General features: G+C 34.7%; 6 protein-coding genes and 1 non-coding gene across 10 annotated transcripts; 4 read left to right on the top strand and 3 right to left on the bottom strand.

The window, feature by feature from the left end:
* The first annotated feature begins 5,070 nt into the window (after nt 1–5,070).
* Nucleotides 5,071–8,027, top strand: LOC109809867 (mitochondrial arginine transporter BAC2). Its single transcript, XM_020373281.3, has 2 exons — nt 5,071–5,692; nt 7,177–8,027. The coding sequence occupies exons 1-2, from the start codon at nt 5,459–5,461 to the stop codon at nt 7,852–7,854; spliced, it is 912 nt and encodes a 303-aa protein (XP_020228870.1). The 5' UTR covers nt 5,071–5,458; the 3' UTR covers nt 7,855–8,027.
* A 6,066-nt stretch (nt 8,028–14,093) lies between these two features.
* LOC145958489 (small nucleolar RNA R71) lies at nt 14,094–14,200 on the top strand. Its single transcript, XR_014434330.1, has one exon. It is a non-coding gene; the product is annotated as a small nucleolar RNA R71 (small nucleolar RNA).
* Nucleotides 14,201–19,060: 4,860 nt separating this feature from the next.
* On the top strand, nt 19,061–23,546 carry LOC109808327 (kinesin-like protein KIN-13B). Its single transcript, XM_020371277.3, has 12 exons — nt 19,061–19,417; nt 19,596–19,796; nt 19,887–20,030; nt 20,229–20,330; nt 20,700–20,777; nt 20,890–20,971; nt 21,444–21,603; nt 21,678–21,980; nt 22,109–22,327; nt 22,471–22,816; nt 22,896–22,961; nt 23,158–23,546. The coding sequence occupies exons 1-12, from the start codon at nt 19,292–19,294 to the stop codon at nt 23,335–23,337; spliced, it is 2,007 nt and encodes a 668-aa protein (XP_020226866.1). The 5' UTR covers nt 19,061–19,291; the 3' UTR covers nt 23,338–23,546.
* Nucleotides 23,547–25,019: 1,473 nt separating this feature from the next.
* On the bottom strand, nt 25,020–26,440 carry LOC109807473 (LOW protein: ATP-dependent RNA helicase-like protein). Its single transcript, XM_020370002.3, has one exon. The coding sequence runs from the start codon at nt 25,809–25,811 to the stop codon at nt 25,170–25,172; it is 642 nt and encodes a 213-aa protein (XP_020225591.1). The 5' UTR covers nt 25,812–26,440; the 3' UTR covers nt 25,020–25,169.
* A 1,112-nt stretch (nt 26,441–27,552) lies between these two features.
* Nucleotides 27,553–32,761, bottom strand: LOC109807472 (RAD3-like DNA-binding helicase protein). Its single transcript, XM_020370001.3, has 9 exons — nt 32,511–32,761; nt 31,744–32,364; nt 31,549–31,637; nt 31,070–31,423; nt 30,433–30,738; nt 30,081–30,326; nt 29,752–29,973; nt 29,079–29,652; nt 27,553–28,264 (listed from the first exon to the last, which is right to left on the bottom strand). Exons 1-9 carry the CDS (start codon nt 32,641–32,643, stop codon nt 28,053–28,055), a joined length of 2,757 nt encoding a protein of 918 aa, XP_020225590.2. The 5' UTR covers nt 32,644–32,761; the 3' UTR covers nt 27,553–28,052.
* A 37-nt stretch (nt 32,762–32,798) lies between these two features.
* LOC109809245 (large ribosomal subunit protein eL37x) lies at nt 32,799–33,632 on the top strand. The gene is made up of 4 exons (XM_020372495.3): nt 32,799–32,929; nt 33,022–33,157; nt 33,233–33,334; nt 33,416–33,632. Exons 1-4 carry the CDS (start codon nt 32,927–32,929, stop codon nt 33,460–33,462), a joined length of 288 nt encoding a protein of 95 aa, XP_020228084.1. The 5' UTR covers nt 32,799–32,926; the 3' UTR covers nt 33,463–33,632.
* A 3,009-nt stretch (nt 33,633–36,641) lies between these two features.
* Nucleotides 36,642–44,819, bottom strand: LOC109807899 (phox (PX) domain-containing protein). 4 transcript variants are annotated; one of them, XM_083074726.1, is made up of 16 exons: nt 44,353–44,816; nt 42,791–42,972; nt 42,318–42,711; nt 42,053–42,230; nt 41,782–41,921; nt 40,481–41,705; nt 40,278–40,378; nt 40,007–40,151; nt 39,461–39,529; nt 39,326–39,371; nt 38,860–39,227; nt 38,594–38,673; nt 38,344–38,479; nt 37,976–38,162; nt 37,780–37,862; nt 36,642–37,052 (listed from the first exon to the last, which is right to left on the bottom strand). In XM_083074726.1, exons 3-16 carry the CDS (start codon nt 42,626–42,628, stop codon nt 36,921–36,923), a joined length of 3,201 nt encoding a protein of 1,066 aa, XP_082930852.1. In that variant the 5' UTR covers nt 42,629–42,711; nt 42,791–42,972; nt 44,353–44,816; the 3' UTR covers nt 36,642–36,920. The 4 variants fall into 4 exon arrangements, with proteins under 4 accessions (XP_082930852.1, XP_020226194.1, XP_082930851.1 ...); XM_020370605.3 differs by lacking the exon at nt 42,791–42,972 and having other exon boundaries at nt 44,353–44,817; XM_083074725.1 differs by lacking the exons at nt 42,791–42,972; nt 44,353–44,816 and adding an exon at nt 43,883–44,014.
* Between the last annotated feature and the right edge of the window lie 26,746 nt (nt 44,820–71,565).

A 71,565-nucleotide genomic window follows, 5' to 3' on the forward strand; every position in this document is an offset into this window, starting at 1 on the left:
TGTCGTGGTAGGCCTAAGCCCAATTGTCCTATCCTGACATAGTACTATACTTCATTGTTTAAGTGGCAAAGTCTGAGGAATCCTTATCGTGTTGTAGATTTTTGTCCAAATTTGTTGTTTACCTAGCAAATCCAAAAAAAAATTGTGTTGTTGGTTCGATAGGACCTAGCCACTTAAGTTGCTCACCCTATGTTGTAGGAGATCTCTGAGTTGAAATGTGTGACGACACATATGTGTTAATGAGTTGATATTGTGATGATATGAGTTGTATGTGTTGATGTGTTGTGAAGGTGTTGTTGAGATATGTGTTATTTATGTGTTGTGTATTGTATGTTGAACTAGTTGATGATGATATGATAGTGATGTTAAGTTGTTTTTCTATATATGTGTTGCTTATTTTCACTAGCTTACCCTTGTATGTTTCTATGTAGTTTGGACTGGGATGATCATACGATGTATGAGAGTAGGACAGGGATAGACTGGTGTTAGTTGATGTAAGCCACTTGGTGGCAGGAGTTGGAGAGTTATATTTTGTTGACTATAGCTAATGGTATAGTTTATCTTGTAGACCGTTGTATACATTGTGGCACGTTAGACTGCCTTTGGTGCACAGTGGTGTATATATATTATATATTCATGTTATACTATTTTAGTATACATTTCTAGTTGTGTTATTCCACAGTGTGACAGTCATGATGGGTCGTTACATATTATATATAAATAGTTAAGTTTCAATGCCAAAATTAACAAAATCATTTATCAGTTCATATAGTAGTATGTAGTATGAGGTTTATTGTTGTTGTAGTAGTAGGTAATTCTACATTTAAATAAATATTTTTTTTATCTTATATATTCAAATGAATTATAACTTACTCATAAAAGAAAATGAATTATAATTTTTACATTTAGTTTATAATCAATCTTTTTTATAATAAAACATGTACTTACAATAATATTAATTATTAATTATATATAAAAATGATATAATTTTCTTATTTAATGCTTCAAAATATTTAATTCACCAATTTCATCAAAAAAGATATTTTCATTATTATATTATGGGTTCAAAGAATGTATAAATATTATATTACATATTGTAGTGTAAAAACTAGCACATATTCATAAAAGGTGTATGTGAATTAATCAATTTTATGTGATCTCATAATAAAACCTTTATTATCAAAGTTTCATGTAAAGGACAATATTATTTAGTAATTCTCTCAAATACCATATATTAAATATATGCATTTATTATTGTATATATTAATTTATAAATGTTATATAGTCAACTTTTTCTATTATTATAAAAGAAACTTAAATTTTTTTAAAATAAATAAAATATACTTTAAGCATAAAACTAATAAAAAATAGTTTATTTTTATTATATTTATTATAATATAAAATGTTAGAGGTGGCAAAATAGGTTGACTCAGTCCATTTTAGCTTGTTTCAAAGTGGATCACTAATCATGACATAAATATGTCCTTCAATTTCAAGACTATAACATAAAGATAATAAATTACAAATTATTAAAAGTCTTTTTCTTTTTTCAATCAACATTACTAATTACTTTTTTCAATCAACATTACTAATTATAATCTTTCAAAAACTCAAAATCATAATTTTTAAGAACTACAACACAAATATTAATACACAAAGTGATATACCACGAGTTACAAAATAAATAAAATAAAATATTTAATTAAACTAGTTGACAAGTCAATCCACCTGACACATCATTTGACTGCACAAGTTAGTGAGTTAGGTTGGACAGAGTTAGGGATGACAAAAATATCTGCAACCGCGTGTATCTGCAGGTAAAATCCGCTACGGATAATAAATAGATAGGCTAATTGGGTACCCGCAGATAATAGGGACGAATAATTTTTTACCTGTTTATAAATGGGGCGGGGACGGGTATGATGATATCCATACCCGCGGGTACGCGTTTAATAATATTTCTTAAATATCCTAATTATTCTTGTACCACATAACCCTAAAAGTACACTCTCTCGTCTTATTTTCTTACAAAAGTGAGGTTGATGAAGTTATTAACATATGTTAAGCATGTTATAGAATTATGTTGGATATAATTTGATTAATTTTCTAACTTTGATTGGACCAATAAAATTTATGTATTTTAAGTTGTTTACTTTCGTTTGGAATTATGAGATTGAATTATTGTAACTTTGTGATGAGACTTTAACTTGTGAGATTAATGTATTTTAAGTCATTAATTATCTTACATTTTTATTATTATTTCAACAAAATTAACGTTAAATACAAGTTCAAAATTAACATTAAATTTTTATTTTTAATATTTCAATGACATTAAATATAGACTTAAAATTATTTGTAATATAATTTTTTTAATTTCTTAAAAAAATTATAAATATTCATGGATATCCGTAGGTATTCAAGAAATTCATGGATACTCGCGTGGATATGAAGTGGATATGGGGACAATTTTCATCTAGCGAGGCGGGGACGAATTTACTATTACCCACCCCCATGGGACCCATTGTCATCCTTAGACAGAGTACACAGTCTAGGAGACTAAAATACCTGTGAGTCATAACCCACTTTATCCTCCTATATTGTAAATCAATAACCTATGCAACATATGATCATACTAGAAAACATATAACAAATATACATAATGTCATATTCATTTTTTTTCTATAAAACTAATATACATAATTATCTATAATTATTATAAAGTGGGTACTAACTTTTCGTGTACATGTTATTTTTAAATTATGTAATTACTTTTTAAATTATTCTATAAATTAGTCATACTAGTCAATTAACCACCTATTTCTCGGACTCCCTCTTATTTGTAGTTGTTTACCTTTTATTTTATTTTATTTTATTTTTAATATATAGAGACATGATGTCTCTTTGACACTAAATAATAATTAAGATAATTATAATTAGTATACATCTTGTTTTGAAATAATTAATATAAAAAGTTGTTGTATAAAAATTAATTAGTCAAACAAACAATTAACTCAAATAATTTAATTATTTAATTTTGAAAATTCATTCATTTATTACAATAAAAACATGTCAAATATAATATAATCATATCTATTTTGCAATTTATTATGATTTTTTTAAATTAGTCTTTTAATAATTTTTGTAATTAGTTAAAATAAAAATACACTATAATATCTCTCTCTATAGATAGATAGATGGTTCAATTAAAATACTGATTAATCTAAGTAAAATTAGATTTTATTTCTTTAATCAAGGTCCCGTTTCCGAGTCATATGAATAAAATAAATTTAATTGGGACAATTTTCTTGCTATCGTGCCCATCTTTCAGTAGTATTTGCCTATTTGTTTTTTTTTTTTTCAAAAAAATCTTTTAATTTCAATTATTTAGTTTTCAATCGTGATATCTTACTTTGGCATCTGTAATTAACGGTCGTGTTTATCTTCTGCTTCCTATCTATTTGCTATACAATTTTGAGTTTGGTCATTAAACTTCCATCAAATATGAGTGTTGTTCCATATATACAGTGTGGCTTAAAATTTCTAGGTTCTTCACTAGCTACGTGGGTTAAGGAAATTGCAGGCAAAAGAGTGATGTGTAATTCTAGGTTGTGAATTCAATGTAGATTGATGAGTTGTAGTGTCTGAGGGAGTTCGGGTAATGCAGGTGGTTCATAAAGTGTGGATTTTGACATTAGTCCGTAGTGGTGGATTGATTTGGCAGTTTTAGTTGGTTATTGTGGAATTTTCAGTCCAGGTATCTAAAAACAAAAAAAAAGAGTATAATTTAGGGTTGGAAATTTTGGTTCCACATCACTAATTTAATGTGCTGCTTGTCATTCCATTAAGTTTAATAAAAGGAACTGAAGGATTAATACGACTCACCTCACCCTAGTAGATATGGAAATCAAAATCCATATATTTGCACACCCTTCCCCTTTGCTTTAGTTTTGTGTTTTCTTTTCGTAGAAAGTGAATTCAACAGGTCCGTCCACATGTCCAATGGAGGCTCCGTTTACGGAACATCCTTTAAATTGGATAAGATGCATGTAAGAGATTAATGGATGATATTATGACTTCTTTTTTTATTTTTTGAAAGGGATGATATTATGACTTGGTATCAACTTAACATGCAATTTTATAAAGTTGAATTATCCCAAAAGAAGAGGTTATTACAAAGTTGTCTACGTAACGTAAGAAAATCATACTTTTTTTTTCTTCAAAATGACACCAAGAAAAGCATTATTATGTTATGGCCGATTTTGTTTCCAAATGACCTTTCCTACTTGGTAGGAACGAGAATGAGTAATAGCACCAAGAAACGAAGGAAATGGATGGATCTAGACTGAACCATGAAACTCAATGATTATAGGACTCCACCACGATAAAATAAGGTAAACTGGTCACTTATAATGAATTCTGTAACATAGGAGTATAATAATTGGAGTCCATTAATGCACATTTCTTTTGTGGCTACATCTTGCAAGTCACCATCCAATGTATACAGACTTCTAGAATCATGATCCACACCCTTCACTTTTTTTTTTGGATTGACAAAAATATTAAAATAAATAACTAACCCTTGGATTGTTATTGCAATTGCATGATGAGGTCCCTTGCACCTGCTCCAATTACCCAAATCTTCTGGCCGTGTAGATGATGTCATATTGAGCTTAAACAAAGAAACAAACCTATACTACTCTATCTTGCAGCCTTTCCAATAAATCTAGCCCAACATGACACATAAAGACAAAGATTTCTGCAACCACTTGTGATGTTCCAACTTCCAAGGCTCAAAGTTTTATGTCGCGAGATTTTCTAGTAGTGGTATATTAGTGTACTGTAGTTAAAATTATCTGAGTCATTGTTATTCTACTATTTTATTTTTGTGCTGGGGCACCGAAACTAATTTCAATTGGGGCAGTACATAATTTCAAAAAGTTGGTGAACAATAGGCTGGAAGCAACAACATGGGGCATGATTAAGATATGCCACGTGTAAAACATGTATTGGTAACGTGCGTGAGATTGATTAATTGTTGGCCTTTACTTTGCACTGCAAAATAGCAAAGCAAAATTGGCCTTTACTTTGGCCTATTATACTCGAAAGGTGAGGTGGGAGTTGCCTCATTTTTTTCCATCTCACATGAATGGGAAGGTGAAAAAAGTTCCATTTATTTTGGCCTATGCCCTTCGGGTTTACCAAACTAAACAAAAAGTTGAGTTTTAGATAAATAAATGCCATAGCAAGGCGTTTTCGCTCAATAGCTGATTCCAATATTTTCAAGATTATTTGTAGAGCAAAGCAGAAAGCGGAATAGCTTGTTCTTATTATTCCATTTGAAAGTGATAGCAGTGGTGTTTGATTCGTCATGTAAGCAACAGTGACTAAGTTTTGGGAGGTTATCAAGTATCTATCATCAAGAGGGTGGTTTGAGGAATGAGAGTAGGAGAAGGAGATAATGGATTTCTGGCCAGAGTTTCTCGCAAGCAGTTCGGGAAGAGAGTTTGTAGCAGGTGGCCTTGGAGGCACTGCTGGTATAATTTCTGGTTATCCACTAGACACTCTCCGCATCAGATTACAGAACACAAAAAATGGCTCTGCTTTCACCATCCTCAGACACATGGTGGCTAGGGAAGGACCAACTTCTTTGTACCGCGGCATGGGCGCACCATTAGCTTCCGTTACTTTTCAGGTCATTTTCCTCTCATTCATCAACTTTCTTTTCCTTATTTCTCTCTCTCTAATTTGTTTTTATATCCAAATTTAGATGCAGATACACCCTTAAAAACTAGCTAGACATTAACTAACATATTATCAATAGTTTATAGACAATTGTGTTAAATATCAAGATTTCAAGTTTTTCTGAGTTAGAGTTTAGATATTGCGTTAAATATCAAGAGATCAAAATTTTCTGAATTAGAATTTAGATATGCAGTTATGATATATATGAAAATATAAAACTTAAATATTTATAATAATTTTATCCAACTCGATCAAGATTATTCATGTCCTCCTCCCTCATAAATTTCAGTGTGATTCAAGGGAATCGGATTATATGGGAGTTTATCGTAAATCCTAATTTTGAATAGTATCTTATCAACTGATGTTGCATCTGGATTATTTCTTTAAACATCCTCAACCTGCCTAGCTTTTTACGATTTTGGTATGCTGTAGGATTCCAACTTTTGTTCTGATAAAAGCAATTGGATAAAAACTTATGGCCGACAAGTCTGGGTCACGAGGATTATAGTATAGTCTCACTCCATAACTTTTTATTTGGAATATACTGATTGATGAGAGTGCTTAATTTCCTTTTGGAAGTTACTTTCCCACGGCTTTTTAATTTTATAATCTTGCTTTAGGATAGAGATGGAATCATATGAATCCTTATTGACTTTTGCTTTTGAATTGTTGAAGAATCATAATTAGGATAAGGGCTCTGACTCTTAACGTTTTTCCAATTCAAGCAATGTTGAACTAAATTTTCTAATGAGCCAATAGCGGGGTGAGGTCTATCAAAGTTGGAATGAAGATCGCCTATACTCCAATGCTTTGCAAGATACACAAAATTATAATTGCGTTCTGTTCAGATCACTGATTTACAAGACAGTTAATCATTCGATGAATTCCAAAAGTTTTATTTTTCCTGACACCAAAATTGTAACACTAAATCCTGAGAAAAATTCAAATCTGTAACACTACCAGCAATGAATTTTAATGATGTCAAATCTTGAGATGTTTATAGAGAAAAAATCAAGTCTCACCACGTGACTACCAATAATAAGATCAAAGTATAAGTAATATTTAAGTGATCACAACTCTCACCAAGCAAACTAGAATCATAATTTACGTTCTAAAATGGCATCTGAACCTATTTTATTAATAGTTTATCTATCATATTATCCATGCGCACCAAGCCGATTAGCCGAATAATGTGCCGTAAATAACACTAATAGTTTGTGGTTGCCATGGGGCCAAAGCCATTCAAGGCTATTGAAACTTGAAATGAATGACATTTGAATTGTTTTATGTGAATGGTGTGTTAGAATGTAACCCTGTAGATTGGCCTAGTATATCTCATTGTTTGCTTTATTTGTCTTCACTATACAATATCAAAAACATAAAGGGCATCTAAGTTTCATAGTCTCACATTGGCTCTTCACTTTATGGTGGCAGAATGCAATGGTTTTCCAAACTTACGCACTTCTGTCAAGGGCATTTGACTCATCCGTTTCTCTTAAAGACCCTCCTTCCTACAAGGGTGTTGCTCTAGGAGGAGTTGGAACCGGAGCTCTCCAAAGCCTATTACTGTCACCAGTAGAGTTAATCAAAGTTAGACTTCAGCTTCAGAACAGAGGCCACATGACAGAATCAGAAAAAGGCCCCATAAGACTCGCTAAAAACATATGGAGAAAAGAAGGCCTCAGAGGCATATATCGAGGATTTGGCGTCACTGTGATGAGGGACGCACCTTCTCATGGCTTATACTTCTGGTCATATGAATACATGAGGGAACAGCTCCACCCTGGTTGCAGAAAAAGTGGTGAAGAAAGTTTGAATACCATGTTAATAGCGGGAGGATTAGCAGGGGTGGCGAGTTGGATTAGTTGCTACCCTTTTGATGTTGTGAAGACAAGACTTCAGGCTCAAACACCCTCTTCTATCAAATACAATGGCATTTTAGATTGCTTCAAAAAGAGCGTTAACAAAGAAGGATACGGTGTTCTATGGCGAGGTTTAGGAACTACAGTTGCCAGAGCTTTCTTAGTTAATGGCGCCATATTCTCTGCTTATGAGATTTCACTGAGATTACTGTTTAACAATGCAAGCATTCAAATGAAAGAAACAATTTAGGATAATCACCATGAGAAAAGCAGTAGGTGTAAGTGCCGAAAACAATCAAATTTCAGCATTGATATTCAATAACCATTCCAAGATGTAATCGTCAGATATTATTCTATACGAAATATTCCATGCATGATGTAAATATCAATATTTATACGATAAAAATTAGTTATAGTTCCTAACTCTAACTTCAAGGACATAATATCAAGATAAAATTATAATTTTAATCGATCAACAATAGCAACCGTACCTAATAAAATTATAACTAAATTTTGTCCTATTTACTTTCGCTGTGAATCCCATGTTTGGAAACGTACGTGGCAGATAGAAGTACAATTGGTCATGGCATGTTAGGCTTAGTAATCGGTATCATTTCATCAACTTAAAATCGACAAATCTCACTCAAAAAGTAATTAACTCATTCCAAACAATCAATTTATCTCAACAATTCAGACTAGCTATCAAGATGTATGCAAGATAAGGTCAAGATCCAGCAGCAAAACCAACAAACGAAAAAAGTTGTTGATGAAGGCTTTTCGCAAACCCACCACTTGGCAAGTGAACCAAGTTTCGAAGTAGTATTCAAATATCGTCCTCAGGGATTTGAGTGTTTAGTAATTCTTGCTCTAATGATTTGAATGAGAATGTTGTTATAATTGCAAATGAGTAAAGATAGAGTAGAACAACACAATAAAATAAACGTAGTAAAGACAATGATTAAGAAACAAGGATTGGTTCAGAAGTACTTGCTAACTCGTAGATTTTCTTAAAATAAATGTGATTCTAATTTCATTATTTTCACGTTCATTAAGTAATCCAACAAGATTCCTCAAGGTTGAATCCTAAAGTCATTAAGCTCAAAACATGATTCCTCTATGTTTTAAGTTTAACACTTCGCATTAAGAACAAAGACTTGAACAATGTGACTAACCAAATCAAGTCTATTCCTAGAACAAGAAATGATTAGGTGCAAGATTCAGTTCGGGTTTTCGAAAACGTTTTCCAACTAGATTCAAAAGCCAAAAATCATACAACGGGTGATCAAGCCGATATAAGCATTAAGGGAAGAATTCAAGCACAAATAATGAGATCAAAATGCATATATTTAAGAAGAAGAAGAGTTAGTAGTTACATCCAACCAATCCTTAAGGAATTTAGCCACACATGGCCATTACAGGATCAAAGAGTGAAAAGAAGAAATTACAAAGTAAAGGATAAAGAAATGGAGTTGATCTTCGTTCCCAAAGGATTCAGCTTCCAAATCTTTGTTCTCCCTTCGTTCTTTCCTCTTCACGTGCTCTTCTCTCTGTTTTTCTCCCTCTGGTACGTGATATCACTCTTTTTCTCCGTTTTCCCCTTTTATATTGGCTTCAAAACAGGGGAGAAGTTGCACACTTTAAGCCCACAGTTGTAGCTGTGGAACCAGCGCTATAGCTGTGGAGACTCCTTCATGGTTAAGTAATTTCTGACGCTCTAGCTATGGAACCACAGCTATGGCTGTGAGTTTCTATAACTTTTCTTGATCTCCAATGCCTCACCGCTCTAGCTGTGGATCTACAGCTATGGCTGTAACTCTCTGGAGTCCCAATTTTGCACTGCAGGTTTCCACAGCTATGGCTGCAGAACCACAGCCATGGCTGCAACTTTCTGACTTCTAGAATTTCCTTCTAGATTTCCACAGCTATAGCTGCAGAACCAGAGCTATGGCTGTAGAATTCTTTTCCTCAATTTTTGCTGCAATTAAGAGAGAAAATCAACATTAACTCTTCTACTACTCTTTTAGCTTCTAATATAACTTTTAAAGAGTAAATTAGCATAAATATATTTACAATTCATACAAAAAGAGTGCCAAAAGTTGAGTGAATATATGAATAAAAGACACTCAACAACTACCCCAACTTAATCTTTTGTTGGTCCCCAACAAGATACCAATCAAAAACCAAAAAGGTTACTTCCTACCATGAGATTTCTTCTGTATCAACAATAGGTAAACACTCAATCAATTCATCATCAAAAACCATTTTCTACTCACTGAGGTGCCCGCAAAACCAATCATGCTTAACCAAAAAGATTACAAGATAAATCATAACACAAACATTACAAACCAATAATTGAACATACTCTCATAAGAATGACTCTCCAGGGTGAGTGTTTCTCTCAATTCCACTCATCATTTCTATGAACATAAGCATTGATATCATCTCTTCATTACTGCTCTTTGAGAGAAAATGAGGGATCACAAGGACTTTTTTGGAAAGTTGAAGGTTGACTGAGACTTGGTTAACAAAGGAATGTGGTTTTTCAAATTAACAGGGTTTAAACTCAAGAGAGTAAAATGAACATGAACCAAACACTCCATCTTGCTCACTCTAAATATTCAACTCCAACCAGATCTCTCAGCCCAAATTCTCCCTCTAATTACACACCCTCTTTCCTTAAGATTCTTTGCCTAGATTTCAAGAGGTCCCTCTCTCTTTTAAGATTCTTTGCACAGGTGCTTGCTTATTTTGCTCTTGATTTGATTTGATTTTTTTTTGTTTTTTTGTTTTTTTTTTTAGATAAAAATAATGACAGAATGAAAATAACAAGCACACTTGAATGTGAACAGAGAAAAATGATGGAGGGGTGACTCTTCCCTTCAACTTGCATTGGCTTACTTTCTCCATTTTCTTTCCACTTGGCAATTCTTACCAACTACCCCAACTTAATCCCCAATTCATTTTCATTTACTCTCAAGAGTTTGGTCAGGGTGATGAGTTGGTATTTGGGAAAGGTTTAAGGTGATTTGAAGGTTAAGGCTCAAACAGGTTTTAAAGGATGGATTCAATTATGGCTGGCTGTTTGGCTCTAGGCTTAAAAAGATTTCAGTTATTTACAAGGGAATGCCTTGATCTTGTCCAAAACTTTCTCACAAGAACAATCATTCAAGACTCAAACAATGCAAACACATATGCTATGATGATGGCTCTCAAAGTATAAGTGTATATGATAGATGCACTGTTTAGTCTCACTCACTCACCAGCTTGGGTAGATGTTCAACTATTGATCCTTCATGCCATGCTAATCAGATATCTCACAACTTCATGATCAAGCAAATTGGATGAGTACAACCTCAAAGCAAGTCTCAAAACAAACCATTTTAAGGTGAATCAAAAGATGTGTTTTCTACTTTTTGTTGATCTAAAAGTCATCTCATTTCCTACCTTTCAACAAACCATTTTTTTTATTGTTAATTCACAAAAAGTATATAACCCACCAGATAGTTCAAACAATTAACAAAACAGAAACTAAAACAACTGTAATTTAAAATGACATAAAATTAAAGTGGAACTTCTCTCAAAACAAGGGTGACAGCGACCCTCCATCCTCTCCTTTTCATCATTGCTTGCTCATGCTCCTGCTCCCCACCATGAAGTTGTTCATCTTGATCTCCTTGATCTCCACCCCCTCCAGAAAATATAGGACTGTCCCCAGGCCACTTCAGATGGTCGTGGTGGGATTGGTGCAGCTGGGATTTTATGAGTGGCTTTAGAGCTTCTGCCTGAACCGCCACCTCTTGAACGAACTATCTGAACCGCCACAAGTTGATTATACAAACAAAACACAATTCTTCATGGGGCATAAGGAATGATCAATAAACATTCTAACATGTGAAGCACTAAAGTTATTTCAAAGCCACCAATGAAATGCTATTAGCACCAAATTCTACTTGCCTCCATGATTAGCCATAAGGTTCTTTTGATTGAAAAAAAAATGAAATCAACTTTTACTTAGGCATTTTATCAAGCACATAACAGGCAAAGATGGGAATTAGTCATGCATGTGCAAGGTGGATTATCAAAATGTCCCCCAATTCAAACTTTTCAATCCAAGAAGAAAATCAATTCCATACTGTGTTTTCATGATGATCAAAGAACCTAGAAATGATGAATATGTATGAGGGATGTGCATGTTGTTCATGTGAGAAGAACAGTTCATTGACAATTCCAGATTGCTCATGGCTCCTTCAAATGTGTGCTGGCAGTGAATCTCTCAACCTCACCACCCAAATAATGTTTGAGCCTCTGACCATTAACTAACCAAGTCCTTCCAGAAGCAGGACCTTCAAGTTCAATAGCTCCATATGATTTGACAGATTTAATCGAGAAAGGACCTGACCACTTAGATTTGAGCTTCCTAGGGAAAAGTTTCAACCTGGAATTGAACAGTAATACTTGTTGGCCAGGTTGGAAGTTCCTGTTCAGAATCTTCTTGTCATGGTATATCTTGGCTTTGTGCTTGTAAGACTTAGAAGAATCATAAGCTTGCAATCTCCTTTCTTCCCATTCATGCAATTGAAGCTTTCTTTTCTCCCCTGCTGCCTTCAAATCATAATTTAAGGCCTTCAAAACCCAAAATGCTTTATGTTCCAATTCCACTGGCAGATGACAAGCTTTACCAATGACCTTTTCTAATTCTTCGTTAGAGATAGGCAAAGACTTCTCTAGTGGCGATGAGCTCTTGAAATCATTTTGAGTTTTCAAGTACGCATCATCTAATACATCAATTCTAAAGCAATCTTTGTTGCCTTTTGGAAACTTCATTGTTTCAAATACATTGAAACTCACTTCCTCATCTTGGACCCTCACCTTTAGCTTTCCTTCATCCATGTCAATGATAACTCGAGCTGTCTTCATAAAGGGTCTGCCCAATATCAAAGGAACTTCTACATCCTCTTCCATATCCATGACTACGAAATTAACCGGAAACATGAACTTATCAACCTTCACGATCATATCTTCCACTATACCATGTGGAAGCTTGATGGATCTATCTGCCAACTGCAAGGTTATCCTTGTGGGTCGTACCTCTACTTCTCCTATCTTCTTCAGCATGGATAAAGGCATCAAGTTAATACTGGCTCCAAGGTCTAAGAGTGCCTTACCCACTGATAAATTACCAATTGATACCGGGAGAGTGAAACTGCATGGATCTCTGGATTTCTGAGGTAGAGACTTCTGTATAATAGCACTGCATCCTGCCTCAAGCTCCACAGTCTCTTCTTCAAGAATTTTTCTCTTCTTAGTCAATAATTCTTTCATGAACCAAGCATAAGTGGGCATTTGTTCCATGGCTTCAGTGAAGGGAATATTTATCTGGAGCTTCTTGATGATGTCCAGAAACCTTGCAAGTTGTCTTTCCTTCTCTTTCTTAGATGGAGCATGAGGGTAAGGTAAGTCTTTAATAGGAACAGTAGAAATGACTTTCTTGCCCTTCTTTTTTATTTTTCTCCTTCTTTACTCCATTCTTCTCTTTTATTTTCTCACTATCTACACCCTCATTTTTATTGTTTTCTCCCTCATTCTTCTCAATCTCCTCCTCAACCGCCTTCAGTTTACTATTTTCTTCCTTATTATCAGCACCCTCATTGTCACCACTCACCCCAATATCACTACCAACTACCTTCCCACTTCTTGTTGTTATGGCTTGGCAATACTCCTTGGGGTTGGTCTTGGTGTTGGCTGAAAATGGGCCTTTAGACATGTCAGCTAATTGTTTAGCTAGCTGACCCACCTGCACCTCCAAATTCTTGATGGAAGCTTCAGTGTTTTTCTGGTTGTTCATAGATACCTGCATGAACTGGTTCAGAGTCTCCTCCAATTTACTAGTTCTTTCATGCAGAGGGATACACAGGTTGTTGTTGCTGTGATTGTTGTGGTGGCCTATTGGATGGTCCAGCTTCATTCCTCCATCCATATCCTTGGTTGTTGTTGTTTCTCCAACCTTGATTTCCCTGCATATAATTGTTAGTATTATAATTACGGGAATTAAAATTACCTCCTTTTTGTTGGTTGCCCACATAATTGACCTCTTCTTCATTTGGAGTTTCAGAACAGTGACCATTGGGATGATCTCCCCCACAAAAATCACATTTTAAAGAAGAATTTGCTTGAGTTGAAGAAGAAGCAATAGCATGGAGCTATTGTGGAATCCTGACCATCTACTTAGTCAGTGCTTCAATCTGTTGAGACAACAGCTTGTTCTGAGCAAGGATTGCATCATTTGTACTTAGATCAAGAACTCCTCTTTTATGAGATTGATGTCTCCCATGCTCTGCTTGGTGATCAGAAGATGCCAAAGATTCTATGATTTGAGTGGCTTCCTCTGGACTCACAGTCATCATGGTGCCACCAGCTGCTGCATCCAATAACATCTTCACCTCAGGCTTGATTCCATTCACAAAGAAGTTAAGTTGAGCTATATCCTCAAACCCGTGGTTAGGACATTTTCTGAGCAATGACTTAAATCTCTCCCAGGCTTCACAAAATGGTTCATCTGCACCTTGCTTGAAAGTAGTGATTTCTGATTTGACCTTAATATACTTGGATGACGGATAAAATCTATTCACAAACTTGTTTTCCACATCACCCCAGCTTGTCAAACTTTGATTTGGGTGAGATTGTAACCAAACTTTAGCTTTTCCTATTAAAGAGAATGGAAACAATCTCAAGTATACAGCTTCCTCATCACCTTCAGGAATTCCCATTGTTCCACATAGCTCATAGAAATTTGACAGGTGTGAGTATGGGTCCTCATGATCAAGGCCAGCAAATTGTTGTGAGCTAACCAAAGTAAGGAAGGCAGGCTTCATCTCCATGGCTCTAGAAGTATTTGGAGCTGCAATGCTAGAGAAATGCCTAGGACCATGCTGTTGTGCATAATCACCTAGGGTCCTTCTAGGAGGCCTAGCTGGTCCACCTGTTCCCTCTTCAGCCATTTCTGATTCAAGGAATGGTTGATTTGATGAAGTTGAAGAACTCAGAAGATCCTGCTGTTGTTTTTGGATTCTCTCTAACTGTCTAAGCCTTCTTGTTCTACTGTTGTTCCTCCTTGCCGTTCTTTCAATTTCAGGGTCAAAATGTAACTCCTCGGCTGGAGTTTTCCCTCGCATATAATTCCAAGAAGTCTGCACAGCAAGGTGAGTCCACAAAACACAACAAGACAAATATCTCTATATTATAAATATTCACAAAATGAATTATTTACACAATTACAAAATCGCAAGATTAAGAATTACTAAATAGCACCAAATCCCCGGCAACGGCGCCAGAAACTTGATGAAGGCTTTTCGCAAACCCACCACTTGGCAAGTGAACCAAGTTTCGAAGTAGTATTCAAATATCATCCTCAGGGATTTGAGTGTTTAGTAATTCTTGCTCTAATGATTTGAATGAGAATGTTGTTATAATTGCAAATGAGTAAAGACAGAGTAGAACAACACAATAAAATAAACGTAGTAAAGACAATGATTAAGAAACAAGGATTGGTTCAGAAGTACTTGCTAACTCGTAGATTTTCTTAAAATAAATGTGATTCTAATTTCATTATTTTCACGTTCATTAAGTAATCCAACAAGATTCCTCAAGGTTGAATCCTAAAGTCATTAAGCTCAAAACATGATTCCTCTATGTTTTAAGTTTAACACTTCGCATTAAGAACAAAGACTTGAACAATGTGACTAACCAAATCAAGTCTATTCCTAGAACAAGAAATGATTAGGTGCAAGATTCAGTTCGGGTTTTTGAAAACGTTTTCCAACTAGATTCAAAAGCCAAAAATCATACAACGGGTGATCAAGCCGATATAAGCATTAAGGGAAGAATTCAAGCACAAATAATGAGATCAAAATGCATATATTTAAGAAGAAGAAGAGTTAGTAGTTACATCCAACCAATCCTTAAGGAGTTTAGCCACACATGGCCATTACAGGATCAAAGAGTGAAAGAAGAAATTACAAAGTAAAGGATGAAGAAATGGAGTTGATCTTCGTTCCCAAAGGATTCAGCTTCCAAATCTTTGTTCTCCCTTCGTTCTTTCCTCTTCACGTGCTCTTCTCTCTGTTTTTCTCCCTCTAGTACGTGATATCACTCTTTTTCTCCGTTTTCCCCTTTTATATTGGCTTCAAAACAGGGGAGAAGTTGCACACTTTAAGCCCACAGCTGTAGCTGTGGAACCAGCGCTATAATTGTGGAGACTCCTTCATGGTTAAGTAATTTCTGACGCTCTAGCTATGGAACCACAGCTATGGCTGTGAGTTTCTGTAACTTTTCTTGATCTCCAATGCCTCACCGCTCTAGCTGTGGATCTACAGCTATGGCTGTAACTCTCTGGAGTCCCAATTTTGCACTGCAGGTTTCCACAACTATGGTTGCAGAACCACAGCCATGGCTGCAGAACCACAGTCATGGCTGCAACTTTCTGACTTCTAGAATTTCCTTCCAGATTTCCACAGCTATAGCTGCAGAACCAGAGCTATGGCTGCAGAATTCTTTTCCTCAATTTTTGCTGCAATTAAGAGAGAAAATCAACATTAACTCTTCTACTACTCTTCTATCTTCTAATATAACTTTTAAAGAGTAAATTAGCATAAATATATTTACAATTCATACAAAAAGAGTGCCAAAAGTTGAGTGAATATATGAATAAAAGACATTCAACAATTGTATATACTATAAAAAAATAATACTCCTCATCATATGTTCAACAATATATATAGTCCTTTGTATCACAAATCTATGTATGAATGACAAAAATGAGCCACAACTCGGTTTCAATCATTAAATAGTTCATTCTTAATCCTGTTGTCATCTTGCACAGTTTCATCACAACTCTGAACCACAACTAGTTTCAACCAACACGAGGAGCATTGTAGCTCTTGATTAATAATATATAACACTCGGGACCATTGATTGTACAATTCTACTGGAGTCGTCAACTGAATATTTTCTTCATTTAAAATTTTAAACCAGATATCTTCAATTGTCATTTGTCATAATTTCACTTATGCAGATAATATTCCTTAGAGAATTTAATTAATTATGGATAGTTGACTTGAATTAAAAATATTATTGTTCAAACTATAAAAACATAGGAAAACACGGGAAGGGATAAAATTGTATTTTAAACGATTTTTGCAAATACTTTGATTAAGAAACTACTTCATCTTATTATGACGATATATGATCCTTTTACGAGAATGACATTGTTGAATTCTAATTTAATCAGAAACATAAAACAAATTAACCATATATTACCCTCATTCTTATATATGTGGTTATTTTTACTTTATTAATTTTCTCTTGTTGTAAGATCTTTTTCTAATTGTATCTTGTATTAATTATTTTTTTCCTACAATATCCTAAATTAATTAACAACTTTTTTGGGAAAAAATAATAAAATTAGAAATTAATGAGATAAATCATTTATACATTAGGAGAAGACAAGTCAACATAATTTTCAAACATTAATTGATTAGGTGAAAAAAATTAAATAATGAGAGAGATGATTAATTTAAAAAAAAATGTTATAAGGGTATTCTTGCAACAACAAAAAAAATATTAAAAAACTTAACATTATTAACTAAATTAATTAATTTTATTGAAGAATGTAAGTTATTTGAAAGTATTTTTTTATATAGGGATGGAGATATTAACTTCTAATAACATGTTTTTTTTGCAAACAATATCCTCTACGGTTAAAAAATAATTGCACCATGTGCAAATTTTTTTTAGTAATCACATTATTAGTACCAAACATCTACCAATTTTATTGAAAATTAATCTTTGTCGGATAACCTAGTCCTATAATTAGCTAGTTTAATTTTCCACCATAACTATATATATATGTATATATATGATGAGGGTTCAAATGACACCGGTGTAACTTTTATTAAGTATTACACCGCTCAATAACTTTATATTAAATGTGAATTTTGAAAATCCAACCGTTAGATTGAAAGTTCATATATCTTAGATCATATATATCAAATTTTATATTAATCTAAGATAATTTGATACTTCATTCTCATAAAATAAAATTGACGTAATATATACATTTCAAAATATATTAAAATATAAACACTTTGATTACCTTCAAGTTGTTGTTCAATTTTAACAAAATTTGACATATATGATCTAAGAGATATGAACTTTCAATCTAACGGTTGGATTTTCAAAATTCACATTTAATATAAAGTTATTAAGCGGTGTAACACTTAGTAAAAGTTACACCGGTATTGTTTGAACTCTCCTCTCTCTCTCTCTCTCTCTATATATATATATATATATATATATATATATTATTTAAATAAGTGTAAATCAATAATTAAGATTCATGCGGTTCAATTTTAAACTGCAGAAGATCTTAATTCATGAGATGGAAAGGAAGGAAGATTGATGCAATGCAACCCACAAGTGTACGGTCATCAAGTAATAAAAATATCATATCCATAAAAGCCACATGTTTGTTTTAAAGATTGTCGCAATTCAATTAAATTAAACAAGATTAAGAATTAAGAAAAATATATAATTTTCAAGTTCAAGAAGTGAGTGATTAAAAATAAAGAAAAGTTTTGACATCAAACAATTATTTAAATTAAAAGCTGTGATTTAAGTTTGAGAAAACTTCTAGAATTGGTTGTTGAACCCAATACTTCCTATTGATTTAATTTTCTTATTTTAATGTCTTTTTTTATTTACTTTGAAGGTGAATTAATATTAAAATAAAACAGTAAAGAATAAATAAAAAGAGAAAACAAAGAGGATATGGAAAAACCTTGATTAAGCGAGATATCAGTTAAGTATTATCTCAAATAACCATATTGCTGTGATTATTAAAAATTTTGCTGTACCAAATATCGAAACACTAGACGATCTCGAAAGAAAAAGCAACCCTGGTCCTTTGATGCTAATATAATAGTTTGGTATTAATAAATACAGCCCACTACTTAATGGGCTTTTATATTAATTGGGCCCAGTATAATTGCAGAGATAATCATTATATAATTGGGGAGTAAATGACACTATAATCGTAAGCCGATTCTTCGGTTGATTTGGACAAATCGAAGTACATTCTTGGTGCACCTAACCCAACCCACAACAACATCAACATTACCCTCCAGTTTAGGGAACTCTTTTGGACTGCGTAATGAAAAAGCAGACAGCCACCAAAACAGCCGGAGGGAAAGCCCAGAAACGTGGGCCTCCGCATCAACCAACAAACACAGTCCATTATGTCCAAAAAAAAAAGGAAAACAGCACACGTGGCACGATCCGAGAAGGTGGCAGCATTTTTGAATGCAAAGGAGCCAAGCGCGCAACGATAAGTAGACAAAAGCCGAGGCGGGACCCACCACGTGAGAGACGGTGGGCGATGATAGTACAACTTAAAGAAAAAGAAAAGAAACACACTCCACGGAGGAGTGAGGAGTGAGGACCCAGCTCTACGTCGTCGTTTCAACATTTCACACGTGCCTCACCATCGTCTTTCAGATTCAAAAATATTCCAAGACTCAAACTCGCTGCATTGGGTCCTATTTCCTATATATCTTGGGTTTCACTCTACACTGCTTACCACGCTCTTGTTGAACTTGTTTCGTTTCATTTCTCACTTTCTCTTCTCATCAAACATGAACCGGCAGGGGCAGAGATCCGGTGCCACGGGGGTGCACCATAACCACCAGCACTCCGATCACTACCTCGACGCCTCCTCCAAGTGGTTTCACTCTTCCACCACTCACATTCCTCCTCTTCAGGTTCCTAATCGTCTTTCGTTTATTCAATTTTCGCCCTAACGTTCAACTACTTCGCTCGAAATTAAATATGACTAGTTATGAATGATTGAATGCATTTATTGTCCGCAACAACCACTAGTCCTCCTTGTAGTGGAAGCTGATTTGTGAAATGTGAATTGCGATGCATTTTGACTCGCAGGACTACAATTTGTACGGTGGCGGAGGAAGAATGTTCCGGAACATCGCGCCGCAGAGGAGCTTCAACGAGTATTGCATGGATCCGTCCACGCCTCCTCGTAGTTTCGCCGTTAAGAAAAACGGCGACGAAGACGATTCGCCTCGCGATTTCAGCCCTGGCCTGTTGGATCTCCATTCGTTCGATACGGAGCTTCTTCCTCAGGTAATTATTGTACGTTTGCGTTTCGTTTGAATAGTCTTTTGAAACTTTCTTGTTCGGTTTTGCTTCAATTATTTGCTTGCAATTTGGTAGATGCCGAGCTCGAATATATACGATCCTGAACCTTACGTTTTCGGCAAACAAAATGTGAGAGCTCGCGCTTCGGAGAACAGTGTCTCCAATAGTCTTGCTGCGGAAAATGTGAAATCTAGCAATGTGGCTAAGATTAAAGTTGTGGTGCGTTCTTCTTTCTCATATCTCGATGTATAATTGCGTTGATGTTTCGTTTTCGGTTGAAGTATTTTGTTGGCTCGTGACTGTTGAGCTTCATATTTGAAAACAGCATTGTTTTAGTATGAGGGAATGAAAATTGAAATTTGTCTCGGCTTGAATTTTAATTTCGTTTTAGCTATGTCATCTTGCTATTTTATGCAGGTTCGCAAGAGACCACTGAATAAGAAGGAGATAGCTAAGCACGAGGAGGATATTATAGACACAGTTTCGAATTCTTTGACAGTGCACGAGACTAAACTTAAGGTGAGTGTAGAAGGCAATTGAAATCCGTGGCTTTAATGTGGTATAATTGTCTTTGATGTTGCAAAATATTTGATTTATATTTCTAAATTTTCTCTCGGTGAATTTGAAATGCTTGCCTTGAAAATAGTGTACTCAGAAGGACAAGAAATGCTGTTCAGTGCAAACACCATAGACTGTGATTATGTATGTTTATTTATGTAATTGTTGAAGCTTTCTAGAAATCAAGCAATGTCCGACATATCCTTCTCAGTTATTAATATTTACCCATTTATTTTTCACAAGCCTGTGCATATATATGATGAGCTTTTGGCTATTATAGTAATAGTAAATGTTTTCATATGAAGATTTTAAAATTTAAATGCTTTACAGGTTGACCTTACTCAGTATGTAGAGAAGCACGAATTTGTTTTTGATGCCGTCTTGAATGAAGAGGTTACAAATGATGAGGTAACTATAATGTAGTTAAATGTTTAGTTGAAACTTGAAAGTATAAATCGACAAATAGTCAAATACATAGCCCAAGTATGTAGATTTATTTTTAACCTTTTGATTTCCTTAGGTGTATCGTGAAACGGTGGAGCCCATAGTTCCAATAATATTTCAACGCACTAAGGCAACGTGCTTTGCATATGGACAAACAGGTGATTAATTCCTCAACCCCCACAATCTATACCAAACATGCCGCAATTACACCCCGAGCCTGCTTTAGGGCAGAGTCAGATTGTGCCTATTTTGTTAATGAACATATCACGCGTCACCTTGGAATGTTTCAGTTTTTCTTTTCATTTTCAAACGAAAAACATGTGCCTATATGAAACTTCCATTTATTGACTTCGTTTTTACTTACGACTGTAGAAGGTCATTTTTTTGGGTCATTGATAATTTTAGTCTAAAGTAAATAGTAATCTGATAGATATTACCAAATGGTTTCATTATGTCGTCTACACTTGTAATATATCAAAGAGAAATGTTTGAATTCTGAATGGCAACCCTTGATTCAGCTATAGCTTTTATTACATGCCAAAGTGACTCTGTTGGCTTGCACTATCACTGTCATGTTTCTATTAGTTATATAATTTGTGAACTTCTACCCATCATTTTCTTCTAATGTAGGGAGTGGAAAAACTTACACAATGAAGCCACTGCCTCTTAAAGCATCAAGGGACATATTGAGATTGATGCATCATACCTACAGGAATCAGGGATTTCAGCTGTTTGTGAGTTTCTTTGAAATATATGGTGGGAAGCTTTTTGATCTCCTTAATGATCGAAAGTGAGTCATCTGATCCTTTTTTGTTTGCACCTGTGGTCTCTATATTCTTTAGGTGTAATATTGTACTTCTGCAGAAAACTGTGCATGAGGGAGGATGGAAAGCAACAAGTTTGCATAGTTGGTTTGCAAGAGTACCGTGTATCAGATGTAGAGACCATCAAAGAACTGATTGAGCAAGGAAATGCCACAAGAAGTACTGGCACCACAGGGGCAAATGAGGAGTCTTCACGGTCACATGCAATACTTCAGCTTGCTATCAAGAAATCCGTTGATGGAAATGTATCCAAGCCTCCTCGTGTTGTTGGGAAACTCTCCTTCATAGATCTTGCTGGAAGTGAACGTGGAGCGGATACCACAGATAATGACAAACAGACAAGGTATGTCTCAACGAGCTGCAAAAGTGATATTGTGAAAGACGTAATTTTATTAACGATATCTCATTTTCTTAGCCTTCGTAATGGAATTTGTTTTTTTGGTTGGGTGTTCCAAATTATATGGAATGCAGAATAGAAGGCGCTGAGATCAATAAGAGCTTGCTTGCCTTAAAGGAATGCATAAGAGCTCTAGATAATGACCAAGGACACATCCCATTCAGAGGCAGTAAATTGACTGAAGTTCTGAGGGATTCATTTGTCGGCAATTCCCGCACTGTTATGATATCATGCATATCACCAAGTTCTGGTTCATGCGAACATACTCTGAATACATTAAGATATGCTGACAGGTAACAATGAAATTTCTATCAAACAAACTGAATTTTCTGTTTTTTATTTTCCACCTCCCTTCAAACCATCAATTTTGTGCAACCACTGATATCTACCGAATGGAAAACTTGATTTTGCTGTTAAAAAATGAATGAAAATGCAGGGTAAAAAGCTTATCAAAAGGGAACAATTCCAAGAAGGATGTTTTATCTTCAAACTTCAACCTTAAAGAATCAACTACCATTCCTTTGTCTTCCGTTAACACATATGCCTACGAGGATCGTGCATCTGATACATGGCCTGAAGAAAATGATGGGGAAGAATTTAGTCCTTCTGAAGATTACTGTGAACAGGTGAAACCATCATGGAAGAAAAATGGAAAGATAGAGCCATATGGAGCAACAGATGACAAATTTAAGAAACCCAATGGCCAGATCAAATGGAAGGACATCCCAAAAATTGAACCTAAAACAGTTCATTCAGATGATGATTTGAATGCCCTCTTACAGGTAAGAGTAGACTACTGACTATGAAAATGAATTCACATACATACAAAACCTAGACTAAAACTATATATCATAATTTCAGGAAGAAGAAGACCTTGTAAATGCTCACCGGAAACAAGTAGAGGAGACGATGAATATTGTTAAAGAGGTATTTAAATTGACTCTGTCCTTTAAATATTTTTATTTCTTCTTATAAACTTTATGGCATGTACGTAAATGTGCCATTTGTAAAAACATTAGAAACTTGTGAGTTGTGGCTATTAGTATAGGCTATAGCCATATATAAAATGGTAGGATATCTGAAGTTGTTATTAATGTATGTATGGTGCACATTACATATGCAGGAAATGAACCTGTTGGTTGAAGCAGATCAACCAGGCAATCAGCTGGATGATTATGTAGCAAAACTAAGTGCCGTTCTGTCTCAGAAGGCTGCTGGCATCATGCAGTTACAAACCCGTTTAGCTCATTTCCAGAAACGTTTAAAGGAGCATAACGTTTTGGCTTCATCTGCGGGTTACTAATCTAAATCAGACTCCTGGAGTTTTTAAGACGATGGAGTAGTTTCGTAGAGAATGGAGTGAAATAGGATTTTTCATTTTTTTTTTAAATCCTAATTTGTTTGCAAGTTTTCGTGAGGGACTGATGGGTTCATCTTCCTTTAGTTTGAGGTTATGATGATAAAATAATATAAATTACAAATTTAATTCCAATGCTATCCTTTTAATTTTCATTGCCTACTTTGTCGTTACAGAACTTTTTTTTTTTAGAAAATAGTTTATACAATAATATTGTGTCTAATTACAGATTGACATATGTAGTAAATTTATTAATTTATTAATGTTCATACATAACATGATTTTTGATTGATTTTTTAATAGTATAAAAAAAATTACACTAACAATGTGTGATAATTAAACACTAATTTTTAAAACTTATTTTACCAAAATTTCTAATTTTTGAATCACGCGAGAAATTTTCTTAGTATGATAGCAAAAAAAAATCATATTAAAATATTTAATTAATAATATCAGAAGGCGTTAATAGTCAATTCCCCTCCGAATTTCATGCGCAAAGTCAGTGGAAAAAGTTATTGATGCATGGCATATAAGTTTCCATTTTTAATTCTTTAAAATGAATATCTTTGTTTTTTTACATTTTAATTTTTATGTACTATACAATTTTTTTCTCTTTTTTATTATATCATCATCATAATAATAAGAATGGAAATGAACCGAAACTATTCTTTCTTTCATTTGATTCTTTAAATTACGGGGAGAAATGATTAAAAAGTGGATGGAATTTACAAATTTATCAATCTGTTCAAACAAAAGAGAAAAAGAGAGAGAATGATGTTTTATATATTAAAAATAAAATTATTTGTTCAAAAAAATTAAGTATCGATAAATTTGTAGTAAAATAATTAAGTTAAAGAAGTTGGAGATGGGAGAATCATTTTTGTAAGATGTCTGCTTCAAAACAATTATCTACAATTATAAATATACTAATATATAATTATGAATAAAATAAGATTAAAATTTAAGTTAAATAGTCAAGTAAACTTTTAATTGCCCGTTATAATGAAAGGAATGGCAGAGGATTCTTTGAGTTGGTTCCCCCGAAACCACCTGATAAAGGAGGAGCAAACACTTGTAAAGTGTCGTTCCGAGACAAGGTTTTGGGCTCTCATAAGCCAATACCATGATGAGAAAAGATGGACTTGATGAAGAAGTTTTACATTGAGGAGAAGCTTTTGCAGGAGTTGCGGAAGGATGCAGCCATCATAAAATTGGTAGGAACAAATATTGGCTATGCGGTGATGTGCAGAAAATATGGAAACCGTTGGGAGGCTTGGATGTTACTTGGCGAGGGGAATGCAGCAGCTGACTTCTTGGCCAAGACGAGTGCAACATCGAGCCACACGATATGGAAAGTTTATCAACTCCCTTTAGATGACAGTGTTTACCACGAAGGATGCTGTCTGACAACACCCCTCCTACGATTGTTTTTTTTGTATTTTAATTGCCAACTAAACAAAAGCACGTTCTTTTTTTTCTTGCACAAATAACTAAACAAAAGCTGAAAGTTATTACGATTCAATTATGTTTGAGAAATGGGAAATTTGGCAAATGGGTGAGAAATCATTATTATGCACGAACAATATGGATTAAATTCAAGCAATAACAAGAAAGTACCCCAAAGAAAAGAAAGCTCTGAAAAGTGGTAGTTATACTAAATAGAATCATTAGTACAGCACACTGTAAAAGGAAAATAAGAGGGACAAAGTAGTGAATAAAGATGATTTCCTATATATAAGAACATTTGCACTGTTGCTAGCTGGTTCTGGTTATCCTATCTACAACCGGATTGGGCCAAGTCTTGCTTTTGAGCCTTGGGGGGTTTGAGGCTGGCTGGCACAGGGTTGTGGAACAGGTATTTCTTCTGATTGAATATCCATGAAAAACTTGTCTACAATGTCTAAATAAACAGGGCTCTTAAGGCGAGAATAATAGTGCAGAGCCTCTTCTATGTCTAGTACATGCTCTAGATCACTCGCATCCATCATATCCAATGCCTTCATTTTTTGGGCTAAAACATGAGCTCCCTTGTTCATGTTTTGTGAATTTGAGTCCTTTTTTCTGAGGGGAGAGTTCGCCTTGTTCTTCTCTTGTGTTCTCTCCTTATGGATGCTCTTTTGTGGACTTTGCTTGGCAAAACACATGAAGCTTCCAGTACATGCAGCATCTTCCATTGCTGACCTTGACATGTTGTTACCATACATGTTTATTCTGCTGAGGTCAGACTGCAGCATATCATAAAACTCATTGTAGAATCGGTCACTTGTGTGAGTTCTTGCATTGCCTATTTTACAAAGGAATGGGTTGAAGGAGAGAGATCTGGGAAGTTTTTGGTACTCACCATAGAAGAAAGACCAGAAATTTCGGAAGCTTTTGTGAAAGAAAAACTTGGTCTTGCGAATGGTTTCTGTTAGCAGCATTTGTGGTTCTACTGTGAAAGGGAGCGGCTTTGATCAAGTGGCTCCACCTTCAAGGGCAATCATAGTTTTAATATGCTGTGTAGTTCTCCAATTTTGTCCTCATTCAGATTGACAAATGAAGAGACGTGCAGTTGGTAACTTGTTTATTAAGGTCAGCAAAAAGACAAAACAATGGGTTTTCTTGGCTAGCTTTCGATTCTACCTTTTTGTTTACGGCATCTCATGATCTCTGTCCCTTTCAGCTCGTGACCATATGCATATGATCAATTGGCAATAAGAAAAATATCAGATCAGATGGCCAAAGTATTTTGAGGTTCTAGATTTTGTTTTTGACACGGAGGTTACTCCTCTTGGGTTCAAGACATTGACAGGAGAGATTAAAGGTCTTTAGAGTTTGGACATAGTCTTGTTTTGACAAAGTGTTGTTGAAAAATCCAGCGGATTAAAATGGAAAGCTAATAAGAGTGGGTGACTAAAAGATTAAGATTTGGCTCCCTAAACCAAGTAGCCCTCTATTGAGTTTTTCAGGAGGTCTATGTTCTTTGTCATGGAAATTGATTTTAATTTTTTGTTACCAGTTATTAGTTAAAGCACCTCAAAAACAGACTCAGACAGTTTTAACAGAAAATTCAGTATGTGTCAGAGAATAATTAATGGCACACGTGCTCATAATTCCGGACACAGAACCTCTGCAGCTGCAAATGAAACTGTATGATGTCAAGTTTATATAGATCCAAAGGGTGCAATGTTTGAAAATGAAGTTTATAATTTTTTTTCAATAAAAATCATAGTGATCCAAGTGTGGAAGAAAGAGCATGGTCCCCAATCTATAGACTATAGTCAGGGGCCAGTGAGAAGCGTGCATTCCATTTCCTTCACCGGGGCCTCTAAGGACAGTTGCTAGTGTTTTAATTCCTTCACCCACTTGTGTTATGAAGTTAAAACAACAGTTGCTAGATGATGGCACATCCCTGTTGCTTTCTTAAAGTGTTATTTGCCCTGTGAAGAAAGCAACTGACATTACTTTGGAAGCATAAAGCCATAAACACAGGCTATAAGGGCAAAAACTGCATATTTCATTCACGAGATCCGCCAGACTAATTAAAAATGACCCACATGTGTCATTACTGATCAATTATTTCAAGGACAGCGAACCCTTGTACTGTTCAAATTAGACCCGATGCTGATGACGGGAAAGTAAGGAACCTTTTACAATACAAAGTGTTAAATAGTGTTTTTGCTCAAGTCCCGATTGGCTGAAGGAATGGATGGAAAGTGCTATAAATTATCTTTTGATAACGAAACAAATAGAAGTGGGCTAAAGCTAAGACACGTAAACGAGTATAAGTTAGTCGTAGATTGAAATCTTGGCGTCAAGATCGGTTAATTATATGCTTGTAAAATATCTGACACCATACTTTCCCTTGAGTCCAGATCAGCAAACTCAAGTTTCTAAACCCAAAATTAAGTAGCCAACCTCAATTCTCCCATCATTGAATAGGGTATCTAACGTGTTTATATCGCATTCTTGGTCACAACATATGCAAACAAATAGCTGAAGCTATGTGCCATACATGACGATGAAAGTCAAATTAATCTGTTATGTAGTATGTACATGCTGATTTTACCAATAATAGGATCGGTTAGGATGTATTAGTCACCATCGGTTCATTTTTAACAACTGGGGATTATCCACTGGTATTTTTAAAGAAGGCTAGTGAGCAGTTCTACCATCCAATGGTTCAAATAAATGTAAATCATGTTTGTTATTCATTTTTTTTATATGTCAAAATACATTTTTATTAAGGCTTGAATTCCTTGCAGTTCTAAAAAGAACTGTGCAGAGAAGCCATACCGGAGATAAAATATTACATACAGAATAGCCAATCTTCCACGAAAAATTTGTACAACATCATTCAGAGTAGGATAACGGCAATTTTTTTAGGTTGCATGCAAATTCGTGTATCTATCACGCACTCTGATAATGAAAACGAGTAACAACCAGACGTCGATACACAAACTAGGGTTTTGCATGTTTTGATTTGCTAACTCATTTTGGTATCTGAACTGGCTTACTGCTGAACGTGAAACAGCTTGAGCTATTTACTACTCAGCCCAATTTCAAGTTTTTTTTTTTTAAATCTTATAAAGAACCTTTGTGAAGTAAAAAGTATAAATAGTTCAAGTTGTTTTAGGTTCAGCAGTAATATAATGCGGCTTTTATGAGATCTGCTTAAGGGACTAATGGCAGCATGTCTTTTTGAGTTTGAAAAACTGATGCAACAACCTATGTACCTCTCCATAGTTAGTGGTAGAAGAAACAAGACGACCTTTTATCCACTGGGGGAGCTTAGTGACTGGGTGAGCAAAGCTCCATTTCGAGGAATCCGATGCATACCTTGTGTCAACCAACAAAATTGCTGCATAGTCATTAATGTGACGGATTGCTCTACCTGAAATCAATAAACATACATTTATCAGTGAAAGGATAGGGGGCAAACCCATTAAGATGGGCACACGTTGAAGGTAGAGACTGCACAACTGACAGAAAATCCAGTAAAATATGGACCCTGGATTTCTTCCTCTAAGAAGAAATTAGGCTTAATTGCATTCTGTCCCAGATATGCAATTTTGTAATTTTGGTTTCAGTATCAATTGTGACCCAAGCTTTATTCCATTTTCCATCAAGTACTTCCATCCTAATTGCATCCGATATTTAATAGAATTTAACTGAAAAGACAAACTTAGCATGACTAAAAAACAATGTATCAACTAAAAAACACATAATATTTAAACTTTAATGACCTAAATAGGTATTTTGATTGTTTTGCCTTAATTGTCGTGTTGATAATTCTTATGGATAATTTATTATTTTCTATGACAAATATTTTTCCATTCTGAGCAAATTAATATCTTAAATATTGGATCAAATCAAAATGGAGTGACCAGATTGTAAATGATAGAAAACTTAAAGAGAACAAATCGATGCAATTAGAACATAAGAAATCAAAATCACATAATTGAGGAGTGACAGCGACACTTCCCTAACACTCTTTACTATCACCCTAAATTTATTGGAAATTATAAATTTAGTGAGTCCTACATATCATTTAATGAATCTTGTTCTTGCTTTGGTATAAGATGTACAAAAAATTTTAATTTTCAACCAATAGTAGAGAGTATTGGCAAAAACATGTTAGATAGGGTGTCACTAGCATTTTTCTAAGCAATTTAAACCTATGAGATCCTATGAAAAGTGGAACGCACCTATTGATTGATTTACAGCTTTCATGCAGAGATTCTCATAGTACTCTTTTCCTCTGTGACTGCAACTTCTTAAGATGTCAAAACCACCTTTGACATCTCCACTGTATAGATCATAACTGGCAGAAAAGCTAGGATTCTCATGGAGCTTTAAATTTTGAAAACCTTCAATGTGCTTTATCCTCTCCAACAACTCGATGTCTGACGGGCTAGCATATGGCAGTCCAACCATGACTATACATCGGCCCATCCCATCACTTAAGTTGATCCCCTCAGATAACTTCGCACCAACAACAGCAAGGAGTATTGCACCACTATGAGATGATTGGTTCACTTCTGAATTCATACCCGATAATGTATCAATGGTATCTTTATATTCCTTGAGTACAGATTCAACATCCATGTTATTTCTAGGCTCCCTAAAGACACGCTTCCTCTTTGAAATCCTTTCAAGGATGCCAGATGACTCCCAATTTTCGTAGACTCTATTTTCGTAATCGAAAGAAGGAAAGAAGACTACAATTCCTTCGGGAACAACAGTCACCAAATTACATAGCAAAAGACCCAGTTCTCGCATCTATGAAGAACAAGATGCAGCATAATCAATCATTTTCCACAATTATTATTTAATAGAAATTAGACTGAAGAATGATAGATGGAACAATGACCTACTTACCATATCTGGTGAGCTCCTGGAGGTGAAGCTGAAATCAAAGCAGCGGCCAGTAGGTCCACGCAGAACTGAAATTGGCATGATGCTATCAGGAGGGACAATATGACCACATGAAAAGAAATGCAACTGATTTGATGGTAACCACGGAAAGAGTCGCTCCCTTGTCTCTTCTATAGGTTGAAGCGTTCCCCCTACTAATACAACTGCATGTGCTTCACCTACAATCTAGATAAAGTTTCAAAGTTATTTTCTTGTACATCATCTAAGCGGAAGAAAAAATTAACATACAGATATAAATTCATTTCTAATTAAGGAATCAGTATCAGGCAAACCTCGGAGAAAATCTTCTCTCCACTGAGCATAACATATTTCATATATCCTCCTTGCTTCCTGAGGCTCGTTGATCTAGACCTGGAAATTATTATCCTTCCATCACCATCCTTGTTTGTCAGTGATAGTAATATGCCAGCTAAGGCTTGGAAAGCAGACACACAGCTTCCCTCCTCATCATGTTCCCCGATTTTATGGAGTGCTGGTATCTTCTCCAAGGTAGCCAACATTTTTCCATAACCACTAACCTGGAAAATCAAGTAAATTTTCATATCAAAATAATAACAGAAAATTCAGAAGCATCAGGTGCCATTCTGTCGGAAGAAAATGTATATAGTAAGTGGCAATATTCACCTTGTGCATGATATTACTATCCTTTATATACTTTAACAGTTTGACCAGGTTGATATTGTCTATATTTAGTTCAAATAAAAAATCATTGATGGCCATAGTAAAATCAGAAGCTCTACTCTCTACATCAGAAGCTCGACCTATATCACGGCAAAACTCTATAAGATTTCCATCTTTTTCATCGAGTAGTACTCGGAGAAAAGCTTGTGTCAGGAACATCAGAGTTTGAATATATCTCCTATTAGCAGGTCCCAAAAGATTCCGGAATCTCAAAAAGTACCGCTCCACATGGCAATGCACAGTCTCCAGCTGTAAAAATAAAGGAGAACAATCATCTAAAAACTAGTGAAAAAATCAAAAAACTAGACATCCTAAAGATGGGTGTAAACAATAAATAACAAATAACTTGCGTGACGTCTGCAACTAAAGCTACACTAATTTTCAGATAGAGTTCTGAATTTCAAGCTGTATTAAGTTGTAACAACTAACAACTATGTCCCCTACCCCCACATACACAAAAAAAATAGAAGTATAAAAATGAAAAATCGCCTATACAAAAGCAAATTGCAAGTGTATATGATGGAAACCAGCTTCAGAAGTAAAACTTTAATCAAGGTAGATATAGAAATAACAAGCATACCTGTGATACAGTAATTGTGGAGTCATACATGTTGATGAGTGAATCAGCTAAATTATGAGCCTCGTCTATTATAATAATATTGGATTTCAAATTCAAACCAAGTGCTTCACGAGATGATTTAGACAGGAGAGATTGATACGGTAAGACCACAAGATCAGCTCTCCGAACCATGCTTCTAGAGCCATAGTATGGACAAGTTCCCATGGTTCTTCCAAGATTTGCAAGATCTTCAATATCCAAGGGCCCTTGCTGAGTTACCTCATTCCTAAATTCTTGTTGTACTTTATGTTTTCTAAGCATTGGGCAGCCAGTAGAGGCCTTTGTCCTGCGTACCCCTGAACCTATTTTTAAGTTCTGCAAGTTCGATTCACCATTGTTCAAGAAATATTAGCCTCTACACTCTACTGCGTTCTTTAGTCAATTTCAAAAGTTTTTACTAACAGCTGTAGATCATAGCCTAAAATTCAAACTTGACGCACCTTAACTTTTGTAGCTTCATTTTTCTTTTTCTTCTGGAGTTCCAAGCATCGCTCATTTATGCGTGTGGAGTTTCCAAGTGTAACTACTTCTGGAAAGCACGCAACAAATCATGGGTAAAATATAAGTATTACCAGCAACTTCAGCTTCAACAAGTGAATTGAAAAAGGAGTATCCAAGAGAAGTAAACCCCAAACCTTCATTAATGCAAAGATTTTTCCTGGAGCCTAAACTCACAACATTCATCTCATCAGCAAAGACCGTCTTCCGCAACTCCTTTACAAACTGAGAAAGCTGCGAATGAGTCCGACTACTGAAATAAACCTTCAACTTCTTATCCTCCTCCTCTTCCTCCTCACCAGACTCATCTTCACTTGACGAACTAAAGGAACTTTTAACAGCCTTCCTCTTGGACACCCCACTACCTAGTACTTTCTCATCTTCACTCTCATACTCCTCTAGTAAAAACTCCTTGTCACTAATATCCACTGCACCAATTTTCTTTTGCAAACTCTCTCGCCCTTTTTCAACAGTAGACTCTCCAACGCCCATAACCCGAAAATCCTTAATTTCCTCCTCCTCCTTCTTCTTCTTCTTCTTATTATTATGAGCTTTTCCAAACACATACCCGGACTTCTCTTCCTTCTTATTCTCCTCTTTGTTGACAACAAAGTCCCTCATCCAATCAGGTTCGTCATCCGAACCAACCCCACCGTCACCATTCCCTCTACCATCACCACACGCTACTTCCTCTAGTAACCTCCGATCAATCACCCATTGCAAAGCACTGCAAATCACACTCATGGTTTTCCCAGTCCCTGATCCAACACACGTAACCAATCAAATACTCATTTACTAAAAACAGCGTGTGTATCTAAGCCTTAACTTAATCGAATCTAGTAAACATTAATTTCGAGGATAACACGAAAATAGAAGAATGAGTAGTCAGTCAGTCACCACTCACCAGTTGGGCTTTCCAACATAGAGACGCCACCTTGATTGAGAGATTGGTACAAGCTGTTCATGAAATCAATCTGAATCGAATAGGGTTTGAAAGGAAACCCTGGGAATTTTCGCGTTCCATCTTTCGCTTCCATTTTCGACGAGAACAATGCAATTGCAATTTTCAGTTTTTATATCCTATCATTGCTTCCACTCCATGGCGGGAAAATAACTTGCCTCGCTTTTTTATTTATGTTTTTGGGCCTCAAGGCCCAACATAAAGAAGAAAAAAAACAAAAGTCAAGAGAAGCCCAAAAGAAATAAAATAACCTAAAGTTGAGAGGCCCGACATTTAATTGTCGTAGCACATATAAATAAATCCTTTCTCCTACAGCAGCCATAGAGAGCTACAATTAGGGTTTACGATTTGCTGCTACAATGGTACAATTTCTCTTCCTTACGCTCTATCTGGATCTGAGGTAATTTTGATTCTGCGACGATGCTTACGATGTTTGAATTTTGGATGAGTGCAGGGGAAGGGAACGGGGAGTTTTGGTAAGAGAAGGAATAAGACACACACCCTGTGTGTGAGGTGTGGCCGCCGCAGCTTCCACCTCCAGAAGAGTCGCTGCTCCGCGTGCGCTTTCCCCGCCGCGCGCAAGAGGAAATGTAAGTTTTTTTTTTGCGCGTTAGGGTTAAAGGTTGTGTCAAAATTCGGTTTTGAACGGTTTTGAATGGATCCAGATAACTGGAGCGTGAAGGCCATTAGGAGAAAGACCACTGGGACTGGAAGGATGAGGTACTTGCGTCACGTGCCTCGCAGATTCAAGAGCGGCTTCAGAGAGGGTATGTACGGTTTAGCTGCTTCGAAGTTTTAATTTGGAGGGTTTGGTTTGGGGTTTTGTTAATCTGAATTCTTTGAATCAGGTACCGAAGCTGCACCAAGGAAGAGAGGAGCAGCTGCCAGTGCCTAAGCTGGGTCAGTGAGTTAATTATAGGAGTTGAGGTTTCTATGTTGGGGCCAAGCTCTATGGGGTATTTTTCTTTCTGTCGTTTTTGTTTTTATTTAATATGTAGTTGCTTTGTGTTTCGACATGAGGATTGTAAGGAATTTTGATTTTTCAATGAGAGTTTTTGACATCCATATTTTGGCGTATCAATTTTAGCTTGAGTTTTGGTATCGTGGTGCATAATGAACTGTAATTAGCTGGGTTTGTCTTGCATGATCGTTTACATTTTGGTCTAGTTTCTGTGTTTTGGATTAGTTTTTTATCACTTAATATGTGTTAATTACTTGTAACATATATAGCTTGGAAGAAAGATAACACTGATACTAATCACTTCACCGATGTCAAGGCTCGTTAGGTTGTCTTTGCGTATTGTGTGATCATATTGCAGACTAGGGCCTCACTTTGTGGTTGTCTTGGTTGGGGATTCATGTGATGTGGGTTCGGTTCTTGTGAAAAATTCCTTGTGCTCAGAATTAGGCAGTCTTTACGAGCTTCTGGTGTAACATTTTTTTATTTAGATTTCGCCAGCATCACCCTAAGTTTTGTTGTTGTGAATTATTTTTTGTTTTAGTTTGGTTTTGCCTTCTTGGATGATTTGTCTTTAGAGAATTTAGTGTAAATATGCAACGATGTATGAACTAGTTATTTCTTTTGATTGAGAACTTGTTTTGGAAATTCCAGTGGGCTAAATTATTTTACTTTGATGTTTATGAACACCAATTTTTGTAGGTTGCATTGTTCTTGTTTTGAATGCGTTGGTTTCTTGATGTATTGAATATTCTGCGTGCTCCACTTTGTTGTAGTTACATAAATGTGGCTAGAAATTCTTTTAAGAGCGTGTCGAATCATGACAGTTTTGCGGACATATGTTTGACGCTTGTCGTAGTTTATTGTCAACGAAAAAAAGTGTTGCCTTTAAAATTAATTGCAGAGGAACAATTCCATTGTCGTATTAAGTTGTCAAAACATTTGGATATCCTTAGCATGTCACATGTATAGCTCAAAAAAGTCCTGGGCGATTAGTACCTTGGCTGAGTTGAGGCGTTGAGAGTTGTATTATGATTGCGCCTAAGAATTTAAAGAATTAAATGCGAAGAAAATAGTAAGCAATAGTATAATATTAGAAGTATTTGTATAACTTCGATTAGAATGTTAAGTAAAGTTTTTTAAAAAAAAAAAAAATATTGTTATAGTACCAAGTGAAGCTAAATTATGCGTCGTTTGACATTTTATTGATTTGATTTTCTGCTATGCATAAGATGAATACTTATTAAGAAAATTCGGCTGATTTTTTTTTTCTCGATATCGATTGTTTACTAGCTCCGTGGAAATTCGATTGAAGTAAATTCATTTGTTAAGAGTAGTAACTGGTTGCATCTGTCAAAGATAATTTGACACAAATGTTCTCCTAACCAAAATAGAAAATTCTGATAAATGTTCTGTTTGGTAAAGGTAAAATGGATGAGAAAAAAATGGAGAAAGATAGTAATGAAAAGTGGTGAGTCGTTGAATTGAGCAGAAAGAGTGATAAAAAAAATAGTCGATTACAATTTTTTATGTGAAACAGTGACTTCCATCTGTAGTTGTATTGTATATTCGAATAAAAAATATCAATTTTTAGTTTATTTTAAATTTTATTTTCCTTTTTCTTTGTAGTCAAATATTTACTCTTACTATTTATTTATTGGTTAAAATATCATTTTTAGAATTTATAATTTCACTTATTTTGTCTTTTGAATGTTATAGTTTAAAATAGATAATTTTAAGATAATTTTTTTAGTCTTTAAATATATAATTTTTTAATCTTTAATTCCTTTCGGTGATTGTCTTTTTTGTAACATTGTTGTATATTGCTGTAGTAAAGGTCTTCATCTTTTTTAGGGTAAAAAGGTGTCTTAAACAATAAACATCGAAGAGAAGGGTAAAAAAAAAATATAAAGTGTCAAAAGATTTAATTTAAAATAGTTATAATAAAATAAATTCAGTATAAAATATATGAAGTTAAATACTTTTATTATGTCAACTTAGAAGAGATGTTACAAGAAATTAACAATAAGGATTAAAAAGTTGTAAATATAGATTAAAAATATCTATTTTAAATTATAAGAATTAAAAAAATGAAAAATATAAATATATGAACTAAAATAATGTTTTATAGTTAAGAGACTAAATATATTAAAAATAAATAAATATATGAACTAAAAAAAATTTTAAACTAAAGAAAATAAAAGATAAAAACAAAGTAAAATTATACAAATTAAAAATATTATAACGTTTATTTCTATTCATTCTATCTTTTTTTCTCTATTGTCTTCGCTTTATTTTTAACGTATTTATTTTCATATCAAACAAATTCTAAAACAACGGATTCTTTTATGCTAAGAGAATAAATATAATACTAAGTCTTAAAAAAAATGTATGATATATAGAAGGCTAATCATTTACTGATTTGACTAATAACTCCTTTCCAATACTGAGTGTATTGCCCGCTTGAATTATGCGCAGTTTTATTCAACAACGAAAGAAAATCTAATTGGAATTTTTGTCCGAGGTGTACTTTTCAATCAAAAAGAGGAACAAAAGATTAAAACAGAAAAGAGCTTCTGAGTACGCCACTGAGTAATGCTTCTCAAGGATAATATCATACTAAATTATCTTGGTGGTGTTCATAAATCGAATTTTTAATAAATCCCAATTAATCGATCCATTAAAGTGAATTGGTTAGCCAAACTGATATTTATAATCTGAATCAATTTGTTTTTCTAAAAACAATGAATTGGACTTTTTAAAATTAAATCGATTTGATACAGTGCATTTATCCACCATCAAATTTTCCAAAAAAAATCAATCTGATTAACTGTGTAAAAATAAATCATAAGGAACCAATTTTACAAAATAAATCAACTCAGTTTTTTCATCTAATCGGGTTGGATTTCGTGACCTGAATCGGTTTGTATTTTTGCTCACCTTGACAGTATCCGATTTATATAGTATCAAAACTTGGTTTTGTTGCGAAACCAGACTAGGAGCTTTCGGTACTATTATGTACGAATGGTTAAAGACCTCACCAATATTCCATTTAATAAGAGCTTTCTCGCAATCGACGGATCATTTGTGGCAGTCAAGGCTTGACAGCAGAAGGCTTGACAAAATTTTAGCCAATAATGAATCTTAAAAAAATTGCACTAATCTCAAAATTTACAGAATTGCTGCCTCAAAACCCCAACCTTTAATTACAAAACCTGACTCGGTAGATGGAAAAATTGAATGCCTTAAGCTCATTAGTAGGCAAGAAAGAGAAGAATACTGGTTGCAGAGACAAAGGGGCAACCAGGAACAATCACAAGACAAATGCATCTCGGAAGACATAACATCCACAACATTGTTTTTCCGAGCATCATTTGAAAATATTGTAATATTTACTATGTTTTGAACTCACCAAATTTATGCTTTTCTTCATGCAGCTGCTTGAACACATTATCAAGCTCTGAAAATGCTGACGTCAGCAACAACTCCAGGAGGTCAAAAGCCAACTGCTTCAAGCAAACGGATGACTGCGAGAGAGAGAGAGAGAGAAAAAAAAAGAAAAAAAAAAGCATTTACAACTAAATTATGGATAGAGAGAGAGAGACAGAATGATGGGAGTAATTCCTTGCATGAATTAAAAATAACTTCGACACTGACTTCACTGCAGTGTCTGACTTTGTTATTACTGTAATAAACAATGTGTTAGTGCAAGAATTGCTTGAGAAATGATCTCTCAGAGTGATAGAGGCATTATAAACCCCAAAGATTCAAAGAATATCTCACCCTTGTAACGACAAGATTGCTACATCCCAATAACACCTTAGCATTCTAAAGGTTACAAATTCTAATCAATCATAGCTTAATAGACTATTTTCTTAACAAACAAACATTTCAATATATTGATTATACTAGAAAGGCTTTCAATTAGAAAAGCATTTTCATGAAAGTACCAACATAATTTCGGTGAGAATTTGACAGAAAAACTCAGTTACCCAGAATCGCTAGGATAGCAGTTATATAACTACAAGTAGCACAAGCAGCGTAGAAAGATCTAATCGAAGCACCAGTGCCATTAAATATATGATCAAGCTCCAAGTAAGCCAAGTAAATTATATAATTTGGAATGCAATGTTCAGCAGCATAAACATCATGGGATAATATTACAACTTACAACCAACAACAACACCAAGAAATTAATAGATGGAAAAAAGAAGCTTCAGTAGACAACTTCAATTCATTTTAGACAGAAATTACCTGAAGGAAAAAATATAGATCTCTAGCACATTGCTCATACTCCTTCCTACCAACAAGGCCTACAATTGCTGCCGGTGCATGATCTACATGAACAGGGACAGGCAAGCTAAGTTCAATATTTTTTATTTTATAGAATTAGATATAAAACATTGAAGACAACTCTGGAGATGAATGAGAGCAGTATAACAAGTATTACCGATCATGAGCTCATATACAAACTTTGCACGCCGATCTGCCTCTCGTTGCTGTTCATCATCTAACCTTGGAGAAGATACTGGTGTAGGTTGATGGCCGTGAGGTGAATTCTGAGATGGACTAGTGGGTGGTGGTGGTGGTCTTCGATTTGGATGCTTGGTTATGAATATTCCATCAGGCCAGAGTATCTATTAAAGTTGCAGTCACAATAGCTCGTCAGTACAACACCATTTCCATCTTATGCTTATCAGGTTTCTATAATATAAGGAAAAGAAATATGGCATTTCAACAAAGTGAAACAAATTGAAATGATGATGACAGCACCAGAGCATCACAATTTAAAAGAGGGAAAGGGGATCAAAAGATTACTTGCTCAACTCGCTTGACCCCAGAAGCAATCACTGATCCTTTACGGAGAAGTTGAATTTTCTCTATCAACCAGTCATCAAAGGCATCACCCATCCCAAGTTGTAAGACTTGTTTAGCAACCCAAAAAGCCTTTCGCCTGTATTGTACACAAGACATACATTGTAAGAAGATAAATATGATGATTACTAGTGGAACTTAAAATTAAACAACTTATGTTTAAGGCGTAATGAATATTGAATTTTCAAATTACCTGATCCATCCACCATCTTGAACCTGGAAGATAACATCCACCAGATCCAATATGGGTACACTCAAATTTGGTGGCACCCACTGCATTGAACGATTATATTAATCAGAACCAAGATGCCATCATGCATATAATAATCTAAGAACTCCATCAAAAACCAAATACAGTCATTTCTCTGTTACATAACAGCAATGAATGATAAAATTACATCATTCATCTATATCTGTAAAGAATAAAAATCCAGAACTAAGATTGATTGTCTTTATAACCTCTGTTGGAAAGGCATCAGATGTATCTTGGTGCACTTCAGAAACCTCATCTAAAATATCCCTTCCTTTCACTGTCTTCTGCAAGTTATTGGGAGAAGGTGCACTCTTCCTTGCTAGAATATCTGTATTGCTGCCAGAATTTTCATATGCCTTTCTAGGTTCATTTGTATTCTTTTTTGGTAGAGAAAGAGGCAAGCTGTTTACTTTTGACCTCAATCCATCAGCCTCAACATTATTTCTTGCTCGCAAAACAGCCTCTTTACTTTCTGAACTACAATTTTCCTTTCGAAAGGGAACAGGGTCACTTGCAGGTGCGGAGAAGTTGGACGCACTTTTGGTCTTCTCAAATGGCTTGGCACCAAGGCCAACTAGCATAGTTTTCAACAAAGAATAAATGCAAGACATGTCAGGAAAGGGAGATAATAAAATAATTTATGCTCAACATCCTTCATCAACCATGACTCACCTGATAATGTTTCCATGATAGAAAAAGAATTTGAGAATATGTATGTCTGCAATAGATAACATATATAACAATAAGATATAAGACAAAAAAATTGACAACACAGAAGGGAGGACACTGTTGGACAGGAAATCAGACCTGAGAATCCACGCTGAGAAAGTCCCATACTTCAATTGATTCCGAAACAGTTGGTAGTTGCATAAGTTTCTGAGGGACAATAAGCCATGCGTCAACAAAATATTGGATGAATCTTCGAAAAGCATATACACAATACTTAAAACAATGCTACATGATAGATGCAAAAGGAAGTATTATATCAAAATAGAGGTACACTCATAACCAACATCTATCCTGCCGGTAATAGAATATTGATGATCCCAGTTCAATTACAGTACCAAAAGCAGATAATTTATTCCTCTACAGAAAAAACAAAAGTTAATTAAGAATGGATGTTGAAAAATCATTAATAATGCAAGCTACCAATTAGCCAAAGAAACAATTAGGTATCAGGAAATGATGTCCTGAGCAATAATCTAGACACAACAGAAATGGACAAGCCATACAAAATTTATCAAAAAAATGTGTTCTAATGCTCACTTATTTGGTGGTGGGAGGAAACCAGAGAAATGTGAGAGATTGATACAATAGTAATAATGATAACAAAAAAAAGTCTGTGAAGTTGACCTTCAAATATTTATCCAGTAATTCGCACCGCTCTTGAATGACTGGTACATCTAAACCAGTTGAAAGAAAATGTTTTGGTGGCAAATGAAGATTATACTCGGGAAACTCTTTCAGGCGTCGATGTAGCTCTTCAAAATGACGAAACCTTAAAACAAACAATATTAGCAAAACGAGAAAAGAAAGAAGGAAAGAAAAAAGAATACATGAAAACAGTCAGATTGATAAATTTGATTAGAAACATCAATATAAGACATAGCAAAAGCCTTAGCACCTTCTTTTAATTGACCAACTGTTATTATTTACATCTGTAACGGATATGGAGTAAACAGCAAAGGTTTTTGAGCCACTCTTCACAATATTTGCACCTAAGACCTGCATCAGTAAATTAGCTTACATTTTTTCATATACAAACATATCAGTATATGAACTTGTTCATCATTAATTAAAGGAGCTACATATCACCGTCATAAGTACCTCACATCTCAACTTGTAAAAAGAATCTACGACAGAGGAACTTTTTAGGGGATTAACAGACAAACTACAAGATTCTGATTTAGAATTAGAGTATGGGGAAGAGGAGGCAGCTGCTCCACTATATAGTCTACCCAAACTTTCCATATCAGCATCATCACTGGACTCCTCAGAATTTATATGCGACTTTGAAGATTTAAGTATGTCTTGACCATCTCCAGATAAAAAACTTGTTCTCTCAACTTCCTGCCACGTTTGTATTTTATGACCACCTGGCCAAGACCTTTTACTGCCAGAATGAACTCTGGATAATCTTGGATAGCGAGAATGGCTCTTATTCCTTTTCTTTGTACTGTGATTGTCAAAATTTTCAAGTGGGTGATGAACATAAGAAACTGCCTGCTTTCTATTACTTCTTCCATCCCAAACCTTAGTGACAGGGGAATCAAGACCAGTGACACAACTACTTTCATCATCTTCAGAAGTATAAGAAGTACTGCTCTCTGAATCACTCATCTGCCCATAAATGTGGCTGTGCTCAGCATCTTTATATGAGGTAACTGAAGTTGATCCATTCTTGTCTGCATGAATAGATGTATTTTCAACAGAGAGTTGACTGCTTAGCCCAGAATTAATTTGGCCTCCCTTGGAGGGAATAAGCTTTGAGTTAGTATCTCTTTCTATGGGTCCAGATATTGCATTTATATGATCTACCTTTGGCAGTTTTCCTACAACAGGAGGCTGCGAAAGATGCTCATTTGGCTGGTTCTCACCATCCTTTTTCTTGTAATTTTTCCCTTTAGTCCACACGTTCTCAAAATGTTCTGGAGCAAGAGCTTGGGTCTTTCGGCGAGAGATGACATCTAAAATATCTCCCCACTCTCCTCCTGAGCGATTTCGTTGAATACCCTGGTCATCATTAGTTTGGGAGTTTGCAGGCATTGAGTTCCATGTCCGGGAAGATCGAGCATCAACTGAAAGCAACGGATCTTTAGCAATATTACCATGGGCATTATTTTGTGCAGACAACTCCACATTTCTGGGTTGACCATTTCTTAGCTGCACAAGCTCGACACCAGTAACAGAAGGATCTGAACTCTTGGAGAAATAGTCAGATGGAGTCTGTAACTCATCTGCTTTATTGTGAGATGCCTCTTGAGCTGCGGCAACCCCATTGCTAACCTTGGTCTTGTTAATTACCACGGATTCAATTCTTTCATTAATAAACCTGTCAACAAAAATATGGGAGAATGAAAACAATAACATACATCAAGAATGATACAAAAACAAAAGAAAATATATACCTTGGATTTGCCAAGTTTATTACAGGTCGTATTACAGCACATGCAAGAAGCTCCCTGACGGCATATCGAAAGAAAGAACACTGCAAATCCTCAGACTTGAAAGTAACATGCATAAGACCAGTCATCAGATGCTGCAAAACCTGCAAGTTAAGAATACAGGCAGCATTATAACCCAAAATTAAAAAATACATGAAAATAATATGGCCCATGGATGAAAACAAAATACACCATTTACTCAATAAATGCATATAAAACAAGAAAGTAAAAAAACCTTATGCTCAGCTTCAGCAGAAAATAAAGCAGGATGCAATTTGTTCTCAGCAGCCAATACAACTTTTAGTTCCATGTCTCGACTTTCAATTGTTAATGAACCTGTATGTTGTTTCTCAATCTTTGAGTGGGCAGCACGAAACAGCTCCAAATGTGTGCAAATGAGATGAATAAGATCCCTGGCCAAAAAAAAAAAGTTAACTCCCAATCAATCAAATTACAATCTGAGATTAAGATGAATCACAAACAAAAATGACGCTAAGAACCTTATTAAAAAATCTATCAAATTGATGTTTCTCATGCGTCCAGAAATTTCCCCAAGAACACCATTAATTATTTGCACTAACTCCTCAGGGCCCTCTTTGTCTGGAGTTAAGCGAGAATACCAAAGATCTGTCACCCACTCGGAAATTAAATGTCTCGTGAAGTGATCAATTGCATCCTCAACAACAGGAGAATTCACTTTTGTTCTCCACTCAAACTTTGCAATAACTTTAGGATTTTCAATAGGCTTCTTTGAAGACTGGAGACTGGTGGAGCCTGGTTTATTGTTGTATGCTGCAGCTTTTCTCTTCATCTCAAAATCTAGTGATAAATAGCGGAGAATAATAATTAAGGAGGCTGCAGCTGGCAAATTGACCCAGACTGAGGAGCTTGTCACTGAAATGAAAGAAAAAGAAATTAAACCAAAAACCAAGAGCAAAAAACAACATGAAGCTAGAAATTAAAGAGTGTGAACCTCTTAATATGCACAGTTTTCTAGGTGTTGAGGAATAATGCAATTTCTTGGAGACATGAACCAGTATCAACAAAATTTATCATTACCAAATAACCACAAGAGCAGTAGGATCGTCCGAGGAACCAACCCTAGCTGATAAATGTGATGAAACTCAACTAAACTGTTGGGTAGCTATCGTTTCACTGAAAGACAATACTTTAGTAATTTTGCCAAAGACTTTATTCATTCGTAATTTAGATAAAATGTCAAAGCTTTTGAATGAAACAAAAATCTATTATTGTGTCCCTCTCTCCTTAAAAAAATGACCCAAAAAGATCACAAGATTATTATTTATTAAGCTTCCACTGGTATTAAATGTTCAAATGTAATTAGGGTTCTGTTATTCTTATCTCGCTTAAACAAAATCAAACACAAAAAATGCACAAGGAGGAGATATCTCAAAAAAACCAGATCATAAATTTCAGTACATGCCAAATTTCCCTTTAGTTGTCCTCAATTTTTGAGTTTCTATCTAGTACATGCCAGATTCTTGCTAGAATGATAACTAACCCAAATTCTTTTCAACATTTCATGCTTGAATAAACCATCAATTTGATCCTCAAAGTTTCAGCCTCTCTCCTTAGTCCCTAAAGTAAGAAAGCTATATAAGTAATCCCACAAGTATTGAATATCCATTAATTTAGTATTGAAATTGATACGTTTTACCAATGTTAAGGGCCCAATTTAAAGAGTTTTCCAATATTTGGCGACTAATTAGCATGGTTTCTAATACTTTGAGGATTACTTAAATTATTTTTACTATAGAGGTCATTTATGAGAGAGAGTAATACTTTAAGGATTGAAATTATTGGTTTGTTATTTCAGGCTTAAATAATGGATCACTTAGGTTAGTTTGGTATCACATCACCAACAAAAACAAAATGTCAAGTAGAAAACTAAAAGTAAACAAAAGAAAACAGCAGCAAGTAGCAACTCTTTGATCGTGAAAAATGTAGCTATACAATCAGAATAACTAAAACATCAGTTTGTACTAAAAATTATTAGCTGAACATCCACGTCCCTAATTTGACAAGAAATCTATATTTTTCTTACTTTAAGCAATAAGAGAGAAAAGTGGATTCCACCAGAACTTTTTCCACTGAAAATCTTGCAATATCCTTTCTACATAACAGGTCCAAACGACGTCGTCTTCTCTTAAAACTGATGAACAAACGATCCTATGTCCTAAATTCAACAGCATTGTTAAATTAATTTTTCCAGATTAAGACGCAATAGATGCTAAACGCCATGTGAATTTGTTCCTACCATTCTTCGCACAGCAAGTAACGCAATAATGAGTAATGACTGTGATGCCATTAAAAGCCAGAGCGCGTGATTTCCAAAACAACGGAAAAAAAAAAAGAAAAAAAAAAGGCTGCTGAAACTAAACAAGCAAAACGCAGCGAAAGCATACACAAACAAACGCTCTGAATTGAAGTTGATCGAACAAAACAGAAACGCGCGGAGGAGCGATTAAGGAGCGAAATGAAGTGAAGCATAAAAGAAACGAAAGTGAAACTCACAGGACATGATATACGAGAGTCCGACGACGCATACGACGAGGATGACGATCCGTTTCTTGGCTTCCTCGACGAGGTCTCTCACCGTGACCTGGTTCGGCTTCGGCATGTTCATCTAAAAAATTCTGAGAATCGCAGCGCAATTCGAAATAGCGAGACTCGATTCAAATGAATCCCGGCCTCATCGCCGGCGAGGTGGCGAAATAGGAACGGAGATTCGGTTGAAGGTGGCGACGAATTCAGGAGAGAGAAGTTGAATCGGCGAACGGCGTTGGGCGTTAGGTTTTTGGCTTGCGTTTGCCGGTGATGGCGTGTGTGCTTGATTTTCTCACTTTGTGTGTCAGTTTTCGCTTCAACTTTCTCTCCGTCTGATATTGACGTGGGATTTCTTTCTTTTCTACTGTACTTCCATCTATGGCTATGCTATTGCAATTTCCATTTCCTCTCTGCTTAACATTTCTCTTTCTTTATTCATTTATTTATTTAAGATAGGCTTCCACAGAGTACACACTATTAAATCATCACGTTTCTTTTTTCATATTTTTATTTTAAAACAACAAATTTAAAGTTGACAAAATAATTGAATAAACAGTTACTTAATTATTCTACATGTTTAAATAAACTCTTTTATAAGTATTTTTAAAAGAGAAAAATCAAAAAATTAAAAAATAAGTCTTTTTACAAATTATGATTAACTTATGTGTAAATTAAAAATAAAATAACTTTTACAATTTATTTATATATAATCAAATATTAATTTATACATAAACTTTTTTTTTATATAATTTAGTATAAGTACAAAATATCTTTTTCTTTCTTTTAAGATTAGCTTAAAAAAATATTAAATAAATTTCTCAAAATACAAATGATATAAGTCTAAAATTCAAAAACACATAAGTTAGATGATAATATTAATATATATTTAGAAATTAAAGTAATAATAAAAAAATTAAATTTAAATACTTGTTTTATATATTTTCTAAATTTTACGAATTAATGTGATAATTTCTTTTAATTTTACGGACTAAAGATCCCTTATTCCAATATGATTGTAGTAGTTGGATTTTACAATTAGGAGAGATATACTATTTTAACAATTTTGAAAAAGGTAATAGGAAAATAAAAGTTTTTGCATTCGATAAAAGGACGTAAATAATACGTTTATAATTAAAAAAAATTCTAAGAATGTTAGTTTAAAATAAAATTTCCTTACTTTCCTAAGTGAGAATAATTTTTTCCATATTCTGATTAACCATTAAATATTACTAAATTTATTCATAGTAATCATTAATTGTACTTTATAAATTCTTTTAACAATATTATTGCTACAAATTGTATTTCCGAGAAAATGGTTTGATTAACAGTAAAATGTTCAACCAATGGCTGGCCTCTAACTTGGTTTGAAGTATGAAAGGTCATGCAATGCAGATTGGGAGCTGGTGACATTTCGTTGCTACTCGTACTTAACTTTCTTTAGTTTTTTTTCAAATCAAGTGGTCGCTCTTTCTTTTATTTATTCTTTTACAAAATCATTAGGTTGTTTAGTTCTATCTGCTGGTGCTAGATTAAAAGTCTACGAACAGAGTCCTACATTTAGTTTTTATTTTTATCTATACTTATTAATAAAGGAGATTGATGATGGGGAAATAGTAGCACAATAACAATACAGAGCAAATTCAAACAGTTATTGCAACGGAAATAAATTCCCCAAACTTATAAAAATCTATGAGGAGCAACAACCAATGAACAACAATAATAAATCACCAAAAATCACACATAGAGACACCAAGATTTTGAACGTGAAAAATCCCTCAAAGTAAGGGTAAAAATCACGAGTTGTCCAGACCAAAGAAATAGTTCCACTATGATCAACAAAGAGTACAAAAGAGTCTCAGTCTACTGCACAAAATAGTGCTAACACCCAGCCAAACAACAAAGCAATAAAGCTTACAAATAGAGAACAAAAAAGATGAAAAACTCCAAATACACAATTACAGTGCGAACTGAATATCTCCCTACTCAGACCTCGTTTCAACGATCCAACCGGTCAAAATGAAGAACCGGATGTCACGAACTTGCTGTCCAATTTCCAGTCCGATCCAACGGTGAACGAATCTGCAGTATCGATTTTACTGTCGTAGCCCTGTAGAAAATCGAGAATGACTTTCTCTCTTCCTCTCCCTCAAAGTGTTGGTGCTCTAAGTGACTTCTGACTTTTCCTCTTTTTTCACTCTTATGCTTCAGACCCTCTCTTCACTTAATTAAGTGAGACATCAAGTGAGCTTCTTAATTTTGGGTCTTTTTTCCACATAGGAAGGGAGCCCAATACCCAACAAATCTCTCCCTCACAACTATGTGGAGATAACCGCCAAACTGGCGATCTCATAACAAATTTCAAATTTTTCTCTTGGCAATGCTTTAGTCATCATATCAGCCCCATTATCATCAGTATGAATTTTAGCCAACTCCAACAGCTTAGCATCCAAAGCATCACGTATCAAATGATACCTTACATCAATATGTTTGGACCTAGAATGAAAAGTTGGATTCTTGCCAAGATGGATAGCACTCTGACTATCAACAAATAAAAGATATTTTTCCTGCACAAAACCAAGCTCCTGCAAGAATTTCTTCAACCATAGCAACTCCTTGCATGCTTCAGTAATGGCAATGAACTTCACCTCTATAGTGGACAATGCTACACACTTTTGCAGCCTTGATTGCCAAGCCACAGCTCCCCCTGCAAACTTAATCAAATAGCCCGAAGTGGACTTTCTGGAATCAACATCTCCAGCCATATCTGAGTCTGAGTAACCCACCAAAGTAGGCTTATCCCCTCTAAAACAAAGCTTCATATCAACAGTACCATGAAGATACCTCAGAATCCATTTCACAGCATTCCAATGCTCTCTACCTGGGTTTGACAAAAATCTATTGACTGTACCAACAGCATGTGCAATATCTGGTCTAGTACACACCATTTCATACATCAAACTACCCACTGCAGATGCATAAGGAACTCTCTCCATGTCTAATTTCTCATCTTCATTAGAAGGACTCTGTTTAACACTCAATTTAAAATGAGTAGCAAGAGGAGTGCTCACAGCCTTAGCATTTTCCATCTGGAATCTCTACAACACCCTTTTAATATATTGTTCCTGTGATAGCCAAAGCTTCCCTTTCTCTTTGTCACGAATGATTCTTATACCAAGAATCTGTTTAGCAGCTCCTATGTCTTTCATGGCAAATGACTCGCCCAATTGCTTCTTTAACCTGTTAATCCTGGAAACATATTTCCCAACAATAAGCATGTCATCAACATACAATAACAGGATAATAAAGTCATCATCAGAAAACTTTTTAACAAAGACACAATGATCAGAAGTAGTCTTCTTGTAGCCTTGCTCACACATAAAAGACTCAAACTTCTTATACCACTATCTTGGAGCCTGCTTCAGACTGTATAGACTTTTTCTCAACCTACATACACAGTATTCCTTGCCTTTAACCTGAAATCCATCAGGTTGTTTCATATAAATCTCTTCCTCCAAATCACCATGAAGGAAAGCAGTTTTCACATCTATTTGTTTTACCTCTAAATCAAAAGTATCTGCCAAACTCAAAACTGCTCTAATGGATGTCATTTTCACCACAGGTGAGAAAATCTCATTGAAATCAACACTCTTTCTCTGTCTAAAGCCTTTCACCACTAATCTGGCTTTGTACCTTGGAGATGTATAATTACTTTCTTGCTTCACCCTGAAAATCCACCTGTTTTCTAAGGCCCTCTTGCCCTTAGGCAATTTCACCAAGTCATAAGTGTGATTATCATACAAGGATTTCATCTCATCTTGCATTGCATCCAACCACTGTTGCTTTTCTTCACTTTCCAAAGCCTCTTCAAAACATTCAGGTTCTCCACCATCAATCAAGGTCACATACTCATCAGAAGAATACCTTGTTGAAGGTTGTCTCTGTCTATTAGACCTCCTAAGTTGAACTTGATGTGGTTCAGGTGCATCATCAATATTCTCATCATGAGACATTTCATGCTCCTCTTGGTCATCATCAATAGGAACATCTAATCCACCTCCAAGTTGTTGATCATCAACATCATCATGTTGTTCACCAGGTTGAACACTACCATCAACATTATCCAAATTGTGAATAGGTAACCGCATAGGATCAATATCAGTCAAATTTCTATCTTTCTCGGGTGTAGTCTTTTCCACCTTATCAATGTCTTCAATGGTTTGGTCTTCCATGAACTGTACATCACGGCTTCTAACAAGCTTCTTCTCAACAGGATCATAAAACCTGTAGCCAAATTCATCCTCACCATAACCAATTAAGATGCACTGCCTTGTCTTTGCATCCAACTTGGATCTTTCATCCCTTGGAATATGGACAAATGCCTTGCAAACAAAGACACGTAAATGATCATAGCTCGCATTCTTGCCAAACCAAATTTTTTCTGGCACCTCACTGTTAAGAATAACAGTAGGAGTGAGATTAATAACATGCACCACCGTGTATAGTGCCTCACCCAAAAAATGCTTGGGTAATTTAGCATCTGAGAGCATATATCTCACCCTCTCAAGTAATGTCCTATTCATCCTTTCCACTAAACCATTCAACTGAGGAGTTTTAGGAGGAGTCTTCTCATGTGCAATACCATGTTGCTTGCAATAAACATCAAAGGGTCCACAATACTCACTACCATTGTCAGTACGAATGTGTTTCAGCTTCTTCCCTGACTGTCTTTCAACCAAGGCATGAAATTGTTTGAACCTCTCCAACACCTGATCTTTTCTCTGCAAAGCATAGACCCATAGTTTCCTGGAACAATCATCAATAAAGGTAACAAAGTAAAGTGCACCACTAAAGGATTTCACCTTCAATGGACCACAAACATCAGAATGTACCAATTGCAACAACTCTGACTTCCTTGAGGGAAGATGCTTCTTGAAGGATACTATGGTTTGCTTGCCAGCCATGCAATGAGAACATTTCTCCAATTCTGCACTCTTCAACCCTTGAAGAACATCCTTTTTAGCTAAGCAATTCAATCCCTTTTCACTGATATGACTAAGCCTTCGGTGCCACAAAGATGCCTCCATATCCATGGCATTCACACTGTCTTTAGCAACCAAAGCTTTTGTCCAATACAATTTAGAATTTTTCTCCCCTCTAGCCACAACCAAGTTACCTTTGGTGAGTTTCCACTTTCCAGAACCAAAGTGGTTATCATAACCACCATCATCAAATATTTGCACAGAGATCAAATTAAAACGGACATCAGGAGCATGTTTGACTCCTCTAAGCAACAACTGCATTCCCATGTTGGTTTACAGGCAAACATCACCAACACCAATCACTTTAGACACACCATCATTACCCATCTTCAACACTCCAAAATCACCAGAAGTGTAAGATGTGAAGAACTCCTTCCTTGGTGTAACATGCAGTGTAGCACCACTATCAACAATCCACATGCTCTCATTTGATACAAGATTAACTGACCCATGGTCACTGAGAATAACAAGATCACCACAAGTAGCAGTAGCAACACGATCATCATCATCATGATCTTTTTCTTTCTTCTTACCCTTCTTGCCTTTATTCTCCTTTTTCCACATAAAACAATTCCTCTGTATATGCCCTGTTTTGTGACAATAATGACACTCCACATTCTTGTATCTGGACTTGGACTTACTCCTGCTCTTTTCTCTACCACCCTACGGTTCTTTCTTCTGACTTCTCCCCCTGTTTTCAGTGACAAGCACCTCAGACTGAGATGAAGAACCCTGTGCCTTTCTTCTCATCTCTTCATTAAGAACACCACTCTTTGCCACTTGCAAAGAAACAACACCATTAGGGGCCGAGTTGGTAATAGAAACCTGAAATGTCTCCCAAGACTCAGGTAAAGTATTTAGTATCCATAGTCTCAAAACTTCATCATCAAATTTGATACCCATTCCAGATAACTGATCTAGGAGCCCTTGAAATTCATTCAAGTGATATGAAATGGAAGAACTTTCCCTGTACCTCAAATTCATCAGACAATTCAACAAATAAAATTTATTATTTCCTGATTTAGAAGCATACAAGAACTTAATCTTCTCCCATAAAGTTCTAGCATGTGTCTCATTTGCAATGTGATTATAAACATTGTCTTCTACAAATTGCCGAATAAAACCACACACCTGTTGGTGTTCAAAGTCCCAATCTTCTTCAGACATAGAATCCGGCTTTTGAGTAGTAAAGACAGGAAGATGCATTTTCTTCACAAATAGCAAGTCTTTCATCTTTCCCTTCCACAAGTGATAATTAGTGTCATTCAGAGCAATCATTTTATTATTTGCCTCCATCATTCAAGCAAGTCAAATAGCCCCAAACCAAAGCCAACAAGAGCTCTGATGCCACTTTGATGGGAAACAGCAGCACAATAACAATACAGAGCAAACTCAATCAGTTATCGCAGCGGAAATAAATTCCCCAAACTTGAAAGAATCTATGAGGAGAAACAACCAATGAACAACAATAATAAATTACCAAAAATCACACATAGAGACACCAAGATTTTTAACGTGGAAAACCCCTCAAAGTAAGGGTAAAAACCACGAGTCGTCCAGACCAAATAAATAGTTCCACTATGATCAACAAAGAGTACAAAAGAGTCTCAGTCTACTGCACAAAATAGTGCTAACACCCAGCCAAACAACAAAGCAATAAAGCTTACAAATAGAGAACAGAGAAGATGAAAAACTTCAAATACACAGCTACAGTGCAAACTGAATATCTCCCTACTTAGATCTCGTTTCAACGATCCAACCGATCAGAATGAAGAACCGGATGTCACGAACCTGCTGTCCAATTTCCAGCCCGATCCAACGGTGAATGAATCTGCAGTATCGATTTTACTGTCGCAACCCTGTGTAAAATCGAGAATGACTTTCTCTCTTCCTCTCTCAAAGTGTTGGTGCTCTAAGTGACTTCTGACTTTTCCTCTTTTTTCACTCTTATGCTTCAGACCCTCTCTTTACTTAATTAAGTGAGACATCAAGTGGGCTTCTTAATTGTGGGCCTTTTCTCCACATAGGAAGGGTGCCCAATACCCAACAATTAGAGTATATAAACATTTTTTGTCTTTACTTTTTAGTGAATCATTATACTCCTCATATATAAAATATATTTTTTTAAGTATCATATCTAAATAATTATTCATAATCTTTTAATATCTTTTGTGTGTCTAATTAGTAGGAACACAACGTGTCTCGAATCCTCTAGAACTTATATATATATATATATATATATATATATATATATATATATATATATATATATATATATATTTATTTATTTATTTATTTATTTATTTGTATTCAAATTTTGTTATCTTTATTCAAATCAATTACAACTTTATTAAATAACGCAGAATTTCCATCCCAATTCTCACAAACACATAATAGTGTTCTAAAATTTTCAATATACCATGAGAATGACCAATTTTCAATTACTAACTCCAAGTACATGTAAACGATGACATGCATAATTATTTTATCATGAATCAAAAGATGTGTTGTTCTGGTGGAACAGTTACTTTTTTACTATTTAATGTTCTTAAAGAATTGTTTGATATTTTTTTGAACCCTCTAGACTTAGGAGTTGCTTGATTTGACTCGAGATATAATATATTTATTTTTTCATAGATTAAATATATATATTTATATATTATTAAATCTATTATCTATTATCTGTTATAAAAAAATATGATGTTATGTAGACAACTGTAACATGCTTTATTTTTCTTAATTTTTTAATAATTTTTATTATATTTTTTAATTTATAAAATATATTAATATATGTAACTATAGTAATTATATAACACTATAGTAAAAAAAATTTCAAGCCTTTGTCTATTTTTTTTATAAAAAATATATAAAATTGAATGCTTAATAATAAGAGAATCTAAATAGTTTTATTTGTAAGGGTATTTTTTTTAAAAAAAAAGTAGAGAAAGAAAGAATAATTCGAAAGTTCGATATATAGACACAATTGTCCACAAAATATATACATATTTTTTAAATAATTTTGTCTTTAAATTTTTTAATAATAAAAATAATATTAAAAGTTAATCATTCTTATAAAAATAAGACTCAAATTCAAGATTTTTAAGTTTAAAGATCAAATACAACATCAATTAATCTATTAAATATTATAATTTTTAAATATTTTTATTAAATAAATATAGAGATATTAAATACCTCAATCCCACTAATATAAATAATAAGCCTATTACACATAAGGTCTATCATGATATTTCACAGGCCTGAATAAAAAAATAAATTAAGACCCCTTAAATATAAGTATTAAAATATAAAAATAAATTTTATAAAAATTAGACACAAAATTTTATTAAAAAATTATACATCGTATTATATTAAGTGCATATAATTTTAGTGGAAGGGTATATTAATAGCATGAAGTACACTTTTTTAATTTTAAAACAGTTTCTTAAGTATTAGGTTCAAATTTTATTAAGTGTAGTTTTGAATTTTTTCTATACGAATGAATTTAATATGTTATTGAGTGCAAATGTTTTTATTCCAAAATATTTTCATATACTTTTTTAGTGTCATTATTTAATAAAAAATTGAATGGAATTTATTTTTTCATAAATAAAAAACAAATAAATTGAACAAAATGTTCAATCCTATTTTTTTATGTTCTTACAAAAATAAAATAAGAAGTATTTTCTATTTTTTTCTTGAAATATGATAAATTAAAAAAAAATAGAACCCTCCCAATTAAGGATATATGTAATTACACTTCTAAACTATCTTCAAGATTGGTTCTACTTATACGAAAAATAATTATATTTAAGTAAATAAATTTTTTATATAAACTAGTGGAGTCGAGACACTTCGTACCTCTATTAAAAAAATAAAAATTAAGTAATAAATATATGTTGATCAAATCTTATGATTAGTCCATTAATTATAAGATTTTGATATTAATAAAAAAATATTATTTTTTTAAAATTTTTAAAATAAAAAGGTATAATAGTGAATAAAATGTGGATAGGGGTGAGCAACGGGCGGGTTCGGTCGGGTTCGGGTGAAAAATGTTCAACCCGTTGTAAACCGACTTTGGAAAAATGTGACCCATATCCGACCGACTGAGCTTTCGGTTTGAGGCGGTTCGGGTTACAACGGATTCGGATTTGGGCGGGTGGATACAGTCGGGTTTGAGATTTTATGTGGACCAAGTTATTTTAACGAAGGTGAAACTTAAAACGGTAAAAAAATATTTTTAAAACAGTGTACAAAAATAGAATGAAGGTAACAATAGATTATATAAGTAGATTCGTAAATGAAACATTTACAAACTAAAGAAGCAAAAACAAAAGATAACAAAGTCCATAGTTGTTACATGCAAAAGAAATCTAAAGTTAGATTACAAAATCTATAAGAAACCACTGTCGCACAAGTTGTACTCAAAATGGAGATAGGAAGATGGAAAAGAAAGATAAAGAAAGAAACAAAAAGAAAATTCTAAAAATAGACTAGTGTGTTGAGAAATTGAATGAAGAAGGAAAAGACAAAAGAAATATCTAGGTTATGAGAAAAAGAAAAAAAAAAGTTACAAATTGATGACTATATTATACTTGAAATAAAGACTTTTGAGTTTGGACAATTGTTGTTTAGTTATACAAAAGTAATAAAAATATAAACTTATGTCATTTTCGGTTAGATTCGGTTTTTAGCGGGTTTAAAAATTTAAAACCGAACCCGCCCAATATAACCCGTATAAAATCAAAATTTTAACCCGATTTACCCGTAAAACCCGCCCGAACCCACCCAAAAGTAATATTTTTTATCGGGTTTTTCGGGTTCGGTTCGGTTCTCGGTTTTATGCTCACCCCTAAATGTGGAGACTAAAGTAGTTAATAAAAGAAGTATTCTTTTTATATAGTAGTATAGATATTCAATATATTTACATATCTAAAAGTTGGACACAAAATCATTAATTAAATAATAATAACTTAGTTAATTCACACTCTGGCTGATCTACTTCTAAAACATTATGTAAATGTAATAGAATTTTTCTTATATACAATTTATTTTTAACTATTTTTTTTATAATTATTTTTAAATCACTCTTTTTTACTATTTTTCATTTAATTTTTCATACTTTTTTCGCAAATCTCCAAATATCACCTATTTTATATCTTCTTTTTTTATTTTTAAATAATAAAGATACTTATTCTCTCTCTCCTCCTTTCTTAAATTTAAATTTGATTGTTATTACGTTTCTATTTTATATTTAGTACTTCCGTTCGACTTATATATAGACAAAAATAATTAAATTCATGAAGATTAAAAAATATAGTTAAATGTATTTAATTTTTATAATTTTATATAAAAATATATACTATATTTACTAAAATATTCTTAATCATGTTTATTATAAAATAGTGTTATCATTTATTTTCTTATGAATATTTATTTATTATAAATATTAAATAAAGCTGACTTAGTTAAATTTTACTTATATTTAAGTTAAAAAAAATTAAGTATCTTTTGTTTATATATAAATTTAGAGAGAGTATTTATAATTATTAAAATATACTATATCATCTTATTTCTTTATATTTCATTCTCTATAATTTTAAAGCTTGTATATTCTTTAAGATATGAATAATATTTTTTTTTTGTTCGATAAGGAAGTATAACTCATTCTCACAATATTAGATCCTATAAAGTGAAGTGGTATCTCTAAATTAATTTTATACTTAAGATGATGATTGAATTTCGATCATTGATTAAAAAATATAAGTGTCAAATCAATTGAGTTAATAATTGATATGTGTGAGTAACATTGAAAAGAGTAAAATATTTTTATTGAATAATAGAATATAATGTTTTTCAATACAATTAAGGAACTATGTAATATTTAAGGATGTTAGTATCACATTTTTCAAATAATTAAGAAAAAATAGTGTAGGATTAGAAGAAAAACGAAAATTTATATATAATTTCACCAAAATCATGATTTGTTGATATAATTTACTACTTTCAAAATATCTCCTCTTGTTTCAACATGATTTGAGTTTAGTATTATCGTCCATAACTAATTTAGTTACTTCTTTTTCTTTTTTCTTTTATCAAAATCACTAGTCAATGAACAATTAGGATTGATCCAATGATAAGGAAGTGGAGATAATGTTATAGGTCTAAACCTTGTTGTTTTTATTATAATTTCTATGAATAAAAAAATACTTACTTTATTTCATGATTTTTTTTTGTATTTGATGCTTAGTCAACTCTTTAACATCTAGTATTTATGCTCTTTCAATAAATTATTTTTTCTTACAAGTCCAATTATCTTATATTGCGTGTTAATCACTTGATAGTGTTTTGTTTCATCTTACACTAGTAGAAAAAAAAAAAAAAGACACTTTATATCTGTTTTTTAAAAAGTATAAAGAAAAATAATAAAGTGAATGATTATTGAAAAAATATAAAAATATTTTTTATTGCATCCTGAAACAAGACATTAGTTATTATTTTTTCTATTTTTTAAATAATTGAATTGTAAAATGATCTTAAAAATATAAAGACTAAAAACAATTACTAAAACAATGACATGCCCTAACAGGCTAACACGGGATTTTGCCTAGGTTCCTATCTCATTTGGTGTCTTTCAAATAATTTTTAGTAATTGATAATGCATATATCTTTTTATTTTAAACTTGGCTAAATAACTCTGCCATTATTTTTTTTTCATATTTAATTTAAAAATAAAATAAAATCCTATATTGTGTGACATAATTCAAAAAGACCAAAAAGAAAATTTAAAAATAAATATATATATATAGTTGTGATAGGAAAATTCAAATCAATAAATAATTTTTATAATATTCCAATATACGAATGTAATATATAATAAATACATTACCAAGAAAAATTGAGAAAAATGTTTTTATTTATTAAAATATTAAATATAAATTTTGCAATAAAATAAAAATTTAATAAAGGTTTCCTTCACCAAATAATTAAGTTTACAAAAATAAAAAAGGTAATGGGGAGAGATAGGATGATTGATTTTTATAAATAAATAAATTTAAATATATTTTTAATTCATGTTAAATAAGTGAGTCTTAATTTTGGTCTTTATAAAATTCTCTCTTTGTTTTTCGTCCATCTAAAATTTTGAATTTGATTTTTGTAAAATAATTTTCTTTTATTTTTTATTTTTCTAAAATCACTAATTTTAACGTTCTCTAAATAAATAGATAACATTTATTTTAAAGAATTATAATTTTTTTTAGATATGTCATGTTGAAATGGTGTCATAGATAGTTGTGTGTGCTACATAAAATTGTCACCTAATCTTGTGATAAAAGCATACGTAGTTAAAAATAATTACATAATACTAGAAACTAAAACAAAAATTATAAATTTTAAAGAGATAAAAAATATTACAAAGACCAAAATCAAAACTTATTAATTTTATAGAGATTAAAAATATATTTAACCTAAAAATGAATAAAAATAAACCAAGCACTAGTCAATTGTTATCTAATAACCTATAGTTATGGAAATAATTAACATTATTTTTTTCATTCGATCAAAAATTATTAAATATAGTAATATTTATTGATTTTATAATAATTATTATAAAAAAACACATATAATATAATATATTATAATATGTAACATCATACTTTTTTAATTATGTGTATTTGAGATATATGTGTAATTAATAATTTATTTTATGTTGTTTTATTGTTGTAGCTTTTGTAGTGTGGATGTTAGAGTTGTGATAACATCAATTTTAAGTTATAAATGATATTGCTTAAGTGCATGAGAGATGGCTTAGGGAAGGTTGAATTACACAAAGCAAATTCTGAAGAATGAACCTCATGAATTCATAACTCCAAAATTTAGAGAAAAGTTAAAGAGAGGTGTTATGGGCCACCGAAGACTGACCATGGAATCGAGAGGTTCCTTTTCTTTCCCTAATGACTAGTTAGCTTGGAAGAAGCCAAGATTCAAGCTAAACATCTTAGTTGGTGTGGAGCTTTCGTGGTTATCTCAGAGTCATTTCTTCTTGTTTTTCCTTTTTCCTCATTATCTTTAAATACGAGGTAAAGGAAGTTAGAAGCTTGTTCTTGATGAGTGGTACGAGTTGTAAGTGGTTTGCTTGTTATCAAATGTGATTATGAGTTGGATTTTCGGATAGTACGATGAAAAGGGTGACTTTTTTGGTGCTTTAAGCATGTGAGTATGGAATTTGAATGAGTTGATCTCAATTGTTGTTGCATGTTTCCCTTTTAGTATGGAGTGAATTGTTGATGAGTTATATGAATGATTTGTTGCATTGCATGTGGAAATTTTGTTGAGTTTTAGGTGGTTTGAGACGGTTTGTGGGTTTATTATGTGTAGAACACACTATCACTTTGAGCATGCCTTCATGGCATCAAATGTGACTTCAATCAGGGGTACTTTGTCTTGCTCAAATTGGGCACAATATTGGTGGTGCTAGGTATGAGGAGAGAGAATTGTCTCGGGTTAAAATGATGCCAAACATGGTTTAAATGGCGTCAAACGTGAGGTAAGAGGTTTGACTCTACCTAAATTGGCGTCAAACACCAAAGAAGTGGCGCCAGGCATAAAAAGGGGGAATTGTCTCAAGCTGATTTGGGTTGAGCATGGAACTATGCCACGCTAGGTGTGAGGGCCTAAGGGGTTTCTACCTAATATGCGCTAGGCATGGGTAGTATGATGCTAGGCATGAGCGAGAGAAAGTGTTCCCCATGGTGCTAGACATAGGGTGTGTGGCATCATGCACGAATCACTTTGAAAAATTTTATATGATTAAATGGTGAACATGGATAGGTTAGGTGAATCTATTGCATATTGTATGTTGAATTGGTGGTGTTGTTCTATATATATTGATATAGGATGATATATGTATATGATTGTATGGTTGAACTATTGAAATGCATTGATATGCTATGAATTAATAATGTTGTTAGATCTCTATATCCATTGACCTAAAGTAATATATACAGATAATGATTGTTGAGGTATTGATGTTAAGAATGTTATATGCATTAAAACACGTTAATTGACTTAAGAATAGAGGAAATGATGTTTTGAAAGTTGAATATCTCATTGTGTAGATATTGGTGTAGCGTTTTAGGAAACCAATTGTTGAGAAACCCCCCTTGAGTAGGCGACAACTCTTTGAGTGAAATGTAGAATCTCTTTTAGATCCCTAGTCAATGTTTGAGTAAGGTATAAAATTGAGGACTATAACCCTTCACTGATTACTGGAGAGGTGCATGGTATCATAGAGATAGTTAGTAAGTTAATTTCATAAGTGATTTGGTTAATGCATGTCAATGTCATAGTAGATCCTATATTATACCTAACAGTGGTACTAGACTTTTATAGTCTAAGTGGTGACATCTAAGAAATCATGTGGTAGAGATTGATATTTCAATTTAGTTGTCGATCTAGTAGATATGTAAGGTGTGAAAACAATGAAACAATATATAAAATTATACTTTTTTTAGTTTGTAAAATTTAAACAATGAAGTTAAATATATTTTTTTAAAAAGTTATATATAATTTTAATGAAACAATAATTTTTTTTATATTTTTTTAACATAATTTATATTGCATCTTATTAACTTATATTAAATAAAATCTTATAATATAATAATGTTATCTAGTTTGATATTTTAAATAAGATTAAATTTATCGTACTTTTATCATATTTTAGTTTTATTATATGAGAAAGTGATATTCTTATATAAATATGAAAAATTATTTTCAATCACACTTATAACTTTTAGTTTTATTTATTTTGATTAAATTATTTTGAATTTTAAAATATTAAAATGTAGTCAATTACTTTTTTTTTATTTAAATTTTTACATCTAGAGTAATAAATAAAAAAGATTCTATTTTTTGATTCTCACTCTTCTTAAGATATATTTATCCTTTAATAACAATAACTCTCATTTATTTACGATTTCTACATTATTTCTTTTAATAACTGCAACTTTCTTTTAAATAAAACAGAGCATGTATTAAGTCAAGCTCAGTCTGTCTTTTTACATTTTTTATTTCAATAAAATAACCAGACCAGAGACATGAAATATCTTGATGGTATTAATATACTTATAAAAAAAGCATTCTTAACTGTAATAAGTTAAATTAATTTGTAAGTCTCTATAATTTTTCTAAAATTTTTAATTAGAATTTTATAATTAAAAACTCAATTTTTTTTAAGAAGACATAACTCTTTTACACTAGATCAGTACTTATAAGAATAAAGTAGTACTTTTAGTTGTAATTTGTATTCAAAACAAGTATTGAACTTCAATTCTTAATCAAGAAATACAAATATTAAATTGCTTAAATTAACAAATTCTAATCTCTAAATAAAATTATATTTATGAAAGTACGATATCCCAAAGCAAACATTTCCTTATTATTATTTTTAAAGTGGGGAGTCTAAAAAAGCATTTACGAGGGTGTTGAGACTGATCGAAAACAGCAAAAGTCGAAAAGTGGTAATTGACAGTTACTCAGGAGAAGATTAAGTTGACACATGTTGAGAATATGTGAGAAGCCCTATTTGTTTGTGTTCGAAGTATGGTCGAATAAGAAAGCAAAGATTACTCGAAATGGAAGTTTTTATGGACATCCTAAACAGGGAAGTAGAGCAGTTATGAAAAAACAATTGAAACGATAAAAAACACGTGGGATAGGCGGTTATGGGAAGTTACGGGCACGTAGCTGATAGGAAAAGCAGTTACCCACCCACGATGCTTGCACGTAAAAGAAAACTGTTCTCGAGAAGCTCTATAAATAGACCCAATTTCAGTCTTTTACGAGGTCGGAAAACTCATACTTTAACCAGATTCTAAAGCATTCTCTGCCTGCACATATGGCTTCCATGCGAGGAATTATCTTTGGGTATGATCACTTCTCGGCCATTTGTATTTTCTCTTTCTAGGATTAGAATTAGCGTAGCTTTCTTTAGCGTAACTTTCTTTTTCATTCAATCGTTGTTTGGAAGTACTCAAATGTTAAAATGTTGTAATAGGTTGAATACCGTGAATGATGATATGTATTGCCAGTATCTCTATTGTCCATTCTATTTCTCTGCGCATTTATGTACATGCATATCATTATCTGGTAATTATTAACGAACGCGTAACAACGGTTAATCATTAAAAATACTTTACTGCATGGTAATTGCTCCGTACTTCATTCCGTAAAAACACGTTAAATGCCTAAATTGAAATATTGTCCGTATGCTAGTTCGAATAAAAAGAACCTCTGAACGTTTTCCACCATAAACAAATTGGCACGCCCGGTGGGACACGTTTAAATTGAACATAATTGGACTAGTTTTAGGTGCACGTGTTGTATGAGACTTAGGAGTGGAAGAACTATGTCTACATCTAATGCTAGCAATAGGAGGGAAACAAATAATGATAACCATGTTAATGTAGAACTAGAGAGTCCTCACCTCGATAATGTGACTAGTGGGACAAGGGGGGCAACAGGATCGTCCCCAATCTTAGTCGAAAATGTTCCTAGGCTTGAACATGGGGCTAGGCAAACTAATATGACTAAGGAATTAACTAACGTCAGTCGAGAATACCCCTGGGGCATGCCACAAAATTGGCATAATACCCAACCTGTACACGTAGAAATGCCTATACCTTTTTTAGGGACAAACCCACAAGTACACGTATCCCCACAGGGATACAACCCTGGGCCAAATGGTTTGGGTTTTGTCATGCAAGACCCATATCAACATGTAGGGACAAGTCAGGAGGGTTCGTTGATTCGACCAGGGAGTTATGTACCTACGGGTATTAGTAACCAAGCCATGATGGCTCTTCGACAACAAATGGACCACAGTAATCATGACATGGTCAATTTGTTGTCAACACAAATGCATAATATTATGACTCCTCTGTATAAATTGATAAATAAAATTGGAGATAAATTAGGTGAGGGGTCACCTTCGAGAGCCATGAGTGAAAATCTGAATGAGATGGAAAATCCTGGGGGGCATGAGAATTTTCACCAGAACGTAGTTCGACCTAATAGAAACCCACAGGATGACTTAGACCAAATGGTAGAGAGGATACTCAATAGACATGGATTCGATGTGGGTCGAAATGAACGCCCCTACTTTGTGTCAGCCTTCCCGGATTATATAACTCAAGTAGAATTACCCAGAGGAATAAAAGTGCCAAAGTTTTCAAAATTCGCAGGAGAGTTAACTGAGTCAACCGTCGAACATATAGCTAGGTATGGGGTCGAATGTGGGGATCTGGCAAATAATGAGTATTTAAAAATGAAATATTTTCCAAGTTCACTGACTAAGCATGCCTTTACATGGTTCACAACCCTGCCCCCTAATTCGATACACACTTGGGTTGTTAGAAGGTAGTTTCCATGAACATTTATTCCGAGAAGAAATGAAAGTGAGTATAGTCGATCTAATGAACATTAAGAGGGAAAACCAGGAAACTTTAGATGATTATTTAAATAGGTTCAGGCAATTGAAATCTCGATGTTATACTAATATACCTGAACATGAATTAGTTAGGATCGCAGCAACAGGGTTAGATTTCTCAATACGCAAAAAATTAGTAAATGAACAGTTGAGAGATATGGCCCAGTTAGCCGAAAAGGTGAGAAGAATCGAACAAATTAAGCTAGAAAAAGAGAGGTTAAGAAAATTTGATAGATTTGTTTGAAAAGAGAAAGTATCTTATTTAGAAAATTCCGAGCTCAGTGACGATTCTAATTACGAGATTTCGACTGAAGATTTTGAGGTTAACTTAGCAGAATTGCGTCCTGGTCCTACGTATCGGTGTCAAATGTTAAAACCGGGAGATAATGTAGAAGGGAATTCGACTAAGAAATATAGTTTTGATGTGAGTAAGGCAGAAAAGATATTCGATATCTTGTTAAAAGATAAACAGATTATACTCAATCATAAAATTCTACCTTTCGAGCAAAGAAAATGAAAGAGATTCTGTAAATATCATAATATGTATGGACATTGGACTAACAGTTGTGTGCGTTTCAGGAATTTCATCGAGAAGGCGATTACTGATGGTCGCCTGGCTTTTGAAGAAAAGGAAATGAAGGTGGATGTTGATCCATTTGCTGCCCATACTGGCTACGTTGAACCAGTTTCGATGCCCATCAACATGGTGGATGTTGCTGCTGAGGACGATGATAGCATTGAACCTATTTCTGACGAGAAGCTCGAGGAGTTAATGGAGGACTTTGCTAAAGAGCAAGAACCTATATACCCAAAGGAAGAGGATAGTCTGGTGGAGTTTCTGTCGAAGAAAAAAGAAGCTGATAAAGAGGTCATGTTGTGTCCTCAATGCAGTGCCGTCTTCGATAGGGCAGCGGCTAAGGATTTCGAGGAGTCAGAAATGATGAAGAATTACAAAGCTGAAAAGCTGGGTAGTTTCGAGGATTCTCTAGAAGATATTTGCTGGGTAGTTTCCATTTTACCTTCGGAGTATGCTGGTGCTATGGAATCCGTGAATGAACAAGAGGATATCAACAGGGAAGACGTCTTCGAGGACCTCAATTATGAGTCCAAGATTATATGGGTCAATCAAATCTCAAGGGTTGTACCCAAATTCAACTCAGCTGTGTTTGACTCTCCCACTGAGGAAATGAAAGGACACCTCAAGCCCCTGTTGCTAACTTTGATGATTGAGGGGCAGGAAGTGAATAAGGTTTTAGTCGATGGAGGCGCCGCTGTGAATATCCTGCCCAAAACAATGTTGAAAAGGTTTGGGAAATCTCTGGCTGACTTAAAGCCTCACAACATCATGATATCGGACTACGCAGGAAAGTCCTCACACCCTGAAGGTATGATTTTGTTGGATGTGCAGATTGGGAGTGTGAAGAGGACTACTATGTTTATAGTGACGCCATCGAAGGTGAATTTTAATGTCCTGCTAGGTCGAGAATGGATACATGGGGTAGGTGTTGTTCCTTCCACGGTTCACCAGAGGATTTTCTTCTGGAATGAAGATGAAGGGTTGGAGGTTCTCGAGGCTGATCAGAAGACTTATGAAGTTGGCATGTATTTTGCTGATCAACAACTGACAGCATTTGCCAAGACCAAACCATTCGACGCCTACAATTCTGGGGTGATGGATGAAGAGGAAGGCGTCAAGAAAACCTTTTGTTGGGACGTGAAGAGAGGATTCGTGATTCGAGCCGAAAAGAATTCGGCTCCACTGGATGAATGAAGGAAGAAGATCCTTACTCGAGCTTCTTAGCTCGAATATCGGCCTATGTGGCCGATCAAATGGCCAACTTGGCCGAGAAAGATCAATTTGACAATGAGGTTAGCACGGCCATTTTGGCCGAAGAAAAACAAAAAAAAAAGAGGGGACGGATTTCGAGTCAATAAGGAAAGAAAAACAAAAGAGGAAGGGAAAAGACTTCGAAATCGAAAAGAAGAATGAAGAAAAACAAAAAACAGAAAATCAAAGGGACCAAGGAGTCTCAGATAAAAATGAAAAGCAAAAAGAAAAAATAGACCTAGAGGTCGAGAAGACAAAAGAAGGTAAAGAGCAAGAGCTAGAACTCAAACTGGACTGTATTTTCGATGATTCACCCTTGGGGTTCGAAAGGGCCGCTAATGAAGAACATAAGTTAGAATCCCAAGATCCTCTCGAAGAGATTAATCTGGGAACCGTCGAAAATAAGCGAGTCACTTACATTAGCAAGTTCTTGCAAGGGGAGCTGAAAGAGGAGATAATTCGAATTTTGCATGAATACAAAGATTGCTTTGCATGGGATTATGATGAAATGCCAGGACTAGATTGAGAATTGGTGGAGCATAGGCTACCAATGATCCCAGGAAAGAAACCCGTGAAGCAAAGTCCTCGAAGATTTGCTCCTGAAGTGATCGAGAAAATCAAGGGGGAAATTGAGAGATTGCTGAAGGCAAAGTTCATCAGAACTTCGAGATACCCTGACTGGATCTCGAATATAGTGCCAGTTATAAAGAAAAACGGGAAACTCAGAGTTTATATTGACTTTCGAGATCTCAACATGGCAACTCCCAAGGATGAGTACCCTATGCCCATTGCTGAAACTATGATAGATGCCGCTGCAGGTAATGAAATTATGAGTTTGTTTGATGGTTATTCTGGGTATAACCAAATTTATATTGCAGCTAACGATGTGTCGAAAACTGCTTTTCGATATCCAGGTGCCTTAGGCGTCTATGAATGGGTGATGATGCCATTTGGACTAAAAAATGTTGGTGCTACTTATCAGAGGGCAACGAATTTAATATTCCATGATCTAATTGGTAAGTTTGTACAAGTATATATTGATGACATAATTGTTGGGTCGAAACAAAAAGAGGATCACCTAAGCCATTTAAAATTATCTTTCGAGAGAATGAGAAAACATGGTTTGAAAATGAATCCACTAAAATGTGCTTTTGGTGTTACAGCAGGAGAATTTCTGGGGTTTCTCATACACCAGAAAGGAATTGAAGTAAATCAAAACAAGACGAAGGCTATCATGGAGACTAAACCTCCATCGAACAAGAAGGAACTTCAATCTCTCCTAGGTAAAGTAAACTTTCTGCGAAGATTCATATCGAACTTGTCTGGTAAAACTAAAGTATTTTCTCCTATTGTACGCTTAAAAAAGGAGCAAGAATTTTGATGGGATGAAGAGCACCAGAAAGCGTTCGATGATATCAAAGATTACTTGGCTCATCCTCCAGTGCTTGCACCAATCTCTGAAGGCAAGCAACTGAAGTTGTACATTTCAGCTAATGATTCGACTATTGCGGGCATGCTGGCGCAAGATGATGAAAATGGCATCGAGAGAGTCATTTACTATTTAAGTCGAATGTTAGTAGGAGCAGAGCTTAAATATACCCCTTTAGAGAAATTATGTCTAAGTCTTTATGTTGCTTGTACAAAGTTGAAGTACTACATTAGGACTCGTGATGTTGTAATATTTTGTCGAAGTAATGTCATTAAATATATGTTATGCAAACCTGTGTTACATTCTCGAGTCGGCAAATGGGCACTCGCGTTAACTGAATGCTCATTAACTTTCGAGCCGCTAAAAGCAACAAAAGGACAAATAATTGCAGATTTTCTTGCAGACCATTCAAATGAAACTGAAGAAGTTAATTACCTAACCTCCAAGCCTTGGCAATTATATTTCGATGGCTCGAAACACGAATTAGGCACTGGAATAGGTCTTTTAATCATCTTTCCCGGAGGGGTCCCGACTAAGTTATCATTTAAAACATACAAGGGATACTCGAGCAATGAAACCGAGTATCAGGCATTAATAACGGGACTCGAAATCCTCAAAGAGTTAGGTGCTAGAAACGTATCAGTTCGAGGTGATTCACAATTAGTCATCAAACAATTAACGCAAGAGTATAAGTGTTTAAACGAAAAGTTAATTGAATTCAAAACTCGAGCTGTGCAGTTATTTAATGCTTTTGATGAAGCTGAGCTATAACATATTCCTCAGAACTCGAATGCCATTGCAAATGAGTTGGCTCAAACAGCCTCAGGGTATAAATTAAGTAAAGAGTGTCTTGAGTATTTAATTCATACAGAAAATGAATTGATGGAGCATCGAGAGATTATGAGTGTTGGTTCCTCGAGTCAACTAGATTGGAGGAGCAAATTGATCGAATATTTGCAAAATCCCAATATAAAGGTCGAAAGAAGGATCAAACTACAAGCTCTTAATTATGTCTTGTTGAACAATGAATTGTATAAAAAGGGTTTCGATGGAATTTTGTTCAAGTGCCTTGGAACTCACGAGAGTTATATAGCTATGGCAGAAATACATGAAGGCATTTGTGGAGCACATCAAGCAGGTGAAAAAGTGAAATGGGTTTTGTCGAGAAAAGGTTTGTATTGGCCAACTATGTTTAAGGATTGTATCCAGTTCGCACGAAGCTGTGAAGAGTGTAAAAAACATGGACCAATACAAAAAGTACCTGCAAGTGAGTTACATTCGATCATTAAGCCTTGGCCATTTCGAGGGTGGGCAATTGACATTATAGGGAAAATACATCCACCATCCTCGAAAAACCACAAGTATATATTAGTGGCCATTGATTATTTTACGAAATGGGTTGAAGCTATTCCATTAAAAGAAGTCGAGCAAAAAGATATAATTGATTTTGTGGAAGATCATATTATCACAAGGTTTGGGATCCCTCAAACAATCACTACAGATCAAGGTACAGTATTTACAGGTCGAAAATTTGCTCAATATGCCCAATCGAGAGGGATTAAGTTAATAACTTCAACACCATATTATGCACAAGCAAATGGTCAAGTGGAAGCTGCTAATAAAGTAGTGATTGGCTTAATCAATATCTCGAACAGGCCTCGAAACTGGCATGAGACTCTTGTCCAAATACTATGGGCTTACAGAAATTCTCCGAGAGACGCTACAAAAACTACCCCGTATAAACTGGTGTATGGGCACGAGGCTATTCTTCCCATAGATATTAATTTGCAATCAATTCATATACAGAAACAAAACGAGTTACCTACGGAGGATTATTGGAATTTAATGTATGATGAATTGGCTTCTTTAGAGGAAGAAAGATTAATAGCATTACAATACCTTGTTCAACAAAAGGAAAGAGTCGAGAAATCATACAATAAGAGAGTCAAAGCACGTAGTTTTCGAGTTGGTGACTTGGTGTTAAAAGTGATTCTTCCCATGGATTAAAAATCTCGACACTTTGGAAAGTGGTCTCCTAATTGGGAAGGTCCCTTTATAATCGAGCAAGTATATTCAAAAAACGCATATGTGATTAAAGAAATCGATTCAAATGTGAACAAAGTTATAAATGGAAAATATTTGAAACACTTTCATGAGAGAGCAGAATGTTAAATAGTTGTTCACTACAAGCCAAAGAGAAATTCAAGAAATCAAGATTGAAAAATCTAATTATTACAAAACTTGGACTTGAAATCTTTAAAAGCCTTATAAGCCTCATCCAAACTTTTCCTTCGATAAGAACACTGAGCCTCCAAGGTTTTCGCGAGTCGGGAGGATATGACCTTGCCCTCCTCTTTCAGACTTGTTTGGCGCTGCTTGATCTCTTGGCTTTGGACTTTGATGGCATCCTTCTTTGAACGAGCCTTCTCTAACTCATGTTGCAGAGACTTGATCGTGGTTTCTATATCTTTCTCTTCTTGTTGCAGTTGTTGCAAAGAAGAAATCATCTCCACCGTTGAGCCTTTGATCGCAACCAGGTCATCTCGGAGCTCCTCAAGTTTAACACGGTCCTCTTCGCTTTCAATCTCGACATGAGCTACTTCTTGAAACGCGTTGGACCATTGAGACCGAAGGTCCCATGCGAGGTTGAAGGGTTGGACAAATTCTTGCAGCTTAGAATGGACTTCAGGAGGAAGATTCGGGTAAGATAATAGATCCTCTATCATCTGTTCAACCTCTGTCTTGAAGTCAGGAATAAGGAAGGTCTGGTCAAGATCTTCGACATACGCCTTTGATCGAAAAGAGTCAAGTAGAGGCTGATATGATGGAGTCTCAGAAATTTCCTCGACAACCTTAACTTTTTCTTTTTCCGACTCCGAAGGACCACTTGTCCAATTATCCAAGACCTCGAAGATACTGTTAATATCTTCATCTTCATCGTTAAATAAGCTCATCAAATCCAAGTCAGGAGAAGGAATTGAAGAAAGGCCTTGAACAGAAGAAGTAGCACCTCCTTGAGTTGATGGGGAAGCAGTGAAAGGTCGAGGTGACTCGGTCGAACCTGTATAAATGGAAAATATATAAGTTGGTTTCATTAAGAGTCAAGATAAGAATACAAAGGTGAAAGAAATATACCCTTGTTCGGACTCAAGGGGGGTTGCAACTCGAAAGAGGGTTCACCTTGATCAGAATCTTGTATGGTCTTCGGAGTTGTCAAGGGTCCAGATTCAGCAACCTTGTTCCCTTCGACCTGGGGAGGGACTTCTATTGAAGCCACTACAGAAGCAATCTCAGCAACGTTCAACTGAGGCAGGTCCAGCTGTAAACAAATTAAGTAATTAGAAGGTTGGATGGAAGTTCATAAAAGGCAAGAATTAGAGAAGCGAACCTGCTGGGTTGTCTCGGCGACAGGAGGAATATCTCTAGACATTTCTCGAGAAGAGTCAATGGGGATGATTTTGACACCCTATGAATGGATAAAGAACTTAGAGCATTTCGTAAATGTCTACATAAAGGAGTCTAGTCGAAAGAAAGAAAATACCTTAGGCACCGATTTCATAGCATCTTGAAGAAGCTTCACAGTTGGAGGCTTCTGAGTCTTCTTGGAAAGAGAAACAACCATTTTCCCTTTCCCTCTATCTGGTTTTTTTAGTGGTCGAGACCTGAAAGCAAAAATCATTTCTATTATTAAAAAACTCAAGAAAGAATGCGACATTACAAAAGTCGAAAGGTGAGGCGAATTACTTACAGTTTTAGTACTGTCTGAGCCCATTTTTTGTTTCTTGAAGGTTTCGATACTCTGCAAAGCAAGAGTCCAAAAAGGGAAAGTAATATACCATAAGAATCTCGATAAAGAGTGAAATCGAAGAGATTTGTACGTTGGAGCGTAAGGAAACCTTTTCAGCAACGGTTTTTCTTTTTCGACCCTTTTTGGATGACTCTTTGGCATCATCCTCGTCGTCATCACTCTCCCAATTGGGAGTCTGCTCAACATGTTGTGGAACACGTTGAGGAATGGCAGCTGAAAACAAAAAAGAAAATTTGGAAGAGGAAGATGAGATAAGTACAAATCTAAATTCGAGAAAGGGTTTCGGCTAAAGTTATTTACTAGGAGGAGGGTTAATGTTATTGACCCAACATAGTGACCACCATTTGCTTCGAGGAAAATCATACACGGAACATCTCGCATAGGTAACTCGATTCTTTACAGGAATCTCTTTGCGCTCAAGGTAAAAAGGGTCGAGTGTCTTCACCCAAGGAGGGTGAGATAAATGTTTAACTAAACCAAAAAGAGCATTTGGAAGAGGAGGTATGTATTTTGGACAAAATCTTTCGAAATCAGTTTTACCTCGAGGGTTTATTACCTTTTTTGAGCGGATGTTCCTTTGTACCATTTTCGATAACGAGACCGAAGCGTCAAAGATGGTTCGATGCACATTGTCAGGTCGATAACAAACCTTAAAAAATTGTTCGAATTGATAAATTATAGTTTGATTCTTGAAAGTACCTGATTTCTTGGGCCCCTGTGAACAAGAGAGAGGAGAGTTAATCAGCTTTTTTAAGAATGATTCAAAATCAAGAAGTTTATCTATATGATATGTACACCACCAACGAAGGTAACATCTTGAAACTAAGAAAGAAGGGGAGAAACGACATGAGGTGATTCGAAGTTCCTTGTTAGGTCGAAGAATAAACTGTAAAACTTCCTCATAGTTTCCCGTGTCGACACAGAGGTCAAAGTCAATACTTTCTTTTCTCCGTAAGGGAAGATGCTTCATCTGATAAAGACCAAATTGGCGAGCAAACAGTTGAGGCTGGTAGGGATAAATCCTAACATCTTTTTGCCTCATACCAGACATAATCACGTCCCAGGATAGAAATCCAGCCCATATCTCGACAGAAGCTGATGTGATATTCCAAGCTTGATTATTTTGTCGAAGCCAAGATGGACCCGCCAAGGTAGGTCGAATAAAAGGAGCTAGATCTTCATGAAAGTCAGTGAAGCTAAGAATGGCAGCAATATACGTGGCAAAGTTATCAACTGATCGCTTTCGAGGGGTTAAGGTGGTTAGTCGAGCACCCTCGAGGTCACAAGAAGGAGAGTAAGCGGAAGTTAGAGATAGTTTGTTTTCGAAAATGGCATTAAGCCATAATTGAAGCAGCCACAATGGTCCAGAGAGATTTCGAGGGCCATTTTCTCGAAAGAGGCTCTCCGAAGCTTCGTCGAGACAGGCATATAAGGAGGCCAGCAAGAGCTTACTCAAACAAATCTTCTTCTTTAGATGTAAGGCTTGAGCGAGAGTGAAATAGTATTTGGGAACCTGCAGTGAAGGAGTGCAAAAAACGCAAGCAGACAACCAGTACATTAAAAAAGCAATATGTTCAGAAGGGGAAACAGGGGTCCCAGGTTGCTCTACATGGGCATTAATGAAGGCCAGATATGTCTTCTTATCCCATGTGATAGAAAGCTCGTTCATCGAAATTTCATCCTCGAAGACATCAGGGTGGAATCGGTCTCCTAAAGGGGTTAAACCAGTTATTGCAGCAATGTCCAGTAATGTGGGGCCAACGAACTCGCAGGGAAACTCAAAAGCTCGCGTCTCTCTGTTCCAGAAAAAGTTCGCAGACAAAAGCATCTGTGGGTCGAATAGGTGTAAGTCAAATTTTGCAAGCTGAATAAACTCAAAGATACCAGTCTCGACCCATGACGAACTCATCTCCTTTTCCACACGAAGCAGCCATTCTAAATGTCTATTTTTTACGGGAGGAAAGGCTCTAAAAATCTTGGTGGTGTCTTTAAACAAAGAAAGATCTATCTTTGGCGAATGAATAAAGGGTAAAGTAGATGAGCCCTCAGGTAACAGGGTATTGCCAAATTTTTTCTTATTTTGACCAACAAATGGCCCTAAGAAAGCATGTATATTATCGTTCTCAAGAGAGAAGGGAAGAAGTACCTGAGAATTGTAAATCTTGAGGCTGGCTTCCTCCATGCCAGGAATGGGAACAAAGGTCTCATAGCTCTCAGGAACAGTACACGCTTGCGTATTGCTTACCAACAACGAAATAGACTGAGTAGAGGTTGCAGTCGCCGTCGCAGCAGGAGATGTCGTAGTAGCCAGCGTGGGGAACGATGTAGAAGCCACAGTGGGGGAAGACGCAGAAGCCATAGTTGGAGAGGATGCAGAGGCCAAGACCGGAGAGATTACTGATGCTACGGAAGCAGAAGATGATGCAGCAGAGGAGGCCATTGATAAACGCAAGCAAGGAGTTTGAGAACGAAGAAGATAGAAGAAGAACGATAATACCAAGAACCAAGAACCAGAGAAAGAGTTGGGCAAGGAAGCTTGGGTGCGAAGGAAAGAAAGCACAGAATGGTAAAAGTGATTTGACTCTGGGT

The sequence above is a fragment of the Cajanus cajan genome, chromosome 5 (assembly GCF_000230855.2).
Source record: "Cajanus cajan strain Asha chromosome 5, NIPB_CcT2T_4, whole genome shotgun sequence".
In the NCBI taxonomy this organism is placed as follows: domain Eukaryota; kingdom Viridiplantae; phylum Streptophyta; class Magnoliopsida; order Fabales; family Fabaceae; genus Cajanus; species Cajanus cajan.

Coding starts and splice junctions, on each gene's coding strand:
- LOC109807899 (XM_020370605.3), bottom strand. CDS start 44,464: ATGAACATGCCGAAGCCGAACCAGGTCACGGTGAGAGACCTCGTCGAG. Junction 40,379..40,480: donor TTTACAAGTTGAGATGTGAG/GTACTTATGACG, acceptor TTACTGATGCAG/GTCTTAGGTGCAAATATTGT. Junction 38,674..38,859: donor CTGATGCCTTTCCAACAGAG/GTTATAAAGACA, acceptor CGTTCAATGCAG/TGGGTGCCACCAAATTTGAG.
- LOC109808327 (XM_020371277.3), top strand. CDS start 19,292: ATGAACCGGCAGGGGCAGAGATCCGGTGCCACGGGGGTGCACCATAAC. Junction 21,604..21,677: donor GATCTCCTTAATGATCGAAA/GTGAGTCATCTG, acceptor GTACTTCTGCAG/AAAACTGTGCATGAGGGAGG. Junction 22,817..22,895: donor ATTTGAATGCCCTCTTACAG/GTAAGAGTAGAC, acceptor TCATAATTTCAG/GAAGAAGAAGACCTTGTAAA.
- LOC109807473 (XM_020370002.3), bottom strand. CDS start 25,811: ATGCTGCTAACAGAAACCATTCGCAAGACCAAGTTTTTCTTTCACAAA.
- LOC109807472 (XM_020370001.3), bottom strand. CDS start 32,643: ATGGAAGCGAAAGATGGAACGCGAAAATTCCCAGGGTTTCCTTTCAAA. Junction 31,638..31,743: donor AAATCTTTGCATTAATGAAG/GTTTGGGGTTTA, acceptor CGTGCTTTCCAG/AAGTAGTTACACTTGGAAAC. Junction 30,739..31,069: donor CCACAATTACTGTATCACAG/GTATGCTTGTTA, acceptor TTATTTTTACAG/CTGGAGACTGTGCATTGCCA.
- LOC109809867 (XM_020373281.3), top strand. CDS start 5,459: ATGGATTTCTGGCCAGAGTTTCTCGCAAGCAGTTCGGGAAGAGAGTTT. Junction 5,693..7,176: donor TAGCTTCCGTTACTTTTCAG/GTCATTTTCCTC, acceptor TTATGGTGGCAG/AATGCAATGGTTTTCCAAAC.
- LOC109809245 (XM_020372495.3), top strand. Junction 33,158..33,232: donor CGCCGCGCGCAAGAGGAAAT/GTAAGTTTTTTT, acceptor GAATGGATCCAG/ATAACTGGAGCGTGAAGGCC. Junction 33,335..33,415: donor CAAGAGCGGCTTCAGAGAGG/GTATGTACGGTT, acceptor TCTTTGAATCAG/GTACCGAAGCTGCACCAAGG.